Source organism: Peromyscus maniculatus, chromosome 17 (assembly GCF_049852395.1).
Source record: "Peromyscus maniculatus bairdii isolate BWxNUB_F1_BW_parent chromosome 17, HU_Pman_BW_mat_3.1, whole genome shotgun sequence".
NCBI classification, from domain to species: Eukaryota; Metazoa; Chordata; class Mammalia; order Rodentia; family Cricetidae; genus Peromyscus; species Peromyscus maniculatus.
In genome coordinates, this window is record NC_134868.1 from 5,887,480 (window position 1) to 5,959,568 (window position 72,089).

The following is a 72,089-nucleotide window of genomic DNA, read 5'->3' on the forward strand; positions in this document are numbered from 1 at the left end:
CAGGAAGCCAATCTTGAAATATTTGGGCATGCTCAGTGTAACCACGAGCATTCTTGTTAGTGAAGGAGGGAGAGAGTTAGGCAAGTGCTTCTGGTTTTGAAGGTGAAAGCTAGAAGCCGAGAACTGTAGGTGGCCTCTAGGAGCTGAAAGATTGGGTTGTCCCCAGAGCCTCCAGAAGGAACAAAGCCACGAGGATACCTTCATTTTAACTCAGGCACAGCTGTGTGGACTTCAGACGTCCAGAGCTGTCTAATAGCAAATGTGGGCTGGGAATCAGACTCAGGTCTTCCTACATGCGTGGTAAACCTTTGACTGAGTCATTTCCCCAGCTCCAGATGTTAGATTTTATGTCTAAAGAACAGTAGGCACATAATCTGTTTTCACATAAATGTTTCAAGATTTATTACTTGTAAGGAAAGAATTGGAGCACAGGAGGCATCTTTAAGTGGCAAAGGACAGGAGGTGCACCCTGGTTCCATCTTGCATTCCAGTTTGCATTCAGATCCAGGCAGGAGTTAAGTGAGCGGTATGACAGATAAGCACAGATGAAAACCAGCACAGCCCAGAGCCTCCATCCACCCCCTCCATCCTGGTCCTCTCTGGCCCCAGCCCTGCCTGCCTTTGATGCAGGGAGCTAAGGGGCTCAATGAAACCTGTTGGAGGTTCCAATTAAGTCTTTGTGGACACAGCGCGCAACACACACACACACACACACACACACACACACACACACACACACACACACACACACACACACACACACACGAGTCTCCTCAGATAACAGACAGCAATAAATCCATCAGCACATCTACTCGGAGAGAGCAGTCTCGGCTTTCTTGCCAACAGCTGCCAATTTTTCTCTGAGTGCCTCACATCAAGATGAACTGTAAGGTAAGATTTTTTTTTTCCTTTTTGGACAAGTTTAACTCTTCCTTAAAATTTCTGTTTCTTATTAGAGGATTTTTGACTGTGAAGTTTACTACTGGTGGATTAACAGATTCCTTGTTTTGTTTTTGTTGTTATTTTGTTGTGTGTTTCATCTCTCCCTACATATTTTACTCTCTTTGGCAACGTCATTTCTGTTGCTTTCTTTTAGTCTTTCCTTATTTTCATTCTTAGGTGTCTTAAGTAAGTTTGTAGCTCAAAATTTCTTATTATACAAGGAATTGAAGGCTCCCAGGTCACTGTATGTGGTTCCTGGTTCAAAGTTATCTGGGAATTTGTTTCACTTGGGAGCTTGCTCCTGGAACTGCAGTGTGGAGTATATTCTTCTAGCCCGGGACTTAGAGGACAGTAACCTAGTACCTGGAGCACTTCTACCATTTGAGGCTAATGTTTAATCCCAGAGATAAACATTCAAAATTATTTACTACTTGTTCTATGAAACTGGTTCACTATAGAATATTTTAAAATGATAAATGAGGAAAAGAGTAAAATCACTGATTATAAGTAACCAGCACCTGAATGTACATCTTTCTAGTCTTTTAAAAAAATAAGCACACCTTTTTTAACATACAAATATCAAGCTATGAATGTAACGTCATATCCGTATCATACATTTTATGACAGTAGTCCATTTTTAAGTGTGGCGTTGTTGGTATTGTTGGCACTCTAACAGAAACCTCATAAAAAGCTAATAAAATCCTCTTAGAAATTTCAATTCCCTGAGGTTAGACAAGGAACTGGGACTTAATGGTAACATATGACACAGGTTCCTAAATAGGAAGCTACTGATAGAGAAGTCCACTTAGGAAACTCGTCATGAAAGTTAGTGCCTTATTTACACAGCAACATGCCTTTCTAAACAGGGCCCTGTAGCTTAAATACAAAAATCCAAGTACTTCTAACGTATATCTGCAGGAAAAGGTAGAGTGCAAGAATACCAGCTAAGAAGCTTGGGCTTTTATCTCCATTTGACGCCAATCGTGTGACCAGGACAAATCTCTCCAGCTCCTGAGTCTTTCCTTTTTTTAAACTGTTTTGTTTCTGGTTAATGCTTCTCAGTGGACAGACAGCCTGGGTGACACATACTTCCCCCTCCCCTTTTTTTTTTGACACATACTTTTGTATGCTACATATGCTATAATTTTTTGAGGGGTGATAAACATAAGACTTTTTTTTTGCATAGTCACAAAGTTGCTTTTATTTGTATTTACATTATTTTTAAGGCCAGGTCTTGCTGTGTAGCTGTGACCTGGATCTCTATGTAGTCCAGGCTGGCCTCAGTCTTATGGTCCTCCTGGCTTCACCTCCAAGGGGCTGGGATTACAGGTGTGCAGTATTTCAGATTAAACCTGTTTAAAAATGAGAAGAAAACAGGCTGTAGCAGCTCAGGTGATGCCTACACCATTCAGATGAGAGGCTGATGTCTGTCAGTTGAGAAACAAGGAGGCTGGTCATCTGGGGAGGCTGTTTAATGCAGTGGGTGTAATTTCAGACATAAACCTCTGATAAGCAAAGTTTTCTGCAAGGTGTTGTGGGAGATGTGGATTTATTGAGATTATATAAGAAATGAGCAGACAGGCATGAAAAACTCAAACTCTCTTGTTCACACTTTTGATTTGAACAGTGAGCTTTACTGGACCAGGCAGACTTCGTCTTCTTCTATAAAGGCGACAGAAGACCCACAGCTGTCAAGGGACCTTCCTAAGCACCTGGAGGAGAAGGCCCCCACTCTCCCACTCCCTCCCCAGCCCACTCCTGCAGCCTTGCCATGTTCCAGGTTGTTCTGGGTGCTCCTCAGCAGTTGCTGAAGGAAGCGAGGAAGTCCCGGCAGCTGGTGCTGGTGGTGGTGTTTGTGGCTCTGCTCCTGGACAACATGCTGCTCACTGTGGTGGGTACGTCTGGGGCTTTCTGTGCTGAGGGTGTATCTGCTTTGGGTCACAGCAGGCAGCATGTACCCTGCTTAATTTCATCATTGAGCTGACTTGTTCAGTTTTTTCATATGGAAAAGTTGTGGAGGTTGTTGAGAGTTGGAGGGAGCTGTAGGCAGCAGGGCCTGAAGGCTGTCAAGCTTAAGACTAATGACCCCAGAGGTCCAAACAAAAACAGGTTCAGAGGTGCCTGGCAGGAAAAGAAGGCCCAAGCCAGAATGTCACTTCTTCACTATTATGTCTTCCCATGGTTGCTGGTGACTCTGGAGACACCTGGGGCAGTGAGCACTGTTTTCCTGTGATGCTTTTCCAGACTGTCCTTTGCAAATGTAGGACGTACAAGTCCTTACCAAGCCCAGCCTTTCTGCAGTTCATTACCTCACACTTCTGCATTTTCTGGCTGACCCTTCATTAACTTTTACATGACATTACAGAAGTATATGACTACGTACTCGAATGTTGTCTCTCCTGGGTGAAATGCATGCTTTAAAGAAGTGTCTTCTTGTGAGAAGTAGATAGTCCAATATAGCCAATACTCATTTCTTGTGGCTCTATAATTTATAATCCTACAATAAAATTATAATTCTATTATTATATTCTCACAAACACTGGAATAGCAAATAAATCTTTGTATCAAAGGGAAATACGTATACACACTCTTCACTCCACCACAGAAATTATTAAATCTTGACATCAATGGGTTCTGGTAGGTTCTGTCTCTTACAAGAGGCTTAAAGATGTTAAATGTCATTTCCAAGAAGCCCACTAGCAAGTGCTGGGGCTGGAATTCACTACCTGTGAACTGCCTCAGAGCCTGAGCTTCTCACAGTACACTGCCCGGGTCCTTAGCCTTTTCAACCCTCTGGTCATCTGGGAGCTGATTCCAAGAGGCAGCATGAGCCTTGTTCTGCTTCAACTAGAATATGTGTATTGGATGAATATTTTTTCTCATTGTGTACCCATCTGTGAAAAATCATTATAGATCATCATCAAGCATTGATTCTTCGGTTATACCTGATTCTTTACAAGTAGGTGAATTAACTGGTAAGGATGTCACAAATTCACGAAGACTAGCTATATGATGACTAGAATTTGGTCCTTTAGCTAATAGGATGATTTGAACAGGCATGATCTTGAGTAGGCTATAAATGATGTCACTTAGGAGTCTTCTTTCTGCATCAAACTGGACCTCATAGTAATGCCTTTGAACTTAGTAGTGGTGACAGGATCTCTGTCCTTGAGTTTTCTCACGTATCCTCATTGATTTTTAGTGCCCATTGTGCCCACCTTCCTGTATGCGACAGAGTTCAAAGACGTCAACTCTTCTTTGCATAGAGGTCCTTCTGTAAGCTCCCAGCAAGCTCTCACCTCTCCTGCCTTCTCTACCATATTCTCCTTCTTTGACAACACCACCATGACTGCAGAAGAGCATGTACCCTTCCATGTAGCATGGACAAATGGCACCATCCCTCCTCCAGTCACTGAAGCTGTCTCAGTACCTAAAAACAACTGCTTGCAAGGGATAGAGTTCTTGGAAGAAGAAAACGTCCGGGTTGGGGTTCTATTTGCTTCGAAGGCTTTGATGCAACTTCTGGTCAACCCATTTGTAGGACCTCTTACCAACAGGTAACTCAGTAGCCACAGTGTCTGTCTTAGTCACTGCTCTATTGCTTTGAAGAGACTCCATGACCAAGGTAACTATTGCAAGAGAAAGCATTTAAATTTGGGGCTTGCATACAGTATCAGAAGTTTAGTCCATTATCATCATGTCAGGAAGCATGACAGGATGCAAGTTGGTACTGGACTTGTAGCTGAAAGCTACATCCTGATCCATAAGGAGAGAGAGAGAGAGAGAGAGAGAGAGAGAGAGAGAGAGAGAGAGAGAGAGAGAGAGAGAGAGAGAATGAGAGACTCTGGAGTTGGCATAGGCTTTTGAAACCTCCAAGCCCACCCCCAGTGACACACTTGCTCCAACAAGGACACACCTCTTAGTCCTTCTAATCCTTTCAAAGTGCTACTCCCTGGTGACTAAGTGTTCAAATATATGAGTGCCATTCTTATTCAAATGCCACAGTGTCCCATCCACAAAGTACAGACTCAGGCTTAGCACAGAGGCCTAGGTCACATATAAGTCAGTAGTTCTCAGCCTTCCTGATGCTGTAACCCTTTAATACAGTTCCTCTTGTTGTGGTTGACCAATCCCCACCATAAAATTATTTTGTTGCTACTTCATAACTGTAATTTTGCTCCTGTTATGAATTGTAATGTGAATATCTAATATACAACCCCAAAGGGGTCATGACCCACAAGTTGAGAACTGATTATATAGGTGATTAGAAGAGAAAAAAAGGAATGCTCTGGCCTCCAGGGGAGCCAGCAGTTTGGAAGCTTGTTATCCCAAAGGATAACAGGTTATCGGTGAAATGTTAGAGGCATCACATTTCCTCAATGATGTGAATACTGAATACTGAGAACAGGGCAGTGAGCAGCTGGAAGTTGGTGAGCATGGTTTGAGTGGGATGGAGGAGAGAACAGGACAGTCTGAATACAATGTGAAGCACTGGCAATCTGGAAACGCCATCTAGGATGATCCTGAGGTTTTGAGAGATACCTTTTCAGGAAAGGATAATTTGGGCCTTGTCTGGGGGTAGATTTGCTTGTCAATTTATTTATGTGTATGCATTCACATATGAAGAGAATGCTCTCAGATTAACCCCGTATCCGTTCCCACTGAGATTAAAAAGCATACTGTCCCAGCATGTGAATGTGTGCTACAAGGCTGTCTTTCTTTGTTCCCTTCCGCCGTAGGATTGGCTACCACATCCCCATGTTTGCTGGCTTTCTGATCATGTTTCTCTCCACACTAAGTAAGTCATTTGCCTCCCTTCACTACTCATCTTTGATCCATCAAGTAGATGTTGTGTAAGGGAGCAGGACTGAGTTTCCCAGAGGAAAAGAAGACATCTGAACAAGTCAACTGGGACACTGGCTGAAAGGTTTTTGTAGCCATTTGAACAGGGGCTGGGATGGTGTTAGTAACCACCTCCTCTTATTGGAATCATTCTCCTCTTCTATAGGAGAACATATTCTTAATTTACTTCAGTGAAAATCATGAAGCTGTTTGATAGTACACACTATGTATATGTATGTGTATATGTACATTTACTTGTTCAGGTGTGTGTGTGTGTGTGTGTGTGTGTGTGTGTGTGTGTGTGTGTGCACATAACTAATCTCTTGAGCAAGCTTACTGCAAGCCTCCCATCTTTTAAAAAGAGATAGTATTATTTTAGTATGCTATGATAAAGATATTGTTTTAGTATGCTATGGTAAAGGGTGACTAACAACAACAAAAGAATGCTGTATCATAGTAACTAGAAAAGTCCCTAAATCCTACTGTTTCCCAACTAAGCGCACCTTAGCCTACACCTTAGGAAAGTAAATTTGCTAAAGAAACAGGAAAGTAAATGACAAAGCCTATCCAGTATCCGCTTGATGTTCCTAATAAAATGGAGGTGGAGCCAAAACAGTGAGATGAATAGGCCTCATGTTTGACCCTGAGACATGAAGGGATAAAGCACACAGGGTGGGGTGTCCACTTCTAGGGGTTAATGCAGGGAAGACACCTGTAGACCTACGATTGGTTCGTACCGCTTCTCTAATTCCTTGCTCCCAATTACACAGTTTCTCCCTCTTGATTTTTTCTTAGTTTTCTACCACACATCCTCTTCTCTCTTCCTCCTCAGATTTTCTCCCCCACCCCCAGAGTAAGAATTGACCCAATCTAAAGTCTGACAAGAACTAGTTGCATTTAGGGATAGAAGGAAGGCTGGAGTGCAAGAGCTTGAAATGGGATGTTCTTGCTGAGAACTGGAAATACGCTTGGGTAATTAAAAGAAAATGAAGTCACCAGGCTCTGCCGCGCTCTTCTAAACTCAGGGTCACAGAGAAGGTCCTCATCAAACTCCGTGGGACACTAAACAAACCCTAAACCAGTTAATGAAGGCAAGAGACTTAGAGGGGTGGAGGGGCTGGTTGGATCCAGAGGGAAATGGGAGAGGGTGGTGGGGTGGGAACCAGAATGTACAAGTATGAAGCAGTGAAAGAACAAAATTTACTTTAAGAGAGGAAAATTAGGAAGTTCAACTTAGTTCATTAGTTTCCGTAAGTTCAGCCCGTGTTAGAGAGCAAATTAAGGAACACAGTCATCCAATGTGACTTGGAAATTCATTAAAAATTTTTTCTGGAACACATATAAAGAATAAAATATGTTCTAGGTATTTAGAGAAGGATGTAGTAGTTGCCTTGGGAATCATGACCATACCCTGCAAAATAAGACTACAAAGTGTATCTGTGACCCGAGGTATTTAGCATAAAATCCTTGCTTGCTCCTCTGCCAAGAAGCAGTAGATTAAAACCTGTTTCTATTTACTGAACTGTGTGTGTTTAATAACAGTTACAGTTCCCAGGAGGTCGCTAATGCTGCTCTACTGAGCTAGCCTAGTCCTACACAAACAGAAAATATATTTGCCTATTAGGATAGCCTCTGTAAGCCTTACTTGGGCTTTGAATAAAACAATAAGTAAAAACTGGGCATGATGGCACAGGCCTGTAATCCTAGCACTTGGGAGTGAGAAGTAGAAGGCATAGATGGTCAGAGCCATCCTTAGCTATACTGAGTTCAAGGCCAGCCCAGGCTACATGAGGCTCTGTTTCAAAAAAAAAAAATTATTAAGAAGTTGCCAGTGCTTATCGCTTATCACTCCTCTCAAAACCCCTATCTGGGACTTCTTGATGTAACTGGGAGACAAATAATGGCCCATATTAATTTAGAAAAATGAAAAGGAGCCAGGTGGTGGTGGCATACACCTTTAATCCCATCTCTTGGGAGTCAGAGGCAGGTGGATCTCTGTGAGTTTGAGGCCAGCCTGGCCTACAAATCAAATTCTAGGACAGAGAGAAAACTTGCCTCGGAAATAAAAACCAAAACCAAATAAACAAACAAAAAAAAAATGGAAAAAAAATGATTGCTTGTTTTCAATTGTGACCGATTGTCTTGGTTTTCCTGAGATTGAGGTTTTCCACAATGTGATTTTCAGTTTTGAAACTAATTTTTTGTCCCGGGTAACGAAAGACAAATAGGCTACTCCATTCTTTAAGGACATAAAAATAGTGGTGTTTGAGCACACTAGATATTAGAAAGTCAGAGAATGGGCATTGGAGGCCAAAAAAAGAGGGACAGAGAATGTGTGTTTTGGGGAGACAATGAGTAGTTGGGTGTGGTCATGTTGGGCTGTAACTGAAGAACATAAAACACAACCAAACACACCTATAATAAGTGGTCAGGAGAATTAAAGTTTGTCTGGTTCAGACACCTTGGGAAGGATTCTTTTTTCTTTGGAGATATTGTTTGGGAGTCCAGGATGAGCAATGTCTGGGTCTAAAAACACAACCTCTACAACCTGTAATTTGGTTTGAGACAGCACTCTCCAGTTAGCCTCTCAGCTTCATTTGTGTTAGTCTCTAGTAGGTGGTCCATCAAGGACGTCAGCTGATGTGTTCTTTCTTTTTCACATCTGCTAGCAGTCCAGCACACTCTATCATTTAGTAAATCCCAATTTGATTGGGTGGAAGCATCTTCCACCAAGGGGAAAGGTCAGATAGAATGTAAGATGTCTTCTATCCAATGTCTATGGCCCTCGGGGTGCACACAACAGATGGCCCAGGATGGCCCAGCAATGGCAAGGGGCCATTGTAATCCAGAATTCAGGAGTAGGGATAGGTACCAGTTCCCAGTTTCAGTGGGAAGAACATCAGACTAGCAGTAAACAAGCACAGAGACCCCGCCTTCTTTCCACTGTGTACTGACTTGATTCATGCATCTGTGGCTGCTCAGCGTTTTCATCAATTCAAAATCGGTCCTAATTGAAGACTTGGAGTGATTAAGTAGTTAACTTCAAGAACAAAAAGCAAACATCACCATGCTTTCTTCTCCCCTTTATATTTAAATAATGGGTCTCATCTCATCATGCATGCTTAAGATCCATGTAATAGTGACTCATCTTTCTGTGGAATCTGAGTCAGCTTGCTAATTCTTTTTTTTTTCCTAAGAAAGATTTGACATTTATTTATTGTGTTATTTATTTACTATACGTGCATATGTATGCCACCGAATGCATTAAGTTCAAAGGACGACTTGCAAGAGTTGGTTCTCTCCCACCATGTGGGTTCTGGATCAAACTCATGTCGCAGTCTTCACAGCAAGCACCTTTACTCACTGGTGCTCTCTCTGGCCTAAAAAAAGAATTTTAAAAAACTGTTGTTTTATTAATGTCCTATTTTGGTTTTTGTTGTTGTGATAAAATACTCTTACCAAAAGCAACTTGGTGGAAAAAAGAGTTTCTTTGGCTTACAGAGTATAGTTCATGGTTGGGGAAAGCCAAGGCAGAAACCCAGAGGCAGAAACTGGTACAGAGATCATGAAAGAAAGGTGCTTACTAGCTACACCCTAATGACTTGGTTAGCTACATTTTTCATATAATCCAGGACCACCTGCCAAGGAATGGCACTGCCCATGTTGGGCTAGGCTCTCCTGTATCAATTAACAATTAAGAAAATGCCTCACAGACATGGCCGCAGGCCAATCTGACCTAGGTAATTCCTCAACTGAGGTTACCTCTTCCCAGATGACTCTGGGCTATGTCAAGTTGATTGCTGAATCTGGCTGTGACAAACTAGTTAATCTAACATTTAATAATGGGCTTTGTTATGATCGTTTCATGCATTATAGTATGCACCTTTGAGCATGTTCGTCCCCATCCCCAATTACCCTCTTTTATCCCTTCTCGATTTTCCTCTTCCCAATGAGCCCCCTTCTACTTCCATGTGTGTTTTGGTGACCCAACAAGTTTCATTAAGGTTACTTACAGAAGCATGGGTGGGGGGCCATTTACAGGAGCATGAGCAGCCTACTAGAGGCTATACCACTGAGGGAATGTTTCTCCTCACGCTGACCAGGATCATTCTGACTCTTTTCTTCCCCAGTGTTTGCTTTCTCTGGCACCTATGCCCTGCTATTTGTGGCTCGAACCCTTCAAGGCATCGGATCTTCATTTTCATCTGTTGCAGGTAAAGCTGCAACACACACACACACACACACACACACACACACACACACACACACACACACACACACCTTTTTTTTTTTAACCACTACTTAATTACTTTAGGTACTACATAAAATTTATATGAGGAAATAAAAGGAAATGCCATCCAGGGAGATAGCAATTAAGATTTAGGAATAAAGTGATTGTGGATTTGTGGGAGGGGCCCGTAGATCCCTGGCCTGGATTAACTTCAGAAGGTGTACAGGTGCAGCTAGCTCAAATCAGAAGAAGCCCAAGGTTCTTATCTACTCCCACATCAAGGCCTTTCCTTAGCGTTGCTTTTATTTAATGGGAACTGTTACTTCAGTAATGTCCTCACAGTTTTCCAAGTATTGCTAAGCAAAGATGTCACAGTCTCCCGTGGGGCTGCTGTGCTGTGCCACTCACCCAACTGAATGGCCTGATGGCACAGTTACTAGATGTTGCCAGCCCATTTTCTCTCCCAGGTGCCTCATATTTTAGTGTTCCTCCTTGAGTGCCATACTGAATACAGTAGTCCACTCATATGTCTTCCCTTCCTGGCCTGGTCTGTGACCTCCACATGCGAGGAGATCTATTAGGAAATGACAAAAATCCTATGAAACATGAAATAAGTAGACAATAGTATTATTGTATTACCCTCCCTCGAAGGCTTTTTGTTTTTTACGATATAACAACATCAGCACCAAACTAATAAGTTATGTGTAGGGGAGGAGAGAGAGGCGACTGTGGAAGGCAGTATTTGCTATATACTGTGGGCTGAGTTTTATAAAAGCCCGCAAACGAAATATCCAGCAAAGACAGCCACTTAAGATGTTATCGGGCTGGGACCACGGGCTGTAAGAAGCAGTCAGCAACCTCCCATGTGCTAACTTCAGCTGTCCTTTCCTATTCAGGGCTCGGGATGCTGGCCAGTGTCTATACCGACAACTACGAGAGAGGGAAAGCCATGGGAATTGCTTTGGGGGGCCTGGCTTTGGGGCTTCTGGGTAAGTAGCACCTAGACAGAGGCCTGAGTTCAGGAGATGGGGGTGTTGCAAACCCCACAATCTGATGGCTCCAGGAGGTAGGGACTTCCCTGTCGTGGAAGACAAGTAAGTATTGTCCTTGCCTCTCTGGCCCAAGTGTGTTGACTCTTTCAGAAAGATCACCATGGAAAGGTGTCATGTCTTTCTCCTTAAGTGGCTGTGAAATGCATGAGGGCCCGGGGAAGTCCTGAAGGCCACCCTGTCCAAGGGAGTGAATGTCCCACATTACTGGGCACTGCCTGCCTCACCTCTATGCACAGCCGGTGCTTTCCACAGGAGAGCTGAGCTTTTGCCAGAGTCTCTGCTGATTTCATAGAAGTAATGTCCTTTAATCCTTACCACCAACTTGTGAAGATGAACGGCTGTCCCCAGGCTAGAGATATTAGAAAGATTAAGGAGCTATCCAAAGTAATGCCAGGGCCAGGGATAAGGACTCCGATTTTCTGTACTCAGAAGTCCCAGCTCCAAATAATAAATATACTTATGTTTTCCTTGATGTTTAGACTTCATATTGACTAATTCAACAAGCTGCTTCCTTTTGCTGAGCGCTCTCTCCATGCCAAGCACAATGCTGGCGCAGATGGCAGAGAGGTTAAAGGATAATGTTCTGCCCTCAGGCAGTTTACAAGCTTGCTGAGGGGAAGATCCAAGTCTCATTCTTCCCCTACCAGCCACCATGGTAGAGAAGAGAGGGAAGAAAGCCCCATTTTTTGTTAGTAGCCATGTGGATACCCAGCCTTGGATGTGGGTCACATTAGACTCCTTTATCACAGTTACTTTTAGTAGAATGAGCATGCTACATCCCTGAGAGACCCTTCAAGGTCAGCCCATCCCTCTTTCATGGTTTGAACATGGCACTAACCTCCTACAGGTTCTCTTTCACACCTGCTCCTTCCTTCATGATACACACTACCAGAAGAGCCTACACCTGGTGGCGTTTCTTCTCTGTTCGAAAGTACCCTGTTTCTCAATAACCAACAAGGCTATTGTTGGTTACATCAATAGATAGCTCATCTGGCTCTCGGGAGCCCTTGATTGATGTTGCCTCAACCATCCTCACCTTCACATTTCCCCAGTACTCATGCGGCATTGACATCAGTCTTCACCCCCACGTGTACCCCCATTCAGACCCTTCAGTGTTGCCCCTACACATTGCCCCAGGTGCGGTGGACTTGGCAAAGTGGTCACAACACCTCGGCCTTTCTGACCTATTCCACTGGACTTACACAGCACTTCATGCACAAGATCATTTACTGTGGAGCGTTTGGCCACATTTCAGTTACTTGTGCTATTGCCTCCCCCATCCATGCCCTGCTAAATCTCCTTTACTAGAAAGGAAGTCTTTGAGGACAGAGACTGAATCTTCACCTCTGAACCCGCCCCCCAGCCTCGGTGGAGCTTAGACCCTCCAGGCCTCCAGTAAAGGCTGAGTGGGTGATCTGGAAGAGTCGCATTGCAGGTGTCTGTAATGTCTTTCCTTTCAGTGGGGGCACCTTTCGGAAGCGTGATGTATCAGTTTGTGGGCAAGTCCTCTCCATTCCTCATCTTGGCCTTCTTGGCACTTCTGGATGGAGGTAGGTCAATGCCGGTGCCTCCAGACAGATAATAGTTCGGCTCAGGTTGGAAATGCATTATGCCATGACGTCTATTTTGACATGTTTAGATGGGTCAGGGATTACCCCATTCTAGGAAAAGAGGAAGAACTGAGGGAGTCAGGGTGGTAGCTAAGCGGCCATTAGTAAAGCCCCAGATAATCAATGAATAAACAGAACTGTCCCTCTGTCTCCCTTTTTTTTTTTTTTTTTTTTTTTTTTTTTTTTTTTTTTTTTTATCAGCTCTCCAGCTTTGCATCCTATGGCCTTCCAAAGTGTCTTCTGTGGTAAGTGGACACGAAACTCCATTGCTCTGGGATAAGTAGCATGGCTGAGCACAGGAGAAAGGGGAAGTCAAGAAAAGTGAACCCCAGATTTGGACTCCAGGCAGGCCTACACGTAGGGTAGCAAAGGAGTCTGGCTTGGTGTCGGACAAAGATGGAAGCGGGGCTATAGAAAGAATCAAGTGTTTTCTAAGGGATGAGGAAGGTGACGGAGACCTCCGGACAACCAAGAGCATCCCCCGCTGACCACCATTCAGTTCTAGTCAAGAAATACCAGAGTTTGTGTTCGTCTGACCCCAAGCCAGAGATGGCTCTGAGAACTCCAGATCAAGCTATACTTGAGGGATGTGGGCACAGCGTTGAGCAAGGAGTTGCCCAGCGTGTGAGCAGTGATCAAGAAGGTGCTGGGGCGCAAGCATTTTTCGTGTGACAGAAGCCGTGGAGCCAGTGGAGAAGGGATGAATGTGCCCACTATTGCTGGGCCAGGTCCCCCTCGCATTGGCGAATTGTCCGAAGCCAACAGAGAAGGGATTGTAACAGTAGAGGTAGAGAAGGATTGGACACCATTGGAAGGGGAAGGATGCATCTGAGCTGGAGGAGATTCTAGATCTGAAGAGCGAGGGGTGAGATCCTCTACAAAGTTTGATAGAAAGAACATACTGCGTGCGGATGATGATACTGTGGCCTGAGTGTCAGTGGGGAGACTATAAAGAAGTTTTCTTTGAATGTAGTGTAATACTTTGCTGTATGAATTGGTAGGGACACAATCATTTTGTAACATTGGTATAGTATTTTGGGGATGTATAGACCATTACCATCTGGGAGCCAAAGCTATCTAGAAAGATACATTCAAAGGGTATTAATCTCTCTATTGCTATTTTCCCCTTTCCTTCCCTCACCTCTAGCTCTTAAAAGTGATCCCTTTAATTCTTTTCTATGTTTTTCTGCCAAATGATTTGTGTGTTTTCTTATGGTTACCCCACTTTTCTTCCATAAAAGGAAACATATTCTATATGCTTCTTTACATCTTCCCCTCCCCATTTAATAATGTTTCCTGAAAAAAACATCCCGTCACTGTTGTGCAGTTGTGTGATCCACATTAGGGAAGAAAACCTGTCATTCTGTTTCCTGTTTGTGCATTTAGGTGGTTTTCCGTACGTTGCCATCACAGACAGTACTTCAGTTATTAGCCTCGTGAACATGCATTTTATAATGCTGGAGGTGGTGCTTTCTTCTCTGTCTGACTGTCTTCCCTCCCTCCCCACCCCTGGCAGTACTGTAGTAGGGACTAAACACAGGGCCTCTCACAGCCCACCCAGGCAAGCACTCCCCCACCAAGCTGTACATAACCCAGCTCTGGCAGCAATCATTATGTATCTTTAACTGTGATGCTGGCTTACTTCTCTGTGTATGTGTTTACTGTTTGCATCTATTTCTTCACTTTGATTTGCATGTGGGGTGAGGTTATTATAATTTTGGTTTTGGCATCTCTATATTTATCCATTGTTGTGTGTGCATCATATGCGGTTGTTGTATCCAGACTATTAAATCTCGCATGTGATAGAGTAGACTGCACACCAGAGGTTAGGAAATACTCCGTGGTTCCAACTACTGAGTCAGGCAACACTGTGGGAAAGGTGGGATTTGAACTTGATCTGGAAGAACAGGTAAGATGGAGAACTCTGGAGATGAGAAGGGTGGTAATTCAGGTAAATGTAACAAAAGGAAGGTGGGGTATAGCTGGTTTAAGGGTAATGCCATGAGAGCGGGGTGATCAAGGCTGGTCATTAGGACCAGCATGTAAACACAGGCGTTCAAGCTCCCCGACTGCACAGCGCAGCTCAGAATGGATCAGAGGAAGAACCGGGACAGCTTGAGGCGCCTTCTCCTGTAGCACTTCCACACTCACCTTGAGGTTAAGTGCTCTGCCTGTTGTCAAGTGCTGCCTGTGGGGCAAACAGTTTACAGAGAGATGTAGTGGAAAAGCCCTGGACACTTATTGACAATCCTGGCCTTGCTTCCAGTCATTGGAGGTAGGAATTATATCCAATACATGGTATGCTGCTCTGATTGCCTCAGGACTTGTACACAACATGGACTCTGTCTCCAGCTGGGATACCTTTCCCTAGACCCGAGTTTCTTGGTCTCTGCAGTGAAGGAGACAATGATGTCTAAGATTGTATCTTAGATCCTGTGAAAGTCTGTAGAAATGAAAGGTTCTGTTATTTGTTTTCTCAGAGTGCCATGGGGACTCCACTTCTGACACTTCTCAAAGACCCTTACATCCTGGTAGCAGCAGGTAAGCTGACCCCGCCCCCCCTCTCTGTGGGAAGAGTCAGGCTTTAGGCACTGACTCACAGAACTATCTCTCAGGTTCCATCTGCCTGGCCAACATGGGAGTCGCCATACTAGAGCCCACACTGCCCATCTGGATGATGCAGACCATGTGCTCCCCTGAGTGGCAGCTAGGTAAGTGACCTGGGTCCCCAGCAAAGGCTGAGGCACCAGGCAGGGGCTGGGGGCCTTTTTGAAGGTAATCAACAGCCATCAAGTCCGGGTCATCAACCTCTCCAAGGGACAGTACACTCCCTTCATAGACTCAGCTCCATGTCCACACCCATGAGCTGAGTCCAGATGGGTGGGTGGAGAGTCACCTTGTGAAAGATGGTGGGCAATGGAAAGGTCAGGCCTAGTACTATAGTAAAACTCTTCAGTATTGCTAGCCCAAGGCCTGTTTCTGTTTCCAGAGCATCGGCTGGCAATATAAATTTGTGAAAACCACTTATTCTTTCTGTGTTACTTTTCTCGTTGCTGTGACAAATTACCCAACAAACAGCAACCTAACAAAGCAAGGATTTCTTTTCCGCTCACGACTTGGGAGGATGTCTTCTGTCTTGGTGGGGAAGGCCTGAAGAGTTAAATATTGCTGGGTGGCCTCAGTTCTGGAGGGACCATGAAATAGAGGGCAGGGGATGCCTGCACTCATCTTGTGTTCTTTTCAAATTCCTTTTTGTTTTGGCTAGGGCCCCAGCCTGAAGGACGGTGCTTTCCACATTCAGTGTAGGTCTTCCCTCTTCACTAAACCTCTCTTCAAACACCCTCCCAGACTTCCCAGGGTGTGTCTCTTAGCGATTCCGATCCAATAATTGATAAAAATTAACTACCACACTTTCTAAGCATCACTTTTAAAGAATCTTTTATTTTTATAAAATTATAAGGTAAAATTTTGTTTTGTTGTTCCAGCCAGTGAGGCAGATGGGCCGGAGAATATCAGCTCCATTTACAGACAACCATGCTGTCTGTTCTTTATTTTTGGCTAGTTCTGGAGCTAAATCCCAGGGTCCCCATGCAAACTGGGTGAGATGCTAGCACTGAGCTCCAGTCCCAGCCCTGCTGTCTTCTGGTAATAAACTTGGTGCCTCTGAACGTTTTTCCATGACTTTGTACCACATTACTTTGAAGTAATTGGGTTTCCCAATTGAGTACCACTTGACTAGTGTCTGAAATGAGCACGTCAGTGCTATGTGCTTCCAAGAGCAATTGTAGAAATGAATGGTGCTCTGCACCTGAGCACCGTGTAGGATCACAACCAACCACACTGTCACTACCTCCTTTTGTTGTCTTCTGTACTCTAGAAAGGGTCTTCAGCCTCCATCCAGTCCATAATTGAGGCCCCCAGCCTCTTCTGCTCCACGGAGGCCTTGAACTTGAGTGAGCTTAGAGAGAATGCCTGGGCCTCTTCCAGGAAACCTGAGGACGAGGGGAGCAGGAGAAGCTACGTGCAAACAGCTCAGTCACTACAGGCAGGAGAGGCTGGAGGTGCCAGAGGGGAAGCTGATAAGAACTGGATATAGCTCAATGTACCATAAAAAATACAGAATCTAATTTCAAGGGACCAATTCTAAGCAGGGCTCCAGCTGCACACCCAACTTCAAATTGAATTTCTTGCGCTGTAACTGCCTCTGACCAAGACAATTAATTGAGTTAGGCAGAGCTCGGTGCAGATAACATCGCTTCAGAGGGGGTTCTGGCCACTCTGGCTCCTGGTACTAGTGAGCGCACGACAGCCTGGAGCAGCACTAGCCCGGAAATCCAGTTAGCAGCCTCAGTTACAAGTGACAAGTCACTTGGTCACCGTGTTCCAGCATCTCTTATTACTTTTCCCAATGCTGTCTGCGCCTATAAACTCCACACATTCTAGATGATGCTGGAGGCTTCGAAGCAAGTTGGCAAAACAGGTTAACTCCACCCCACTCCTTTTTTCCCCCAATTTATTTTTGTGTTCAATACATCCTGACCACAGTTTCCCCTGCTCCTCCCCTCCACTCCCCTACCCATCTCCCCTCTCTCCCAGACCCCCTCCTCCTCCATTCCCTTCAGAAAAGAGCAGGCCTTCCAGAGATGTCCAGTGAATATGGCATAACAAGATACAGTAACATAGACCCTCATATCAAGGCTGGGTGAGGCAACCCAGTGGGAGGAAAAGGGTCCCAAGAGCAGATAAAAGAGTCAGAGACACCCTGACTCCCAGCTGTAATGACACACACTGGTATGATTTGCTGGAGGAGGCTCAGGCAGGAGGATCACAAGTTTGAGGCCAGCCTGGACTATACTCCCATCTTTTTTGATCTTGATTTTTTTTTTTTTTTTTGAGACTGGGTTTCACATAGCCTGTTCTGGCCTTGGACTGGATATGTAGACAACCTAGCCTTGAACTCTTGATCCTCTTGCTTCCATCTTCCAAGTGCTAGTACCTTAGGCTTTGAGGCATGTGCTCACACTCCCCATGGAGCAAGTGATATTTCTAATAAGTTTCCAGGGGACAATGGTATACACCACACCTGTTGTCAATCACCCTTAGAAAACCAATGTCCATGAAGAACACTTCTCCAGTTTGCAGGAAGGAGCAAAGGTAAAAAAACAAACTAACAAATCAAACAATAACAACAACAAAAACTGTTGAGAGTGATGTGTGGTCTGAATTAGACCTTGTACCACATGGCCAATGCATCCTGGGTACTGCTACTACATATAGAAGATAACACTGACTTTGGAGACAGGTGTACCATGGTTTGAATCTATGCACATCCATTTATCAATTATCATGTTGGAGAGCTCTGTTTTTTTCTTTTCTTATTTATTTAGACAAGATCTCACTATACAGCGTGGACTTGTCTCAATCCTCGGTGCTGGGATTATAGATGTGCACCACCATACCTTTCTTCATTTTTCATTTGTAAAATGAAGATATCTTTCAGTGTCTTGGTCTTTGTACTTATGTCAGGGAGGTTAGGGCAGTGCATGGATTATAGGATTTACTAAACTAGTAATTTATCTTGACAACCATGGCTATGTGAGATCCACCCTTGAAGACAGGCTGTGAACAGTATGTGGGTGTTGATTAGCCTAGAACGCAAAGTACTGCTAAAATACCAGCTAGAGTCAGGTGCTGTGGAACAAGTGAGTGTTTAAGGAAAGCCTCATTTAGGAAATTTCACACAATTTACAGGGGTGTCAAGGAGACAGGGAGCTAGGCCAGCAAGCTTCCTCTTTCTATGTATCAGCTACACCATTCAGTAGTTATTACCTCTAAACTTTCACAAGCAGTTAAGCACACATGAACAGGTACAGTTTGAAACAGATTGCGACCCTGGGCCGATAAAGTAGGCAAACACAGGAGGGCATGCTTCACTTCTGCTGCAGAGAAGATAATATTAAAAGCAAACAAGCTGCTGCCAGGCCCTGGCCAACTGTTTACAATGGGCTTTGGGATCAGAGTCATGATGCTTTCTATTGGGTTATATTGTTTCCTCGAGGTCCAAAAGCGGCACAGGGCGGGGCCAGTGAGACCCAAAGAGACTCACACTTCTGGTTCCAAGCAGACCCTCAGGCCAGAGCTGGCCACCAGTCACTCTGGTGGGCTTGGGTAGCGGGAACACCTGCCTTGGAGTGAAATGCCTGGGTTCACCCTGACCATCACAGGTCATGATAATAATTGAGGCAAGTGTTCACAGGGCACTTCTGTGCCCAGCCAGTATAAAAGATATGCAGTGTTTTCCTTATTTTTATGTTTTATTATTTTTTGTTTTCTACAAACATTTTTAACTTTTTAAATAATTTCATAAGTACTTTTATCATAACCAGCCCCCCAGCCTCTCCAACTCTTCCCATGTTACCCTATCTTCCCTTTAAAATGATGGCCTTGTCCTTAATTATTATTTTTTTTAGTGTATGTGTATGTGCTCATGTATGTGTACATGTGCATGTGTGTGTACATGCATATGTGTGGGTCCAATAGTGAGTCCAATAGTGTTGTTCATATGCTCATGAGTGCTGGGCTGACTACTTGGGCATGGACAATTTTCAAAGGGGCTCATCCTTGAAGAAAATTGAATCCCCTTCCTTCCAATGCTTGTTCATGAGCCCTTCCCCCAGGTACATTGGAATACTGCCTGGTGTGGTCTCGTGCAGACAACCATATTAGTGAGGTTTCATGGATGCAGCTTCCTGTCACATCTAGAGCACACTATTTAGCAGCAGTCTCCTTGTCCTCGGGCTCTTACACGCTGTTACAATGCTCCCTGAGTTTTAGGTATAAGGTTGTGTTACTCTGTCCATCTGGGGACAGAGTCCTTTATTCTCTGTATTTTGACCAGTTGTGGGATTTTGTAATAGTCTCCATCTGTTACAAAAAGAAGAAGCTTTTTTTTTTAAAAAATGAGAACTGAGAGCCTATGCAGTATTTTCTTGGTGAATCACGACCATCCTGTCCCTGTGTTAATTGATTCTATTTTTATAACAAAACATCTGAAGTGGGCTGATTTCATAAACTTACGAAGTTTTGGAGGTGAATGGTACCAACACCATACATAGTGCTGGTCTAACCAGGGACTCCGGGGGATGGTACCAACACCATAGTGCTGGTCTAACCAGGGACTCCGGGGGATAGTACCAACACCATAGTGCTGGTCTAACCAGGGACTCTGGGGGATAGTACCAACACCATAGTGCTGGTCTAACCAGGGACTCCGGGGGATGGTACCAACACCATAGTGCTGGTCTAACCAGGGACTCCGGGGGATAGTACCAACACCATAGTGCTGGTCTAACCAGGGACTTCAGGGGATGGCAGCAGCATTTACAATTCAGGATTCAATTCCATCCTTTAACTCACTCCAGAAGAGTTCTAGCTACCTTAATATGTCTCCAGAAAAACCCCTCTGACAATCCAAGGACCTGGCCCCACCTCCAGCAGGATCTCATGTGGTGGCTTTGAAATCACTGTGTAGCTGAGGTTGAGAATGAACTGATCCTTCTGCCTCTACCTCCAGAATACTGGGATTACAGGTGTGTGTGACCATGCTGAGATTATGGTATTTATGACCACAAATCTAAAGTATGTTTTTCTGCTAATGGTCTTCCTAGATGCCGCTATTATATACTCCCTTTCATCTTCCAGGGGCTCCTCTGGTTCTGTCACCATCTGTCCCCTTTCCTGCACCTGTGCCCTCAGATGCCGCCTTCTCTCTGAGGATGGCCGAAACATTGCACTGACTCCCCCTTGCCTCCTTAGCTGTACCCCTCAGTTCATCAGCTTCTCCTCTCCTACTGTGATACCTTTCAAAGATAAGAATTCCACCCTTGGGCTAAAGAGGTAGCTCAGGGGTTAAGAGCACTTCCTTGTTTCTCCAGAGAACCAGGGTTCTATCGCCAGCACACATATCATGTCTCACAATGTGTAACTCCAGTTCCAGGGGAACCTGATGCCTACTGATGGCACTTAATGGACAAGATGCCCATATAGACATGGCGCACATATGGACAAGCAGGCACACACTGATACACATGAGGAAAACATTTTAAACTGGGTGTGGTGACACACACCTTTGTTTGATCCTGGCACTCAGGAGGCAGAGGCAGCTAGATCTCTGTGGGTCCAGATCTAGCTTTGTCCACATAGTGAGTTTCAGGACAGTCAGGGTTATGAAGAATAAAAAAAAAGGAAGCCTATCCTGTGGTGTGCTGACTTGGATATCTGTTCTCTTTCTGAGCTTTTGCAGATAATCCCAACCATTTCCAATATTAAAACAAAATAAGTATGTGCTCTTAAAAATACTCTATAATTATGAAGCTGGGTGGTGGTGATGCATGCCTTTAATCCCAGCACTTGGGAGGCAGAGGCAGGCGGATCTCAGTGAGTTCAAGGTCAGCCTGGTCTACAGAGTGAGTTCCAGGACAGCCAGGACTGTTACACAGAGAAACCCTGTCTTGAAAAATAAGAAGAAAAAAAACCCTCTATAATTATGAATATTTGTGTGTGGCCTTGGGTATGTGCATGTGAGTGCAGGTACTCACAGAGGCCAGAGGTGTCAGGTCCCTCAGGAGCTAGTATGGGCAGTTGTGAGCCACTCAATGTGGTTGCTAGGGACAGAAGTCAGGTCCTTTGCAAGACCAGTAAGTGTTCCCCATCACTGAGCTATCTCTTCAATCCCCATTTTCATGACCTTAAAAACCAAGTAGAAACCAGCAAGTCCTGAGCTTGTGTGTTCATGACCTCTCCTTGGAGCCCTGCCCTGGTACATTTGCCTGTGTGGCCTTCCACATGGTTGTTTCAAGCCCTTCATGATCTCCCTGACTTTTCCTCCCCACTGGTCTCCATGACCCAGTTGATGGAAAAGAAAAGCTCTAGTTCTCATTATTCCTCTCTTCTCACTCTCCTTGTGCCCCACCCCCCACCCCATGGCATGAGAGGAAGCTCTATAACTCCACCCTAAAAATAATTCCAGTTTTGTTTACTCCTCTCTGTTATGGCTTCCAAGTGGAGACTGACTTTTCCTCGGGGCTTGAGATGATCTCTGGCTTCACTCCCATCCTGTGAACCCATTCTTCTAAGAATTTATAGAAAATACAAGTTGGGCTGTTTAATTCCTCTCTGAAAGTTCTCATGTGCTCTCTGCTCACAGGTCCCAGCCACCCAGGCAGCCTTCCTGCTCCTGTAGCACACTAAGTGGTTTCTTTATGCCTCTGAGCTCGTGTTAGGTGCTTCACATGTTTCTGTCTTCTCTTTTTTGGTACTAGGTCTCAGCTTAAGCACCACCCATCAGCCTTTCCTTGGCTTCCCAAATGCTTGGTCATCTTTCCTCCAGTTATGCTGACATATGGCTACATGAAATTTCTTTCACATTTTTTCAAACATCTTTTCATTTATTTTTTTAGTGTTTATTTTAGCATTATTACTCATCATAATAAAATAAACTATTTTATCATTCACTATCTGTCTCTCCTTGAATGTGAACTCCCTTTGAGTTATGATCATCCTTTGGGTTTATTTGCTTGTACTCGTGTATTTTAAGATAGTGTCTTGCTATGTAGACCTTGAATTTACAATCCTCTCCATTCAGCCTAGTAGAGCAGCCATCAGGGGTCTCAAGAAAAAAATGGCCACATTATCCAAAGTACTTCTGTAAGGCAAAAAGGTAGAAGGGTACTTATCTGCTAACTGCTTAATCAAGCAAGCACTCCATGGGGCTCCTGTGCCTCTCTTCAGTGGTTTGCATTCTTACTTGATTGGTTAATGGACACTGGCACAGCTGATAAGCACAATAAAACATTTGACCATATATTCTGATTTTGGAGAAAATGCCAATTTTTGTATTTTTTCTATTTTTTTTTTTTATTAAAATAGCGCTTCCCTTCTCTTGCTTAATGCTTTGGTAGAGAAGACAGCACGTTTTCCTTGTGTTTCCTATGGCCTCCCCTGTACTGGGATTACAAACTTGCACCACTGTGTTTGTTTCTATTTTTTTTTTTTTTTTTGGTTTTTCAAGACAGGGTTTCTCTGTGTAGCTTTGTGCCTTTCCTGGAACTCGCTTTGTAGACCAGGCTGACCTCGAACTCACAGAGATCTGCTTGGCTCTGCCTCCCAAGTGCTGGGATTAAAGGCGAGTGCCACCACTGCCCGGCTCTATGTTTATCCTTTAAAAGAAATTTTATTTTATATTTTATGTGCATGGGTGTTTTGCCCATATGTATGTTTTCTGCACCATATTCGAGCCTAGTGCCCAGGAAACTGGAGTTACAGACAACTGTGAGCCACCATGAGGGTGCTGGGTTGAACCTGGGTCCTCTGGAAGAGCAGCCAGTGCTCTTCACTACGGAGCCCTCTCTCCAGCCCCTCTGTGTTGCTCTTACTTAGTGCTTAATTACTGGCCTTAAGACTACCTGCCAATGGTAAAAGCTCATCAGACAGAACACAAGAAAGGAGGAAAGAGATGGCGGGGGGGGGGGGGGGGGGGGAGAACTCGAAAATAACAAGTACAATTTCCAGGTCACATAGCTCACAAGTGGCCAAGCCACACACTGAACCCCAAACTCTGTGCTCCAAAACCCATGTTCCGGATCATCTCACTCCACTGTCATAAAGGATGTGGCCAGGGCAGTAGTTAATGAAAGGCTTTTACAAACATTTTCCAACTTGTTCCCACCGTTACCTGGCGGCAGATAGTGACAGCTTCCCTCTACTCTGATGTGGGAGCCAAGGCTCAGAAAGGCAAAGACCATAGGCAAAGCAACAAGAGGACAGGTCACAAGCAAGCGAGGGATTTGACTTCCCAGGAATCTCATACTCTAGTGCTGATAACCAAGTCAATTTTATACATGCCAGTGGCTTACTGAGTCTCTTGTCAGGAAGTCTGGGAGTGCAGAGCATTGAGGCCAGGCGGTGGTGGTGGTGCACTCCTTTAATCCCAGCACTTGGGAGGCAGAAGCAGGCGGATCTTTGTGAGTTCGAGCCAGCCTGGTCTACAGAGCGAGATCCAGGAAAGGCACAAAGCTACACAGAGAAACCCTGTCTCAAAAACAGAACAAAACAAAACAAAACAAAAACAAAAACAAAACAAAACAAAACAAAAAAAAAACATATTGAGGCTAAAAAAAGCCCTGGTCCCGAGGAAAGCAGGGCTGTGGGGTCCTGAGACTTCTGCTCTGGAGTTGTGGAGTTGCACAAAGATCTCCAAAGCAGACAACAAAGTGGCTTGGGGACCTGGAAGTATCAGGAGTACTTTGCTGAACTGTAGGAAATTAGATGCTTTAGGTTAAGTTGAGCACATCCTAAAGTGAGCTTCTGTGTCCTCCACAGGTCTGGCCTTCTTGCCTGCCAGTGTGGCCTACCTCATTGGCACGAATCTTTTTGGTGTGTTGGCCAACAAGTTGGGTCGGTATGTAGCCTGGGAAACTGGAAGAATGACTGAACTATCACTTAACAGTGTCCTTTGAGCTTGTCCCTGTACTTGGGACAGCTTCTCTGAGACAGTCTAGGACACAATGATAAAAATTGCCATGAGAGAAGTTGATGGGTAGGTGATGAGGACAGTATAGAGGATGGGTTATCCTGAACTGACTGCAGTGGTTACATAGAGTTAGCCCTTCCTTTCCAGCTAAAGAGGTAATGCCAGCCCAAGAACCAACAGCTGCAAAAAAGAAAAAGGAAGCAGTATGTATTTTAGGGCAGCAGTTGCCAAAGTCTATTCCATGGAACCCTAGGGTATTCTAGACAGGAACAACAGAAGCCCATGATGGGGGCAAGAAGTATGAATCTAGATTCTCTTCCCCTATTACAATGATGAAATAGCTTTGGTTTTAATTTTATCATTGAAACTCAGCACAAAGATTCTAAAAACACATTTGAAAACACTGTTATAGGTATGAAGAGGTAGGCATATTTACATGTGGTGTTTGAGATGGATTTGTAAGACCATGTGTATTATGAGTAGGTAGAGTCTGAACTGGGCTGTAGAGAGGAATCAGTGGGTAAAGGCATTGGCTGCAAAAGCTTAGTGACCTGAGTTCAATCCCTGTAACCCACATAAAGGTAGAGAGACTCACTCCACAACGTTGTCCTCTGATTTGCACATGCATGCTGTGGTGTGCCTCCTCTCACATCACCCCCCCCCACACACACATATACACACTCTCTCTCACACACAAATAATAATAAATAAAAAACTATAAAAAGGAAGTAACCTGAACAGGCAAACACCTGTAATCAAGGGCACGAGCATCTCCCAGGAGCCGAGTACCTTGGAACCAGCAGACCAGTTCTAAGGGAAACAAGCTACGTCTCACTGTCCTACTCCAGACACTGCTATGAGGAGAGCTATGAGGTCAGGGAAGAGATGAGGTCAAGCAAATGACAGGGACAGAAAGGGTTCAACCTGGCCTGTAGTCTCTGTGCACTTCCTTCCCCTAATCTAAGGGATTAAATTAGGGTGTGCAGGACTGGCCAAGGTGGCAGGTAGTAGCCATCTCTCTGCAGACAGTGTGTGATGATGCCCTTTTCTTCCAGGTGGCTGTGCTCCCTCGTTGGAATGGTGGCAGTAGGAATCAGCTTGCTCTGTGTAAGTACAAGGCCCACTTGAAAAAGGAAGCACACTGGACATTTTAAGACAATTTCGCTTCAAATGAGCAGCAGGCTGACTTGGTAGGAGTTTCTAGAAAACTGTTTGTACATGAACAGACATTGGTGCTGGAGGAGATGCCATCAACTGAAACGGCATGCCATCAAAAGAAGGAGAAAAAGCAGAGGCGTAGGGCTGTGGGTGGGAGGAGCCAGAGGTGTGAGGCTGTGCACAGAGACATGTGAAGTGAAACATGTTGGTATCTATTTCTGGGGCTGGCCAGCCAGTGGTGTTTTATGACTCCATTTGTTCAATCTACTGTGACAGTTCCCACCAGCCACCAGGGCAGGTACCACCAATGGCTCAGTCTCTAGAACCAGAAAAGTTGGTAGAAGAAGAAGAAAGCAGGGATTTCCATCTTTAGGAGGCCTTTGCACTCCTAGGCCTTTACTATCTCCTGGTCTCAGTGGAGACCGTCAGTCCATCAGTCCATTTGGCTCCAGGCTCAAGGGGTATGGAGAGCTTTGAGCACTGCACCCAGGACGATCTGGAACCCCTGGAAATAGGCATGAGCTCAGGCTTCCACGCCAGCTTTGCCACTTGCCATTTGTGTGGCCCTGAGCTACTGAGTCACCTCCCTGCTCAGTACTCTCACTTGAGGATTCTGCTTGCATCTCACAGGATATTCGAGGTAATCCACACAGACTGTGGCATGGAGAGGGCACATGAAAAGCCCTCAGCAAGTCAGCCCTGCCATTGATAAATATGAGCACCTCTTGAGGGGTTGCCCATAAGTATAATGTGTAGCTAATGTTTTCCTGCCTGGCCCACAGTCAGGACAAATCTCTATCACCCGCCAGTCCCACAGCTGCTCAGACCCAACCAAGTAAACACAGAGACTTATATTGCTTACAAACTCTATGGTCGTGGCAGGCTTCTTGCTAACTGTTCTTATATCTTAAATTAATCCATTTCCATAAATCTATACTTTGCCACGTAGCTCATGGTTTACCGGTGTCTTCACATGCTTCTTGTCATGGCGGTGGCTGGCAGTGACTCCTTCTGCCTTCTTATTTTTTCTTTTCTCCTCTCTGTTAGTCCTGCCTATACTTCCTGCCTGGCCACTGGCCAATCAGTGTTTTATTTATTGAACAATCAGAGTAATTTGACATACAGACCATCCCACAGCAATAATGAGTTGTCAGTGCTAAATGGCATGACAAACCTTGGCGGGCTGTGTGATGGAATAGTGGGTGGGGTAACAGGCACCAAGGAAAGGGTAGGGACACTGCCTGAAAGGGAAGGACAGGCTTTCAGTAGGGTGAATACACGCCATAGCTTGCTCTTGTGGCACCCAAGCAATGTCACCAATCTCTCCAGTTAATGAGCTGTGAACTGTTGGGCTCATTTTTTTTGTCTTTTTGGCTACTAGGGCTACCAAGTTGGGGATTCAAATAAGATGTTAGGACTTAATTGAATGGTGTAGGCCTTTAATGCCAACTATCCCAGGAGGCTACGATAGGAGGATCAGAAGTTCAGGGCTTTCCTGGCTATAGAGTAAGTTCAAATCTATCTTGGGAAACTTAGTGAGACCTCTTAATCTCAAAAGAAGTAGAAGGGGAGGGGGAGTTGCCTAATGTGTACAAGGCCCTAGGTTCAATACCCAGTACTGTAAAATAAATAACAAGCAAATTCAATGATGTCAATGATGAAAAGAAAGATGACCACATGACCAATGAGGACAGCAGTGTGTATTTGGTAGAGACAGGCAGATGATGAAGAAAGGGTTCCTCGCTATGATATAATGGAATTGAGTCTGAGTTTCAAAATTGATACTGCTGCTTATTGGCTTCATAACTTTGGTTGGTACCAGTCCAGTTTTCAAGTGATCAAAGTGGAATGGAAGATTATTCTTCAAAAGAAGGTGTGAGAAATCAGAGGTAACGAATGTGGCACATGTCTCAAGTATATGTCATATGGAAACTCTGCCCCCTGTGTTCCCAAACCAGTGGCACTCTGAAGAACTCTTCTTCCATCCCCTTCCAGGTGCCTCTGGCTCACAATATTTTTGGCCTCATTGGCCCCAATGCAGGCCTTGGCTTTGCCATAGGTAAGTGGTGCCCTCAAAGTCAAAAAGAAGCCTTTGAAAATTTCCTCTGGGTTGGGTTCCTTTCCTCCTCATTTCCTCATCAGAAGAGGATGACGGGAAAGCAGGAAGGGGAGAGAATCTGGCAGATGTGCAGAGGTGGGATCCTGGTTCCTACCTGGACCTGTGTTGGTGCTGAGTGTGGGGACAGCAGGCCAGGGAGGCAGAGTGGAGGGAGATGCTGTAGCTATGGGTAAGCTGACTGATAGCATCCTGCTTTTTTTCTGGCCACAGGCATGGTGGATTCCTCTTTGATGCCCATCATGGGATACCTGGTGGACTTACGCCACACCTCTGTGTATGGGAGTGTCTACGCCATTGCTGATGTGGCATTTTGCATGGGCTTTGCTATTGGTATGTTGGTTGGGGGCAGATGTGAGCTCCCAGGTGTAAGTGACCCAGTCTCCCCTCTCCATTGTAGCTCCACATCTGGATGTGGAACCAGATGCCTTATTCTCTTAGGGATCTGAAGATAGTGGAATCTGCTACAGCCTCTGTGTTTACCCACTTTCCCTAGCATAGTGTTTTACAGGTGACTGATTCGACAAACACTTGGAATTTGATTTATTTTTTCCACAGGCCCGTCTACTGGGGGTGCTGTTGTACAGGTCATTGGCTTCCCGTGGCTCATGGTCATCATTGGTGTCATCAATATCGTCTATGCGCCTCTCTGCTGCTTCCTGCAGAACCCCCCGGCTAAGGAGGAGAAGCTTGTAAGGCACTCTGAGTGCTGAATAAAATACATGTCTGTTTCTTCCTGGGCTCCCCTGACCCTTCACTTTGAGCTCATTTCCTCTCTGCTGGCCATCTCTCTGCTTTGTAGCATTTCTGTTCTTCCTAACACACTTCTCCTTCCCTTTTATCATTTTCTTTCCCTTCTCTCTCTAAGCAACCATGCCCCCTATTATCCGGACCTTAAGTAAAGAAGGAAAATGGGGAGCAAGGCATGGTCACCCACATCTGATATCCCAGCATTTGGGAGACAGAGGTGGTAGGATAGAAGTTCAAGGTCATCCTCAGCTACATATGGAATTAAAGGCTAGCCTGGCCTTCATAAGACCCACTCATAAAAAAATCAAATCAAAACAAAGCTAAATTAAAAAAAAAAGAAAAGAAAAGAAAAATGAGAATCTTACCAAGAGTTAGGGATATTGGCTGTAAAAGGCATCTTGTGGTTACTATAGCAAGACTCAATTTACTAAGTTATCTCTTCTATAAATAGCAGCATTTCATTGAGTATGTCCATTCATCTACTCACATGCTCATTCATTTGAATCTGCCTTTATCCTTATCTGGTGATGCCTTTTTAAAAAATTTACTTCATTTATTTTGTCTGTGTACGGCGCATGCAAGTTAGTGTGTAAGAGGAGGATGTTGTCTTTTATTATTCTTTGCCTTACTGCCTTGAAACAGGGTCTCTCAGTGTACTAGAGGCTTGCCCGTTTGTCTTGGCTGGCTGGCCAGTGAGCTCCCAAGACCTGCCTATCTCTATTTATCACTACTAGGATTACAGGCATATGATCATGCACAGTCTTTTATATGGGCACTGGGGATTCAAGCTCAGTTCTTATGCTTGCAGCTTAGGCCATGTCATTTAAAGTTAAAAAACAGTCTCCAGAGGCTGGAGAGATGGCTCAGAGGTTAAGAACACTGACTGCTCTTCCAGAGGTCCTGAGTTCAATTCCCAGCTACCACATGATGGTTCACAACCATCTGTAACAAGATCTGGTGCCCTCTACTGGCCTACAGGCCACTATATGCAAGCAGAACACTATATAATAAATAAATGAATCTTTAAAAAAAAAAAAAAAAAAAAAAAACAGTCTCCAGGTAGAAGATCCTACTATGCTACTTTGCTATTCTTGTAGCATGAACATTCTAGCATCTTAGGGGCCTCATGGATTCAGGTAGGATGTAGAAGTTACTCAAAGGAACAGGAGTAGGCAGAAGGTCTGGAGGGAGGAGTACCCATTTCAGCCAACTTCTTGCTATGCCTTGTACCTACTGATGCTAGGATGCCAACACAAGCACATCAGATGTTTTCCCTGACTGGACTTGATATGCCCAGGTACTTTGGAAGGCCTGGGCCTATTCATGAGGCAGAAAGAGAACGCTATACTTACATCCTGAGTTTTTCTAACACTAAACTTGGATATGCTAGTGTGGACACAAAACAGGATGGTCAAAGCTATGCAGTAATATCTATACTTGTCTCTTGCTGCAGGCTATTCTGAACCAAGAATGCCCCATGGAGACCCAGATGTATGCAACCCAGAAGCCCACAAAGGAGTTTCCCTTAGGGGAGAACAGTGATGATCCTGGAAGTGAGGAGTAGCTGAAGAGGGTGATACCTGTGCCCCATCCCAGGTGACTCCATAAGGCTTGGATTTCAGTGACCACCTGCTCCCCAGGGACCAGATCACTGTGGACCGTTTGACGGGTTTTGCTTTCCTTTCTTCTGGGTGTCTCCCTTCCCAGTGATATCTTGTCCTTACTCACCTGTGCAACCCACCATTCTCCCTCTGTGCTGTGACGCCATAGGTGGCCCTTTTTTTGTGGGAGGACAGTGCTACCTCCTGCCAGACCAGAGTGAGGCTGATTGAAGTTGAGTTGTGACAAGTTCTGCAAGGGATGACTCACTTCCTGCAGGCAGTCCTGAACAATGTGCCTGCGAAACCAGAGGGACCAATGGCAAGCCTGGCTTTGCTCTCTGGTTTTCTTTGACATATTTTCAACAGATCATGAGATTTGATCTCTGTCCTGTAATTTGTTCCCCCTGAATTTTCCGGTTGAGCTTCAATAGATAGTCTTTTGCTTATTTTAAAATATGTATATATCTTTATGTGTAGGTGTATGTGTAAAATGACTTCACCCTCATTAAATAAAGCCTTCCTACTTTCTTCATTACCCAACTGAAGGAAAACAAGCAGCTTTCTCAGGCTTGAATTATGTCTGTTTTTGTGATTTCTCATGTGTTTTTATCTTTCCTGAACCTCTTAAACTCTTAAAATAAAAGTAGCTGAAGGACAGAAAACAAAACAAAACAAACAAACCAAAAAGCAAGCAAAACCCCAAACCAAGAACATTGCTTTAGACCCAAGAGTTCTCTGCATGAAGCGAAGAGAAACTTGAAATGTCTCCCAATGTGTGTTTCCTAACACTAGGAGTAGAATAAGTCGTTCATTGTTCACACGTGTCAATGAGTAAGTCATTATCCAATTCAGACATGATAAGCCAGATGCCTCTTTGTGGCAGGAGAGAGTGTGTGGGAAAATACAGTGGGTGTTACAAATTTTGCTACATTTTTGAAATAATTATTGGGTGATGGAGACGCAAGGGTACGGGAGACATGACACTCACCCTAAGCAGTTTTCATTTGTTTAAGTAAACAGAATAAAATTTACAAACAACCCAAGTGAGTGTATACTATTCATGGATGCTCAGGTCTGGGTGGGGGATAATAGCAGAGACAGAGGTGGAGAAAGGATGCTGTGGAGGTACCTTGATGTCAGACAGGGGTGGTCAGCCTCTACCCAGAGTGACACCTGGGTGACTATGTTCTTCCCTGGGAGCTGGATAGGTTCAGGACAAACCCTAATTCACTAGAACTCATTTTGGCTGACTCTCAATGAATCTGTGTCACTTAGACAATGAATAATCTGATTAGTGGATGTGTTTTTGGGAGTTTGGCTTTAAAACTAGACTTCCTTGATTTGCAGAGCCAGATAGACTTGTATCATTTAGTGCAAATGACATGCTTCTCACATTTTGAAGAAGCCTAAAGGTGAAATTAGCACATTATTTACCTGAATATCTAAGCCATAGTTCCCAATGAAGGCAGAGAGAGAGAGAGAGAGAGAGAGAGAGAGAGAGAGAGAGAGAGAGAGAGAGAGAGAGAGAGAGAGAGAGAGAGAGGCGTAAGCAGGCCACCAGAGCTTTAAAGAGGGAAGGGAGGGGGCAGATCCATGTGGGTGGGGTCGGCCTTGTTACAGGGACAGCTAGTGCGCATTTCAAAACAAAGGAAGAATTTAGCTGAAGTTATCTGGAGGATAAACTTAGTCTTTATTAGTGGTCCTGTAAGAAACATAAAAAGAACGCATGGCCAGCCTGAGCTACCAAGTGAGCTCCAGGAAAGGTGCAAAGCTATGCGGAGAAACCCTGTCTCGAAAAACAAAACAAAACAAAACAAACAAACAAACAAAAAAGAATGCATGGTAAGCCTCAAACATTGGCAGGTCATAATAATTTTCAAAAATTGAAAATGTCAATCCAGTGAAAAAGCGGCAGCTGTTCCAAGAAGCAGATGATCTGCCCCACAAAATAACTGAGATGTACTTTTCTCCTCATAAAAGGAGGCAGTGCAAAGAACACTCAATGATGGTCGAACAAAGAAGGCAGAAGAAAATGCCAGCGAGATGTTGGACACTCTCAGAGTGTAGACAAATGTAAAGCCTTTATTTCCTAATACAAATGTGTGGCACTGCCGCATCTCATGGAGAGGCAGACCAAACAGGAGGAGTTGGAGAAATACAGAAAAGGTATTTAGGATGATGGCAGGGAAAGTGGTGTAGGAGAGACAGGAAAACTCATATGGGGAGGAACCCAAGTCCAAGAAGCTAGGATTAACATGGCTTGCACCTTCTAGAAAGGTCTGCTTATGGTATCCTCAGAGCCTCAGGGTGCGTCCACAGTCGAGTGGTCCTACAATGTCAGTGAGCTGAGACTGGGGTGACTTGAAGAATATTTTCTCCCAGTGTGTTGCCTTCCTTATGGGATCCATTCTTCTATGGTAAGGCATGAGTTGAAGAAGTGACTGTTAGAAAAGATTGCACTCTGTCACTCTCGTGTGTAAGTCCTCTGAGGTTGACATGAAGGAAGGGCAATGTAACCTGTCCACATAGCACTTCAGATCCCACAGATGGCACGCAGCAGGAAGTCTGAGGGGTCTTTAGTTAGTTCTTGTTAGTTGTAACTGGGTAGGCAGAGCTACATGGGCCATCACCAGAATCCACAGGGATTATACAGTTTGGGCCTCCTGAGTTCACCCTACAACCTTGTGTACCAGACACACACTCTCTGGATCGTAGAAGAATGCAGCCAGACAGTTCTCCAGTTATGCTGGGAGGGGCCCAAGAGAAGAGTGGTCATAAGTAACCGGGTAGGAGTAAATGAAGTGTTAGGTTTGAATATGAAATATCCCTTTTGAGGCTCATGTATCGAATGCTTGGTTCCCAGTTGATGGTGTTATTTTAGGAGGTTCTGTAAACTGTAAGGCAAGGCACGGTTGAAGGAAGTGTGCCACAGGGGTGGGGGTCTTTCAAGGGGCTGTCTTGTACTGGCTCCTTCCTGTTCTCCTGCTTCACGGCCACCTTTAGATGAATAAGGACCTCTGCCATGTGCCATCCTAACATCCTGCCCCGATATGGAGGGCCATTAGCCATGGGCTGGAGCCCTCTGAAACCAGGAGCCTCCAGCTGTCCTACAGGAGTTAGTCACAGTGGTAAGAAAGCTGACTAATTCACACACCTGCCTGTCCTGCCTGTGTATGTGAGCATGGCTTTCTGTGTTTCCTCTGCATGTATAAGATGTGGGGATAGCTTCCAGAGAGTCAGGGACAGGGCCTCTGCGAAGAGCCCTTAGCAAAGCCAAGAGGCAGCAAGCCCGGGCGCGCCTCCATCTCAGAAATACAATTGTAAATCCCCGCGCCCGTTTTCTTCTTTGCCCTCTTTCCTCTGCTTCTACCTCTCCTTTTCCTCCCCACTCTCCTCTTCCCTGCCCCCCTTTTGTCCTTCCAGCTCCTCTTTCTCTTCCTCCCCCTTTTATTCTTGTTCTAGAGAATGAAGAACACAGTGTTAGCAGAGGCAGGAGAATGATCAAGGTCTGTTCAGATTTGTCCACCAGGTTGAGTCATTACACAGTCTCCAGCATAAAGATGCTTTAGTCAGTGGTGGATTGAATATGATAGGGGTCCCATGAGATTATAATAAAGCTCAAATATTCTCGTTTCCCAGTGATGTGTCTTAATGCCACACTTGTCTATGGAGATAGTGGTGTATATATAAACCTTCCATGCCAGTCATATAAAAGTTGAGCACAGTTATGTGTGTGATACTTAATAATGACAATAAATAACCATGTTAGTGGGTTTATGTATTTACCATGTTGCACTTTTTAATGCTTTGTTTATTTTACTTTTTTATGTATGACTGTGTTGCCTACATGCACATCCCTGTACCATGTGTATGTCTGATGTCCTTGGAGGTCAGAAGAGAACAGATGCCCTGAAACTGGAGTTACAGAAGGTTGTGAGCCATCTTGTGGTTGCTAGAAGTATAACTCAGGTTCTCTCTCTCTCTCTCTCTCTCTCTTTTTTTTTTTTTTTTTTTTGTTTTGTTTTTTTTGAGACAGGGTTTCTGGGTTTCTTCTCTTAAGCCCCTCCCAGCATAACTGGAGAACTGTCTGGCTGCATTCTTCTACGATCCAGAGAGTGTGTGTCTGGTACACAAGGTTGTAGGGTGAATTCAGGAGGTCCAAACTGTATAATCCCTATGGATTCTGATGATGGCCCATGTAGCTCTGCCTACACAGTTACAACTAACAAGAACTAACTAAAGACCCCTCAGACTTCCTGCTGCGTGCCATCTATGGGCTCTGAAGTGCTATGTGGACAGGTTACATTGCCTTTCCTTCATGTCAAAGATCTTTGAGCCTTTCTTGGATCTCGCTCTTTAGACCAGGCTGGCCTCGAACTCACAAAGATCCGCCTGCCTCTGCCTCCCAAGTGCTGGGATTAAAGGCGTGCGCCACCACTGCTGAGCCATTTCTCCAGCCCCCATTATATACCCCATTATATACCTTTTATGATGATCACATACACATACACACACACACACACACACACACACACACACACACACACACACACACGACAGGGTCTTATGTAACCAGGCCAGCCTTGAACTTCCTTATTCTTCAGAGTTGAATGCTGGGATTACAGGCATGTGCCACCACACTGTTTATATTGGTGCTGGAGATGGGACCCCTAGTTTTGTGCATCTAATATGAACTCTATCTGCAGCCCCTACTTAATGTATTTAAAATAGCTTCCGGTAGGTCCTTTAGGATTCATTCAGAAGAATGAATTCAGAAGAATTCAGGCATTGTTATTGTAGGGGCAATGTCAGCTCCATGCAAGCTTTTACCTTTGGAGAACTTCCAGTATGAAAAGGGTAGAAGACCTTGTACAGGCCTGACTGACTACTGTATATGTTTTTGTCTTCATTTTTAATTAAAAAAATTAAATTTAAAAGTAGCAACAAGTTTATATAATGAATCTGTAAAGACAAAATGTTTTAGTGGCTTTATTTTTGTTTATTGGAGGTATGTTACAGATGGTTGTCCTAAGTAACATAGGTTTACCTTGAACTCACAACAATTCTCCTGCCCCAGCCTTCTGCATCCTGTATGACTATGACTATATGAGCATATGGCTATGCTTACCTAGAAAAATATTTTTGTATAGTTGTATTTTTTAGCCAAGTATTATTTGACAAAAAATATTTTAGAAACCCAGAAAAATTAGAAGCTTTTTAAAGTAAAAATGTTAGAGCAACCTAAATTAGTTTATTATTAAAAATAATTTAAAAATAGATGTAGCGAAGTCCATGTGTATAGTGCTCGTAAGGCCTTCAGCAGGGTATGGTGACATCTTCCACATTCCCTCCCCACCCAGTTCCTGACTCCCAGACTTCTAGTCCTGCAAGCTCCATAAGGGGACGTGCCCCAGTGGGTGTGCCACTGAGGCCCTCATACTGTCCTGCCATTGTACCTTTTATTTATTTGGATACATTTAGATACTCAGATGCTTAACCACTTGTGGAGTTACCTGAATTGTTCTACCATTGTCCCTAGTGTTCAGTACAGAAATGAGCCCTGCGGATTTGTGGCTTGGGAACAAAGAAGGCTATGCCATGTAGCCCAGGAGTCTGCTGGGCCACGCCTTCAGGATTTGTCATCCAGGCAGTGCTCGTATACTGAGTTACACCTCCAGTCTTTGTGTTTGCTTTTTGTTTTCTTTCGGTCACCCAGGTTTGTCTTGAATTCATTCCATATCCCACACACCCCTTGAACTTAGGATCCTCCGGCCTCCATCCTGTGAAGCTAGGCTGCCAGGCCTATACCACCAGGCTAGGCTCTGTCTGAGTTCGTGGTCCCACAGCTGGGAAAATACCTAAAGATTCTTTCATCATAATGGATTGATAGACTGTAATTATTAAACAATGCATAGCTAAAACAAAATGCCTCATATATGAAAAATATGACAGGTTTTTATTAATAACTTTTGTTTCTTGACAATTCCATATATGTTATGTAGTACATTCTAGTTACTTTCTCCCACATTCTCTCATATTTCCTTTTCACCCATGCAAGTCCCACTTCCTTACAAATCTCATTTTCCCACTCATGACTGTTTTGTTTTGTTTTGTTTCTGACTGAGTTTAATGAGGGTCATCTGTGTGACCATGGGTTTGGATGATAGGCTCACTAGGTGGCACGCAGTTAGATACTATGCCTCCCCTTCTAGAATCTGTTAGTTGCCAGTAGTTCAACAGTAGGTGATAGAGTTCTACAAGGCCCTCCCCAGTGGACAGCTGACTGTTGGCCAGAACAGTCCTGTTTTGACCTAGCCCCGGTAAACACAGTTGCTGCTAGTTCATGATTACCGTGGCCATCTCATGCCTAGAAGGTGGCATTTCATAGCTCTTCTCTCTGTTTCCCAGATCTTTCTCTCTTTCTGCCTCCTCTTCCAAGATGATCACTAAGCCTTAAGGACGTGGTACAGATGTGTTGTTTAGGGCTGAGACCTGGACAACCTAATTCTTAGCATCTTGTGCAGCCATGGGTTCCATGTTCACCTCCACTCACTGCAAAGAGACATTTGTAGATGAATTTCTAAACAGTCTTATTAAATAAGAAACACAGAGCCAAATACAGAGATAATAGCCAAAGACTTATCTTATAGCCGTCACTTCCCCAGAGAGAGCTTCTTCCTGTCTAACCTGCACTTTTATTGCCTTCCTTTTCTGCCTTCTCATTGGCTCTAAGCCCAGTCACATCACTTCCTTGTCACTGCCTGTCTATACAAACCTCCAGGTCTCTATGGTTGGTACTAGGATTAAAGTCTCATGTCACCACACTTGGCTGTGTCCTTGACCATGTGATCGGATTAAAGGTGTATGCTACCAATGCCTGACTCCTGTTTGTGGCAATATGACCTTTGCTGTGTGACCTCTGATCTCCAGGCAAACTTTATTAACATACAAATAAAATCACATTTCAGCACAATTAAAATATCACCACAGAAATGTTCTTTAATTGAGGCGAAGAGTAGCCTTTGTTTAACATATAAATATAGCTATTTAGAAGGTGGTTTGATGCTGTGTCAATTCAGCGATGCAGGAGTAGTATGTTCTCACTTAGGTCGTAAGACCCCTACCATCATGGGTTTTTGACTCAGTTTACAATACGAGGCATGGAGACTGTCTTGTGGAACTGTCCTCAAATCCAGCCAGAGAGCAGTTAACTAACTGTAAGAGTTGTGCCACTATCCCACCAATGGGCACATATTAAAGTTGCAACAGCTTTGGGCTAGAGAGATGCATCAGCATTTAAGAGTGCTCTTCTAAAGGACGCAAGTTCAGTTCCTGGCAACCACCCTGGGCAGCTCACAACCGCCTGTAACCTCAGCACCTGCCTTTGATCTCCATGGGCACCTGCATGCATGCCTATAGCATACACACACACACACACACACACACACACACACACACACACACAAATACACATTCAAAAATCTTTCAAAAATTCAACCGTTTTTGAGCCACTCTTTATGGCTAATGAATCCCACCCTCTATTTTCTTTCATTTATTTTTTCTTTATTTTTTAAAAATTTATTCTTCTCTTATACATCAGCTCTCAACTGCAGTTTTCCTCCCTCCCTACGCTCCTTCCAGTCCCCCACTGCCCCATCTCCTCTCCTCCAGATCCACTTCTCCATTTCCCGTCAGAAAAGAACAGGCCGCCCAGCATAACAAATTGCCATAAGACTAGGCATCAACCCTCATATCAAGGATGGATGAGGCACCCCAGTAGGAGGAAAAGGGTCCCAAGAGCAGGTGAAATGCTCAGAGACACACCCCACTCCCACTGTTAGGAGTCCCACAAGAACACCAAGCTACACAACCAGAACATGTATGTAGAGGACCTAGCACACACCCAGGCAGGCTCCCTGATCAGTCTCTGGGAGCCCCTATGAGCCCTGCTTAGTTGATTCTGTGGGCCATTTTCTTGTGGTGTCTTTGACCCTCTGGCTCCTAGAATCCTTCCTCCCCATCATCTGAGGGGGTCCCCAAGTTCCACCTAATGTTTGGCTGTGGATGTCTGTATCTGCTCCCATCAGTTGCTGCCATCCTCTATTTTCATATTCCTATCTATTACTATTATTACTATTGTTATGATACTGCAGCAGAATTATTATAGTATGGAAGTTGCCCAGCTTTTTCTTGATTTGATAGCAATTTGATACAATCTACATTTTCCTTTTAATGGCAGATGGACATTGAATATCTTGGCTGGCTCCTTCCCCTGCCCTTCAGCTTTCAAATACAGTCTTATCTTGACTTTCTAAATTAAATGATACTTATTTGCATGATTATTTCTCACTGCTGAACTGGGGGTGGAATTTTCTTCAGCCACGGTTTGTTTTGCTGGAATCTCTGCGTTTCCTTCAGGGGCTGCCATCTCTCTCCACCAACCTTCCCTTTCCCTGTGTCAAGTTACACGTTCGGCTGCTTTGACTCTGCCCGCAGCTGCCCCAGCAGAGATCCTGCATAGCTTCTGCATGAGGCTGTCTCTTCCCGAGGTTCCAGGGCCCACAGATGGCGCAAGGACACTTAGAGAGGGTGTGGTGGGGCAGGGTGAGCAAGCTGAGATCATTGTCTTGACACCACAGCTAAGATTGCCCCACCCCACCCCAGTGTTTTCCTTTCCTTTCTTTTCTCTCTCTAGTCTTCTCTCCTTATCACTTTCTTTTAATTTGGAGTGTAGCACATTCAACATGTGTAGGTTTTAAGCGTATACTTGATCAATTTGGAGATAAATTTAATATATCTATATATTCTGATGAAAGAAAACACAGTTTTTTTCTCATGTTTCTTCCTAGTTACTCAGCCACTCCTACAAGAATCTTAATTCTATCCCTACTAATGAGTTGTGCTGACTTTCAAAGATCTCACGCATTTTTCAACTTAGATTCCTTTTCATCTTTTTTTCCTGAGGGTTTTAATAATTTTCCTTAACTACATATCTCAAGAGGAAATTCATGATGTGTGGTACTCTAAATGGCCTTTCACTTTATTCCGCTGGGTTTGGCATGATGGTACCATTTTGCAGAGGAAAAACTGAGTCTGGGATGTTAAATGATGAACTTGATTTCAGATGGTTGCTTCTCACACAGCAAAGAGCAGAGCCTGTATTGAACTCAGACCAACACGACTCCCAAGTCTGAGTCCCCTCCTTATTAAGCCAGGATCCTTATAAATGCGGTCTGCTCATGAATGACGTTTAGTAGAGGTTTTTCCTATGTATATGGGTACAGTTGCATGTACATGTGTATGTATGTACATGTTTGTGGGAGCTAGAAGTTCACATCGGGTGCCTTCTTTAATTGATTTCCACCTTATTTTTGGAGAAAGAGTAAACCTGGAGCACACTGTAGACTGTCTGACCAGCAAGGCCCGGAAGTCCACCTTTGCGTCTCTCTAGCTCAGTGATTACAGGCATGCAGCTTTTGGGTTCTCGTCATCTGAACTCAGATCTCCATCTAATACTTTATGAACCAAGTCACCCCTCAGTTCCATTTTTTAGATGAATCATTATTCAAGTTTAAACGGGCCATCGAAACCTTTCCTCCTATTTTGAGAAAGACGCCATGATGCTGCCACCTTCATCTGTTTCCATCTCGCGTCTCCGTTGTCTGGAGCCACCTGCCCGTTCTAGCTCACTCTCACAGTGAAACTGGCCTCAGACTTCCACGAGCACAAAGTTCAAAGGTTCAATTCCCATTCTTTCCAGAAGAGGACAGTAGACTCCACACTAAATTGAAAAAGGCATCCAAAAAGGAAGCCAGACAAATCCCTCTGATCAACTGGATGTAGCTCATTTATTGAAGGTTTATTATTTATTATGATTATTGTGGAGTTTACACATGCTTATTTTTTTTATGCTTACAAGTTTTAAGTAAAAAATTATTTTTTTGTTGGGGAGTATTTTGTCACACAGAACACGCTGGTCTGGATCTCACTATATAGCCCAGGATGGCCTCAAACTTTCAGAGTTCTTGTTTCTACCTTCTGCATGCTGGGATGACAGGCAGAAGCCAGCTCCTGTCTTTAGAGCAGAGATCTTTGTGGGCATTCTTTGCTCCTACCTTGTCCAGATGTTTCTTTCTTTCACTGGCCCTAGCCCTGCCCTCCTCCCAGCTCCCCAAACAAATGGGTGGGGTTTTGTTTTCTGCAGGTTGTCTTCTCCCTAGGACAGTTCCAAAAAGGAGCTGACTGGGTGTCACGTAGCTCAGTGTGGCAGCTGGTGCATGATGTCAGTGCAGCGCGTGTTGCTCCCACCCACTTAGTGCTGGTCAGATCGAAAGGAGTTAGAGGCGAACGGACGAGCAGAAAGTAACTGCCAACATTTGCTGTACCAGGCACTCTTCAAACAAATGTCCCCCGCATGTCACTTAGCATGGAAATTAGAGCATAATGGAATTGTAGGTTGTTTGGTGGCCTCTCTGACAACCGTCTTGGATCCAGGTGCTTTTGGTTAGTCTACCTTTGGGCTTTCATTTCAGGAGAAATCCTGTTCTCAGGGTGGGGACGCAAATTTGGCTAGGTCCCATCACTGGGTAACAAAGCGATTGTTTCTGGCACATTCCTTTTAGGAGATGACTAACTTACATATACACACAGGGGCCTGGGCAAACCAGATTTAGCCCTTGAAGTGCCTGAGCAGATGCCTTTATGTCTAAGTCTCGGTAACCAAACCCACCCTGGCTGCCCTCAGTTGCTGCAAGGAGCAGATAAGGGAGTGTATGCACTGGGCAAGACCAGAACAAAGGATTAATCTCTCTTAAAAGTTCTGATGCTTGTGGCTTTCATAATTCCTCAGCTACGGAGAAGAAAGGGGACTTGGGTAGAAGAGGCTTGGAATCCTCTGGAGGGTGTTGTCAGCAAGCTGTGGGAGAGATAGGGAAAAGAATGTGCAGAGGAACAAAGGTTGGCGCGGTGGGTAGATAAAGGCTCTTAAGCAATCTCCAGGAATTGCCCTCAGAAGACCAGATGAAAAGTCAAGGGGGAGGAGAAGTCGGAGGTGTAGATCAGTGGCAGAGTGAGTGCATCCATGTGTGGAAAGAAGAAAAACTGGAAAAGCTGTCTAGGCAGGTGTCCTAGGTGTGGAGATGATAGCATCTCTTATCTTGGTAGTTAATCTTCTGGGGTTATTTGATGGTGGTGGTGGTGGGGTTAAGACTTCTCCCCTTGGTCAGATAAGTGAGTTCAGAGTGAGCGTGTCCCTGTGCTCAGGAGAGTGCAGCCAGGCAAGGTGGGAGGAACCTGGACTCTGAGCAACTTCTCTGGGCCTGACAGTGTGTCAGAGAGCCATCCTGGGGAATAGTTGCCTGATCCCCAACAACTAAAAAGTTTAAATCCCCCAGCAGCATCACCACCACTGATGCAATAAGTCAGACCAGGCTGGATTAGCAAATCCAGGTTTAATCTGAGCAGAGCATTGCTGGGTGATCCCAGAGGAAGAGGAGAAGCCATGAAACCGAACCAAGAGGGGAAGTCTTGGGCCAGATCTTAAATACCCTCTGGGGGTGGAGCCTATGTTTGGCGGGATTTCTTAGGGGCAGGGTTTGGAGGGGACAGCCCCAGGAGAGATCCCCAACAACAACATCAAAATCCCCGGAAGCTGAGAATATAATACATTTTTTTTGTGGTAAAAGAGATTTTGCTGGTGAGATTATGAGTCATGGGATGGAACTATTATTCTGGATTTTTTTTTTTTTGAGATGGACTCTATCTAGACTCTTTAATGGAAGAGAACCTATCCCAGCTGAGGTGGGAGTCTGAAGTATAGCCAGAGAAGGGTCAGAGGATTCTGAAGGTGGAAGAAACGGTGAGCTGTGGATTATGGAGGTCTCAAGAAGCTGGAAAAAGTGAGGACACAGGTTCCCCAAACTCTTATCCTGCAGGAGAACACCGGCCATCTCTTGGATGTTTGCCCAGTGACATTTATTTTGAATTTCTATTCTACAGAACAGCAAGAATTTATTTTTTAAAATGTATTGTTTCTAAGCCACAAAGTTTGTAGAATTTGTTATAGCAGCAACAGAAACACACACACACACACACACACACACACACACACACACACACACGCATGCATGCATATAAATAAGATGAAAGCTTAAGAAAAACCAGTGAATTATAAACTTGTACATTTTGGTTTGGCTTCATTTAATTAATTAATTTACTTATTTTTGGCATTTTTCCTTTTATTGAATATATACTATTTTCTTACATAACGTCTCGTGATTATAGTTTTCCCTCCCTCTACTCCTCCCAGCTCCTCCCCACCTCCTCTCTCAGCTGGATCTACTCCCATTCTGTTCATTAGAAAACAAACAGACTTTTAAGGGATAATGATAAAATAGAAAATTAAGACGAAAACTAACACATTGGAATAGGACAAAATAAACACACAGAAGGAAAAGAGCCCAAGAAAAAGCACAAGAAACAGATCCACTACTTTTTTGCACACTTGGGAATTCTATAAAAACACTAAACTGGTCAGGCATGGGGGTGAACGACTTTAATCCCAACACTCAGGAGGGAGAGGCAGGTGGATCTGCCAGCCTGGTCTACATAGCAAGTTCCTGGACAGCCAGGGCTATACAGAGAAACCCTGCCTCAAACAAAACAAAACAAACAAACAAACAAAACAAAACACAGAACAAACAAACAAAACCCCCACTAAACTGGAAGCTGTTTTATATATATATGTGTATATATATATATATATATATATATATATATATATATATATATATATATATATATATATATAAAGTACCTGTAGGGTAAAAAGAATAAAATAAATAAATATAAATAAAATTAAAAATAAGAAAAAAGTTTTAAAAAGGAAAAGCCTTATACATGACATTAGGAGACAAGGAACCTCCAAAGATGCCTTTGACTTCATTTTCTGTTGGCCATCTACTGCTGGCCATGTGATCTACCCTTAAGAGAGGTTTGTTTTCCCAGTGAGACTCCCTTGGAGGAAACTCAATTTTCATTTGCAAGTGGTTATCAATTAGAGATGGCTTCTGGGTCTGGGCTGGGGTGATGTGTCCATTTCTCCTTTTAGCTCTAGGACCCCATCTGGTGCAGAGCCGTGCGGGCTCTGCGCATGCTGCACCAGTCTCTGAGTTCATGTTGATTTAGAGGGTCTTGTTTTCTTCGTGTCCTATATCCCCTCTGTCTGTTAGTCTTTCTGTCACCTCTTTAAGGGTTCCCTGATCCCTGAGGGGAGGGTCTGATGGAGAAATCCCATGTAGGGTTGAGTGTTCCACCACTCTCCTCATAATGTCTGGCTGTGGGTCTTTGTCTTTTTTTTTTTTTCTTCCTATTTTCCACAGGAGATACCTTCTCTGATGATGGCTGCGTAGGGCATGGATCACTATAGCAGAATGTCATCAGGAGTCATTTTATTGCTATTTTTTTATAATAATAATATTTGGTTTTACCCTATGTCTCTGGGCTATCTAGTCTCAGCTTCTTAGTCACCCAAACAGTGTTGGGTATGGGTTCCATGTCATGGAATGGGCCTTAAGTCAAATCAGATATTGGTTGGTGACTCCCACAAGCTTTGTGCCCCGTTGCCCTAACATATGTTGCAGGCAGAAAACCATTGTAGATCAAAGGGTTTGTGGCTGGCTTGGTATTTACATTTCTCTGTTGGAAGTGTGAAAAGTAACTTCCTGCACCAAAGGTGCTAGAACACAGCGGTGAAGCCTCCATGGAGGCACCAGCTTGACTTCTCCATGTTCATTGAGTTGTACAGGTGTTACCTTCAGCAATGGGGCCTTGGCTTCAGTTTGAGGAGAGCAACCTACAGTCTTGGCAACCACCTGGGTTGTTTGCGGATTCCCATGGGGGACCCCTTTGGCCAACAAATCAACTAGGTGTAACCCAATTCTGGTACTGGAAGCTTCATTTGGTGTCAAAAGATGGCCAGTTGGGATTCTGTCTCCCCCATTACTTGGTGATCTCTTCTAGATCATCTTCATATATGTATATAATTCAGGAAGTTTCTACTGTATTAGGTTTCCATACTACCCCTCAAATATCCCTTAATTTATCTCTCCCCCAACCCCTCCCTCATCCCCTTCTCTCCTCGCCCTCCCCACTTAATCCTCTTATTCCAGTCCCCCCATCCATCCATTTATAACTATCTATTCTATTTCCAATTGCTTACTTTATGCCTAACCTCTGTGGTTCTTTGGATGTAGCTTGGTTATCATTGACTTCACAGCTACTATCCATATATAAATGAATACATACAATATTTGTCTTTTGGGGTATAGGATACCTCACTTAGGATGATTTTTTTCCAGTTCCATCCACTTACCTGCAAATTTCATTATGTCTTTTTTTTTTAATAGCTAAGTAATACTCCACTGTGTAAATGTACCACATTTTCTTTCTTCATTCTTCTATTGAGGGACATCTAGGTTGTTTCTAATTTCTGGCTATTATCAATAAAGCAGCAAGAAATGTGGTTGAGCAAGTATCTCTGTAGTAGGATGAAGCATCCTTTGGGTATGTGCTCAAGAGTGGTATAGCTGGATCTTGACATGGATCAATTCCTATCTTTCTGGGGAACTGATTTCCATAGTGGCTGTGCATGTTTGTACTCTCACCAGCAATGGATGAGTGTTCCACATCCTCAACAGCACAAACTGTCAATTGTTTTTATTGATCTTAGCCATTCTGACAAGTGTAAGTTGAAATCTCAGAGTAGTTTTGATTTGAATTCCCCTGATGGTTAAGGATGTTGAACATTTCTTTAAGTGTTGTTTTCAGCTATTTGAGTTTCCTCCTTTGAGAATTCTCTTTTTAGATCTCTAACCCATTTTTTAGTTGGGTTATTTTTTTCTTGATAACTAGTTCTTTGAGTTCTTTATATATTTGGATATTAGTCCTCTATCACATATGTAGTTGGTAAACATCTTTTTCCACTCTATAGGCTGCCGCTTTGTCGGGGTGGTGGTGCCCTTTGCTGTGCAGAAGCTTTTCATCTTCATGAGGTCCCTTGTATTGATTGTTGACCTTAGCCCCTGTGCTAACAATGCTCTATTCAGAAAGTCTTTTCCTGTGCTGAAGCATTCAAGGCTATTTCCCTCTTTCTCTTCTATCAGGCCCAGTGTATCTGGTTTTATGTTAAGGTCTTTGATCCATTTGGACTTGAGCTTTGTGCAAGGTGATAAGTATGGATCGATTTGCATGCTTCTGCATGCAGCTGTAGTTTGATCAGCATTTGTTAATGATGCTGTGTTTTTTCCAGGGTATGTTTCTAGTTTCTTTCTAGAAAACCAGGTGTCCATAGGTAGATTTATGTCTGGGTCTTCGATTTGATCCCATGGACCAGCTTGTCTGTTTACAACTTGTAACCAGGGCTGGCACTGTCTCCTCAGTTCTTTTATGATTCGGGATTGTTTTAGCTATACTTTGTTTGTTGTTTGGCTGGGTTTTTTGTGTTTTTTTTTTTTTGTTTTTTTGTTTTTTTGTTTTTTTGTATTTTGTTTTTTTGTTGTAGTTCAGGCTGGAACTCAGTTTGGAAGGCTGGGATTACCTTCACTGGGAGTCTTTACTCATTCTGTGTAAATCCATTGGGTGGCACCCTAACCACACTGTTGAATCTGACTTCTTGGAAAAAGCTCTCTTGACTTTCAAAACCCCAATCCACCAACCCTGTGAAACTGTTATTTGACAAACGGCCTGAGGGAAATTTATAAAGTGGCTGTTGTTTTTATCACTTGTCTGCTGTCACCTTTCAGTTTTGACCTTACAGGTCACCACAGGCCCTGCTGTTGGCTGGCTGTTACTTCTGACCTCTGGATACCTAAGGGAGTCAGTGTTTTGCCAGATCCTGCCGTTTAAAGTCAATGAACGATTCCCTGATGTAAGCAGGCTAGTGTGTTCTCTGCCTTGGCCTTCTCCCATCTCTTACCTTCATTCCTTCCAGAAAGTCCTGGAAACATCAGTTTATACTTACTAATCCCTCATTTGTGGACTTCCATGGTCATCCTTATCTTTTATGAAGCTCTTATGGTATATCAGTTACCATGCTAGACACAGTTGCATTCTAGAACAAGAATGGAGCTGAGCAGATAGCCCTGTCATAACGTGAGGACCTGAGTTTGATCCTCAGAACCCTTGTAAAAATTCGGGGGCATGGTGCATGTATGTATGCATGCGTGCTTGCATGCGTGCGTGTGCGTGTGCGTGTGCGTGTGCGTGTGCGTGTGCGTGTGCGTGTGCGTGTGCGTGTGTGTGTGTGTGTGTGTGTGTGTGTGTGTAATCTCACCAATGGAGAGGTAGGGACAGACAGGAGGATCCCTGGGGCTTGCTGTCCAGCTAAGTGAACCTACTTGGCCACCAAGAGACCCTGTCTCAAAAACCAAAATTTGTCTTCTGCCCTCCACACACTTGTGCCCACATATCAGCCCCTGACTTTTCACATAAGACCAGTGGTTGATCGGGGAGGAACACGGTGCAGGTGGGGAGACACCTGGATAGAGGGACATTGGATCACGAAGTATAGGTAGGTGTATGACTCTCACGAAGGAGAGCTGAGGAGCAAGGGCAGTGGGAGAGAGCGGTGGTGTCAGGTTGCATGGACCTAAAGTGGCTTTAAATGTTGGAAGCAGCAAATTTCCTTTCCAAAGAGGCTTGACTCTAACCCAGGAAGTTTGGGCCTAAATTCAGTCAGTTTGGTTTATAGTTGACCCTCCATATGGAGGTCTGTGCATCCCATTCACCAACTCAACTGACATTGGAGAGTGCCATGGAGTTAGAGCTTGTGAGGTTTGGATCTGTACTGGGCATGCAGATGTATTTTTCTTGCCGTTTTCTCTAAGCAGTATAGTATAACAATTACTCTCACAATGTTGACATTGTATCAGTGTAAATAATTACACGTTAGTTACTTGTCTGCTGCTATGATAAAACGTGTGATAAAGACAAAGTCAAGGAAGAGTTCACTGCGTCTCAGTTTGAGGACATGGTTTGTCATGGTCATGATGGGGGAGTCATGGTGGCAGGAACTTGAGGCAGCTGGTCACATGACATCTGCTGTCAGAAAGCAGAGAGAAGTGAATGGTGGTGGTCAGCCAGCTTTCTGCTTCTCATGCAGCCTTGGGTTACAGCCCATGGAATGGTGCTGCGCACCCTTAGGGTAGGTCTCCTCATCCAATTCACTTACTATAGCAGCTCCCTCACAGGCAAGCCCAGAGGCCTGTCTCCTCAGCAACTCTGCATTCTCTTGAGTTCCCCCTCCATATTAATCATCACAGTAATTTAGAGATGGTTTAAAGAATGCAGGAGAATATGTGTGGGTTATATGGGAATATTATTTTATATAAGAAACTCAAGCCCCATAGGATGTTGGTGTCCCAGGAGGAGCCCCGGAACCACCTTCCCAGGATGACTTAAATGCTTCACTGTTGCCTTAATGTGGTTATATTTGTACTTTTATTTTATTTTTGGTTTTTTAGAGACAGGGCCTAAAATTCAGTAGCTTAGAATTCACTGTTAGTCCAGGCTGATCTTGAATTCACAGCAATTCTCCCATCTCAGCTTCCTGAGTCCCAGGATTACAGGCATGAGCTACCACATTTGACTTTGGACCTTTGTAAAGATCTCTCACTATGTGATCAGGAAGACAAGCTAGGTGTCTTAATGTAAATAACAAAAAGGGACATGCAAGGGTAAGAGAGGAGGTGACCCAAAGAAGGCAGCTTTGTAAAACTTTGTAAACTGAATACGGAGAGCTCGGAAGAGAAAGAGGTGTCAGACTGTACAGCCTCCTGCCTGCATCTGAGTGATGGACACTATGCTGATGTCTTTGGTCCCGGAGAGGAGAGACTTTAAGTTAGAGACCAGTGTGATGCTCAAGACACAAAGCAGGATGGATAGATCTGCACAAAGCTGCAAGGATAGATCAGGAAGAAATGGAAGCTATTGGGGACAGAAAGAAGATGGTCCAGGGAAACCGGGCCAGTAACAAAAGGCCAAGAAGAAAGAAGATGGGCAAGATCCATGACTGGTCACATTGAAGAGTGTCTTGAAAGTCTACTTCAGCCACGGCGAGGATGAAGGAGGGTTAAAAATGTGCAGTGGTCCCCATAACCCTTTCCAAAGAGAAGCATCATCAAGCAAAAGGGCTTGGGTAGAGATGTGGGAACTCGGATTTATTCTTTTCAGATGATGAGGATGGAACGCTTTCCTGACAGAGGGGAAACTCAAGCACCAGAGGATGTTGGTGTCCCAGGAGGAGCCCCAGAACTACCTTCCCAGGATGACTTAAATGTTTCACTGTCGCCTTAATGTGGTTATATTTGTACTTTTATTTTATTTTTGGTTTTTTAAAGACAGGGCCTAAAACTCACTATTCAGTAGCTTAGAATTCACTATGTAGCCAGTGGGTAGGAAGAGACAGAATAAAGACAAACAGATTTGCAAGTTAAACAGCCACAGGAGAAATGAGGGTATGAACTCCAGGCATTGTTCATGAGCTTCTTCAGTTGGTTGCAACTCTCAAATCCTAGACCATGGGCTCTGCCTTGCTTGAATGACCCTGGGACTCTTATGAAGCCCTGGACAAGGCATTGCCTGAAGTCTTTGAGTCCTGGGGAGGAGGTAAACAGACCTGGGGGTCAGTTCCAGCCCTGCCAATAGTCACATGGAGGGATCACCTCTGAGTCTCAGCTTTCCTCCAGGGAAAATGAAGGTGAGTGTGTCTGCACGAAGTCTCCCAGACTTCCATACTATCCTAGATGTGGAACTTCAATTTACTTTTTTGTTTTGTTTTGTTTCATTCTCACTCCCGATAACGGGGTTCCTGGTGATGAGTTTCTTTAGCTTGGGAAGAAGGTTTTTGTGTTGTGTAACATGTGGCTCTGCCTGGGTTCATCAATGTCAAGTTTCCTCACTGTGGCTAGCCTGGTTTCTCTTTAGTACAGTGCTAGACAACCTGAGCTCCCCAGATCCCAGCTGAGGAATGTTTTCATTTTTATTGGCTTGGCAAGAGGGAAGTCAGCAGAGACTAAGCCCAGGCAAGTCACACATTTCCCATTAGGAGGGAAACTGGGCCTGCCAGTGTTCTTAGAAAGCCCTCCCTATAATCCACTGACCTCCTAACAGGAACCTAACAGCAGATGACTCCATCTCAAGCCCTTGCAGACAGATGGACATCCTGCCCACAGCTCTCACTGCCTGGCAACATTTTGCTGAGGTTAGCACTTATGCTTATAATAAACACCATGTTGTTAGTTTTAGGAGCCTTGATTTTAACCTTTCTGCAAGGATGATGTCTCTAAAGCTTTTCCTAGTGAAGAGAGAAGCATAAGTTCTTCCTGGGAATTATGGATGGGGCGAGAGGAGTGCCATAGCTTGCTTTCCATTGCTGTGGTAAACACCGTGACCAAAAGCATCTTGGGGAGGAAAGAGTTTGTTTTGTCTTACAGTTCATCATGATGGGAAGTCAGGGCAGAGACTTGAGAGGGGACCTGAGGCAGAAGCCATGGGGTAAACTGCTTAAGGGCTTGCTTAACCTGCTTTCTCTTTCTTTCTTCCTTCCTTCCTTCCTTCCTTCCTTCCTTCCTTCCTTCCTTCCTTCCTTCCTTCCTTCCTTCCTTTCTTTCTTTCTTTCTTTCTTTCTTTCTTTCTTTCTTTCTTTCTTTCTTTCTTTTAATACAACACTGAAAATTGGTCATTTATTCCTTTTTTATTTTTTCTTTTTTTTTTTATTTTACAATACCATTCAGTTCTACATTATCAGCCACGGGTTCCCCTATTCTCCCCCCTCCCACCCCCTCCCCTTACCCCCAGCCCACCTCCCAATCCCACCTCCTCCAGGACAAGTCCTCCCCCGAGGACTGCGATCAACCTGGTAGACTCAGTCCAGGCAGGTCCAGTCCCTTCCTCCCAGACTGAGCCAAGCGTCCCTGCATAAGCTCCAGGTTTCAAACGGCCAACTCATGCAATGAGCACAGAACCTGGTCCCACTGCCTAGTTGCCTCCCAAACTGATCAAGCCAATCAACTGTCTCACCTATTCAGAGGGCCTGATCCAGCTGGGGGCCCCTCAGCCTTTGGTTCCTAGTTCATGTGTTTCCATTCATTTGGCTATTTTTTTTCAATAATTGAATAAAACTGAAATTTATTATAAGCCACAGTCATCCTAGGGACCTCCATGCTATATATATAGCCTCTATGGTTCTATGGGCTGTGGTCTGATTGTTCTTTATTTTATATCTAGACTCCACCTATGAGTGAGTACATACCATGACTGTCTTTCTGGGTTTGGGTTGTTAGCCTGCTCTCTTAGAGCACCCAGGAGCACCTGTCCAGGGATGGCAGCACTCAGTGAACTGGACACTCCCCCATTCATCTTAATTGATGAAGAAATAGTGCACAGACTTGCCTTCTGGCGATCTGATGGAGTTCCCTCTTCCCTTTGAGGTGACTCTAGCTTGTGTCAAGTTGACAGGCAACGAACCAGCACAGGGAGGCTTGGACTTCCAGGATACTTGTCAGGTCCAACAGAAAATGGTGCCTGTTAGCATGCCTAAGTGCGTGCTGACTCACTCAGCACCTGGGGCTCCACTACACTCTTCTCACCCCTCCCTGTTCCCTAAACCTCTCCGCTTCATGGGCTTCCCTTCCCCCAGCTTCTCATTCCTGCATAGCCCTGCCATTTCAGCCATGTGCTCTCTTGCACCTCTTGGTCCCCTCTCCCTTGACCTCCTTCCTCTTTCTTGCCGCTTTCTCTTGGTCCTCCTCTCTTTCCTTTCATGGTCCTGTTCCGTCTCCTGGCCATGTTTAGTCTATTCCTTTCTCTCCTTGCTCTGGACTCTTCCAGATGCCTCTGGCTGTGCTCTCCCTCATATCTACAATAAAACCTTCCCCTCAACCATACCTTGGAGCACTGTACACATCTGGCTCCAAAGCCCCCACTTTATACAGTGGCAGTGTGTAAGGCCAGCCGAGAGAAGGGAAAATAACAGCAATGAAGGCAGGGCTCTTCGTTGCTGACCTTGTCTCTTAGTTCTGAAGAGCTTTTGGCCAGGGCTTTGGACATGAATGCACTTTTCAAAAGCTGGATGGACTTAAAAAAGGTTTGTCTTTTTCTCTCAGTAGGCAGAGAAGGACATAGAGGGGCTGTGGAAATGGGCTTGGATTTGCCCAAATGCTGGGAACAGTGTGGCCTTAAAGCCCAACAGACCTGGAAGAATAGGTTCAAACTAGTCTTGTAATTCCAGACATCTCTACCACACCTTCATGGTACTCATAGACAAGACACAAGAAAAGTGAATTTTGGAGTATTGAGCAAACCATTCCTAGAAACACTGCTTACGGGGCCTGAATGTGGTTTGGAGTGGCCATGTAGGGGATTCTCCTTGCCAAACTTTCCATCAGCATTACTGAGTTGGGGTATGGTACTCTGGTATTGAGAACAAAAGCTTCCTAGTAACACTGTCTGTGAGTCTGTTAAAGTGATCTTGGCTAGAAGTTCAATAGAGCAAGGATGAGTTAACCCAAGTGCAAAGCTATGTGATTCCTTTCTAGGGTGGTGGTTTGTTTTTCTTGAGGCATTTCTGGACTCAGATCAAGTGGGTTGGGCTGCATGTTTGGTGACAGGATCATCATGGCCACCAGAAAGCTGTGTCACAAAGCCAAGACTGTGTGTAGCAGGGAGTGGCAAGCTGGCTACTGGCTTATAACCATCCAGCAAGCTTGTTGGTCTCTGGCACCATTAGGTCCTTTGGGGTTCTTGATTACAGGGAATCTGTTCCAAATCTTACTCCTCTATGGCCTGGACCCATAGAGAGATTTTCAAAAGCAGGCTAGAAAACTTACATTATGATGGACAGCAGAGTCCATTTTCTTTTTTCTTTCTTTCTCTGATTCCTGGGAGTATTTAGTCATCAGTGGGGTAGATAGATTACCAAGGCTTCTTTGCTCTTGACCATTTTACCTGCCAGTTCAGTCTCCTTTTAGAATGCCTTGTCTTTGCTGCTCTGAGTTGCCTGCTCTTCAGGATATATTTGCAGTGAAGCCTCCATCATCAAGGAAGGCTTTACTGATTTCCTTCTATAGGTAACTAGCATCTTCTTAAAGATAGAAAATGTAGTGGGACTCTTCGCCCCAGTGAGGGCACAGCCGTCTCACTGGGTTAAGTAATTGGGTCTGACAATCTCACACATACATCGCCATCAGCTGCTGTGATGGCTGAAGCACTCATATACCTACAAGGAGAAATAGTGAGCTCTCACTCAGAGAGTCCAGCTATGGTTTGAATGCCTTTCCCCCTCACTCCCTCAGAACACCTCACGTTAAAATCTGACCCCCATTGTGAACTGCTGAGATCAGGTAGCACCTTTAAGAGGCGACTGTGTCATGAGGGCTCTGTTTCATGGATAGATTAGTCCATGGATTAGCTGACAAGTTAGTTAATGGATTAGTGAACTCATCAGTTCATAGATTAGTGGATTAGAGAGAGGACTTAATGGGTTATTTGGAGTGATTCAGTTAAAAAAAGAGAGCTCTCTGTCATGCTTTCTCTGTTTGGCCATATTAAGGCTTCACCATGCCATGACACAGTAGGAAGACCCTTCCCAGCTGTCATGTGGGTATCAGCACCATATGTTTGGACCTCCAGAAGCCTAATATACAGAGATTTGTTTTCTTTATAAATCACCCCAATGAATGGCATCAGTTTTAGCAAGAGAGAATGGATCAAGACTCCAGTCTTTCCCTCATCTGCTATTACTAGAATGTATTATTATGTTTCAGAGAAACTATCGACATCTCATTTCAGATAAAGGACAGGAGTCAGAATCCAGCCCTCAGCACCTTTTTTTTTTAAATCTTTTTTTTTCCTTTACAAGAGTCACATGCATGCTAAAAAATAATAAAAAAAGGGGGGGGGGACTCCTTGCACTACCAGAGAACAAGCTGGCTTCCACAAGTCCAGCTCCCTCCTTGAGTTGAGACCCTCTAGTCAGTGAGACCACACTGACCAGAAGATCAGAAAGAAACCAGAAACCAAAGAACAAAACACCTATCCAACAAAGATAAACCCAGAAATCTGCACCTAGACCTATAATTACCCCAAACCCAGATGCCTAGAGGCCAGCATAAGAACAAAATCAACAACAGCCAAAGCAGTACGGCACCACCAAAGCCCAGCTTTCCTACTACAGTAACCCTTGAATATTCAAACATAGCTGATGGCATAAGAAAAAGACCTTAAAACCAACTTTATTAAGAAGATTGAGGTCTTTAAAGAGAAAATGAATAAATCCCTTCAAGAAGTCTGGGAAAACACAAACAAATAGGTGAAGGAAATAAATAAAACCATTCAAGATCTGAAAAGGGAAATAGAAGCAATAAAGAAAACACAAACTCAGGGAATTCTGGAAATGCAAAACCTAGATAAGAAAACAGGGACCACAAGATGCAAGCATCACCAACAGAATACAAGAGAAGGAAGTAAGAATCGCAGGCACTGAAGGTATGATAGAAGAAATAGATAACACCAGTCAAAGAAAATGTTAAATTTATAAAGTTCCTGACACAAATCACCCGGGAAATCTGAGACACCATGAAAAGATCAAGCCTAAGAATAACAGGAATAGAAGGAGAAGATTCCCAGTTCAAAGGCCCAGAAAATATTTTCATCAAAATCATAGAAGAAAATTTTCCTAACCTAAAGAAGGAGATGCCTATAAAGATATAAGAAGCTTGATGAACACGATAAATTGGACCAGAAAAGATTGTCCCTGTGCCATATAATCAAAACACTGAATGTACAGAACAAAGAAAGAATATTAAAAACTGCTAGGGAAAAAGCCAAGTAACATATGAAAGCAGACCTATTAGAATTACACCCAGCTTCTCAACAGAGACTCTAAAGTCAAAAGGGCATTGACAGATGTCTTGCAGATTCTAAGAGATGACAGACACCAGCCTAGATTACTATATCCAGCAAAACTTTGAATCACTATAGATGGAGAAAACAAGATCTTCCATGATAAAGTCAAATTTAAACAATAGTTATTCACAAATCCAGCCCTACAGAAGGTACTAAAAGGAAAACTCAAACCCAAAGAGGTTAACTATACTCATGAAAGCACAGAATATAAATAATCTTACTCAATCAAAACCAAAAGAAGGGAAACACCGGGTGGTGGTGGTGGCGGCGGCGGCGGCGGCGGCGGCGGCGGCGGCGGCGCACGCCTTTAATCCCAGCACTCGGGAGGCAGAGACAGGAGGATCTCTGTGAGTTCGAGGCCAGCCTGGTCTCCAAAGCGAGTTCCAGGAAAGGCGCAAAGCTACACAGAGAAACCCTGTCTCGAAAAACCAAAAAAAAAAAAAAAAAAAAGGGAAACACATACACACACACACACACACACACACACACACACACACACACACGCATACACCACTATCAACAACAACAACAGCCAAAAACAAACAAACAAACAAAAACCAGGAATTAACAATCATTGATCATTGATATATCTTAATTATCAATGGACTCAATTTCCCAATAAAAACACACAGACTAACAGAATGAATGCAAAAACAGGATGCATTCTTCTATTGCATACAAGAAATACACTTCAATATCAACAATAGATATTACCTCAGAATAAACAGTTGGAAAAAGATCTTTCAAGCAAATGGATCTAAGAAACAAGTTGGAATAGCCATTCTAACATCTAACAAAATAGACTTCAAACCAAAAGGGAAGCACAGTTCATACTCATCAAAGGAAAAATCCACCAAGAGGACATTTGAATTCTTTTTGGTTTGTTTGTTTGTTTGTTTGTTTTGTTTTGAGACAGGGTTTCTCTGTGTAACAGATCTGGCTGTCCTGGAATTCTTAGACCAGGCTGGCCTTGAACTCACAATGATACATCTGTATCTGTATCTCAAGTGTTGGGATTAAAGGTGTGTGCCATCACCACCCAGAAACATTTCAATTCTTAATGTCTATGCCCTGAACTCAAGTGCACCCACATTTGTAAAAGAAACATGACTAATGCGTAAATCGCACACTAACTCTCACACATTGATAGTGGGAAACTTCAATACCCAACTTTCTGTAGGCAAAATTTTCTGTCCCACCAGCTAGCTCCCAGATAACCACACAGAAACTTATTATTAATTACAAATGCTTAAATAGCTTAGGCTTATTACTAACTAGCTCTCACAACTTAAATTAACCCATATTTCTTATCTGCAGTTCTACCACATGGCTCAGTACCTTTCTTCAGTATGGCATGCTTATTTTGCTTCTCCCCACTTCTTGTGGTGACTCTGTCCTGCTTCATCCCAAAGCTCACTCTCTGTCTGCAAGTCCTGCCTAACTTCTTCCTGCCTAGCTATTGGCCATTTAGTTCATTATTAAACCAATGAGAGCAACACATCTTCACAGTGTACAAAAAGATTATTTCACAACCATTCTCACTGACAGACAGGTTATCAAGACAAAAAATAAACAGAGAAATACAGGGCATTTATAATTGATTATAAAAGACATTGTAAATGAAATTGACCCAACAGATCCATTTCACCCTAACACAAAAGAGTATACTTTCTTCTCAGCCCCTAGCGGAACTTTTTTCCAAAACTGAACACATACTCAGTCACAAAACAAGTCTCAACAGATACAAGAATTGAAATCACCCTTTGCATCCTATCAGACCACCACAGAGTAAAGCTGAATTTCAACAACAGAAACAACAGAAAGCCTAAAAACCCATGGAAACTGAACAACTCTCTACTGAATGACTACTGACTGGGTCAAGGAAGAAATAAAGAAAGAAATTAAAGACTTCCTAGAACTCAATGAAAAAGGATACACAATATACCTAAACTTATAGGACACAATGAAAGCAATGCTAAGAAGAAAATTCATAGCATGAAGTGCCTACATAAAGAGATTGAAGAGATCTCATACTAGCAACTTAACAGTGCAACTTAAAACTCTAGAATAAAAAGAAGCAAACCCACCTAAGAGAAGTAGATGGCAGGAAATAATCAAACTGAGGGCTGAAATCAATAAAATAGAAACAATAAAAAAATACAAAGAATCAATGAAACAAAGAGTTGTTCTTTGAGAAATTAACAAGTTAATAAACCCTTATCAAAACTAACTAAAAGACAGAAAGAGAATATCCAAACTAACAAAATCAGAAATGAAAAGGGGGACATAACAACAGATACTGAGGAAATCCAAAGAATCATTAGGTCATACTTAAAAACCCTATACTCCACAAAATTGGACAATCTAAAAGAAATGGGCAATTTTTTTGATAGATGCCACTTACCAAAGTTAAATCAAGATCAAATAAACAATTTAAACATATCTGTGACCCCTAAGGAAATAGAAGCAGTAATTAAAAGTTTTACAATAAAAAAAGAAGCCTAGGGCCAGAGGGTTTCAGTGTAGAGCTCTATCAGACTTTCAAGAAGAGAAATGTCAAAAAAATTGAAAGTAATGCCAACCCTCCTCAAACTATTCTACAAAATAAAATTGATGGAACATTGTCAAATTCATTTTATGAGGCCACAATCACCCTGATACTCAAAGCACTCAAAGACTCAACAAAGAAAGAGAATCACAGACCAATTTTCCTTATGAACATAGGTGCAAAAGTACTCAATAAAATACCCGGAAAACAGGGGCTGGAGAGATGGCTCAGAGGTTAAGAGCACTGACTGTTCTTCCAGAGGTCCTGAGTTCAATTCCCAGCAACCACATGGTGGCTCACAACCATCTGTAATGAGAACTGACTTCCTCTTCTGGCCTGCAGGCATACATGCAAACTGAACACTGTATACATAATAAATAAATAAATCTTTATAAAAAAAAAAAAAAAAAAATACCCGGAAAACAAATCCAAGAACACATCAAAAAGATCGCTCACTATAATCAAGTAGGCTTCAACCCAGAGATGCAGGATGGCTCAACATATGAAAATCAGTCAATGTATTCCATCATATAAACAAACTGAAGGAAAAAAAAACCACATGATCATTTCATTGGTTGCTGAAAACACCTTTGACAGAATCCAGTACTCCTTCATGACAAAAGTCTTGGATTGATCAGGGATCAATATATACCTAAACATAATAAAACCAATATATAGCAAGCCAGCATCAAATTAAATGGAGAGAAACTCAAAGCAATTCCACTAAAATCAGGAACAAGACAGGCTGTCCACTCTCCCCATATCTATTCAATGTAGTACTTGAAGTTCTAGTTAGAGCAACAAGACAACTGAAGGAGCCAAGGGGATAGAAATTGGAAAGGAAGAAGTCAAATTATTGCTATTTACAGGTGACATAATTATATACATAAGACCCTCCCCCAATAAAATCTAGAAGGGAACTCCTATGGCTGATACACACCTCCAGTGAAGTGCATAGATAAAAGATTAACTTAAAAAAAATCAGTACCCTCCTGTATACAAATGGCAAATGAACTGAGAAAGAAACCAGGGAAACAATACCATTCAAAATAGACACAAACAGTATAAAATATCTTAATTCTAACCAACCAAGCAAAAGACTTGTATGATAAAACCTTCAAGTCTTCGAAGAAAGACATTGAAGAAGATATTAGAGGACTGAAAGATCTCCCATGTTCATGGACCGGTAAGATCAACATAGTAAAAATGGCTATCCTATTCAAAACAATCTACAGATTCAATGCAATCCCCACCAAAATTCCAACACAATTCTTTACAAACCTTGAAAGAGCAATACTCAACTTAATATGGAAACACGAAACCCAGGTTAGCTTAAAAAAGAAGAAGAAGAAAGAAAGAAAGAAAGAAAAAAAATCCTGTACAATAAAAGAACTTCCAGAGGTATCACCAACCCATATTTCAAGCTGTACTACAGAGTTATAGTAATTAAAAACTGCATGGTATTTTCATAAAAACAAACACTGATGAAGTCAAATAAAAGTCCCAGACACAAATTCACAGGCCTAAGGACAGCTGTTCTTCAATAAAGGAGCCAGAAATACACAATGGAAGAAACAAAGCATCTTCAACAAATGGTGCTGGTCTAACTGGATATCTGCATCTAGAAGAATGCAAATAGTCCACATCTCTCACCCTGAACAAAATTAAAGTCCAAGTGGATCAAAGACCTCAATATAAAACCAGACACACTGAACCCGATTAGAAGAGAAAGTGGGAAGTAACCTCGAATGCATTGGCAAAGGAGACAACATCCTGAGCAGAACACTGATAGCTTAGGCCCTGAGATCAACAATCAATAAATGAGACATCATTAAACTGACAAGCTTCTGTAAGACAAAGGATACCATCAATAGGACAAAATGGCAGCCTACAGAATGGGAAGAGATTTTCACCTATTCCACATCAGATAGAGGGCTAATGTCTTAGTTTGGGTTTCTATCACTGTGAAGAGACACCACGACCATAGCAACTCTTATAAAGGAAAACATTTAATTGGAGCTGGCTTACATTTTCAGAGGTTCAGTCTATTATCACTATGGCAGGACATGGTGGCATGCAGATGGATATGGTGATGGCTACATCTTGGGCAGAAGGCAACAGGAAGTGGTCTGTCTCACTGGGTATAGCTTGGGCATATAAGACCTCAAAGCTTGTCTCCAAAGTGACACGCTTTCTCCGACAAGGCCACATCTCATAATAGTGCCACTCCCTATGAGCCAAGCATTCAAACATGAGTCTATGGGGGGGGGGGACATTCCTATTCAAACCACCATAGCTAATATCCAAATTTATAAAGAACTCAAGAAACTAGATATCAAGAAAACAAATAATCCATTTAAAAAGTGGGATACAGATCTAAACAAAAAATTTTAATAGAGGAAACCAAAATGTCTGAGGAACCCTTAAAGAAATGTTCAACATCCTTAGCTATCAGGGAAATACAAATTAAAACTACTTTGAGATTCTATCTTACACCTGTCAGAATGGTTAAGATCAATAACACAAGTGACGCATGAGGATGTGGAACAAGGGGAACACTCCTCCATTGCTAGTGGGAGTGAAAATTCATACAATCACAAAGGAAATTAATATGGTGGTTCCTCAGAAAATTGGGAATTGATTGATCTCAAGACCCAGTTATACCCCTCCTGGGCATATACCTAGAGGATACTCCATCTTACTACAAGGGCACTTACTCAACTATGTTCATAGCAGCTTTATTCATAATAACCAGAACCTAGAAACAACCTAAATGTCCCTGAACAGAAAAATGGATAAAGAAGATGTGGTACATTTACACAATGGAGTATTATTCAGCTGTTAAAAAAATGATATCATAAAATTTGCAGGTAAATGGATGGAACAAGAAAAAAATCATCCTGAATGAGGTAACCCAGACCCAAAAAGACAAATAGTATGTATTCACTTATAAGTGGATATTAGCTGTTAAGTCAATGATATTCATGCTACAATCCACAGACCCAGAAAGGCTAAGTAACAAGGAAGGCTCTAAATGGATCTCATTGGGAGGGGAAATAGAATAGATTTCTGGGTGTACTGGGGTGGGTGTGGATGGGAACAGGAGGGATCAGGTGAGAGGATGAGAAGAGGGATGGAGGGAGATAGTACTGGGAGAGATGAATGGAATTGGAGGGCATTTGGATTAGGTGATGTGGAAACCTAGTCTAGTAGAAGCTCTCAGGATTCTACAAGGGTGATTCCTAGAAATTGAGGATTTAGAGCCTGAACTGACCAGGCAAGTAACCAGGCAAGGCTTTCAGAGGAGGGACTGGGACATGGACCCAGCCAAAAAACCCTCCAATCTACAATCTATCCTGCCTGCAATCAATATAGTTGGGCAACAAAGGCACAGAACTTCTGGAAATGGCCAACCAATGACTGGTATAACTTGAGGTCCATGCCCTGAGAGGGAGCTCATGCTTGCTCATCCATGTGTGGATGACCAGGAATCAGTGGCTTGATAACCCAGAGACCTATGATAGAAAAAAATCAATAAAATGATTTCTAATAATATCCTTACATAGACGTAGATCTGTGCCTACCCCAATTGTCATCAGCAAAGCTACCTGAAGGCAGCTGATGGAAACAGATGCAGAGACCCACAGCCAAACATTAGGCAGAGAGAGAGCCCAAATTGAAGATCTCCACTGGGTCCCTCCCTTTGGAGCTCAGGGAGCTTCGTGGAAGAGGGGGAGAAAGAAATGTAGGAGAGAGAGGGGCTGAGGACACCAGGAGAACACAGCCCACAGACTTCAAGTAAGCAGGCCTCATAAAGGTTCACAGGGATTGAACCAGCAATCATGTTATGGTTGTTAGCTTAGTATTTTTGGGGAACCCCTAACAGTGGGAATAGGGGTGTCTCTGACTCTTTTGTTTGCTCTTAAGATCCTTTCCTCCTACTGGGTTGCCTTATCCAGCCTTGATATAAGGGTATGTGCCTAGTTTCATTGTATCTTGTACTGTGTTCTGTTGTTCAGCTTTCTATGGCCCCATGTTGAGTGCCGAAATATTGTTGTTTGTTTTTGCTTTTTTCGGGGTGGAGGTGGACTGCCACCCAGCTCCCAAATAAATCACATGGAGGCTTATTCTTACTTATAAATGCCTGGTCTTAGCTTGGCTTGTTTCTTGCAATCTTTCCTTAACTTAAGTTATCCTGTTTACCTTTTGCCTTTAGGATTTTTCCATTCTCTTACTTCTGAAATCTTACTCTTACTCAGTGGCTTGCTGTATAGTGTGGTGGATGGCCCCTGGAGTCTTCCTCCTTCTCTTGCTAATTCTTGTACCTTCTTTTCCCAAATTTCTCCTTCTATATATTCTCTCTGCCTGCCAGCCCTGCCTATTCTTTCTCCTTCATTGCTATTGGCCATTCAACTCTTTATTAGACCATCAGGTGTTTTAGACAGACAAACTAACACAACTTCACAGAGTTAAACAAATGCGACATAAACAAAAGTAATACATCTTAAAATAATTCTCCCCAAGAGTGTTCAGTGAATATTTCTGGGAGGCCTGCTCATTTCTGAAGGGAGACAGAGGGATGGTTTTGGGGGAGAGGGGATGAGGGGTGGGGGAAATGAGAGGAGTAGGAGGGGAAATTGTGGGTCAGGTTGTATTGAAAACAAAAACAAAAAAAGGATAAGTGTCTGGGATTTTGTACAAAGTGATTGGGGTAAGAACTTTATTTGTGAAGTGTTTAACCTCACTAATTCTGGTTTAGCTTCCTGAGAAGTCCCAGCAGCTCAGTTGAAGGAAGGGCTGGCATTTGTCTTCATGATAATAGAGAAAGGTCTCTTGTTGTGAAGAAACATGTGCAGGATGTAGAGATGGTAGGCTGTGTGCTCAAATGAGTCAGAGAGATGAGAAACTAATTTGAAACACTGTCAACAGTAAGGAAGGCTGAATAACATTCAAATACTGAGAGAATCAACTAAAAATCTCAACTCAGACAATGAAGTCTCAAGCCCAATAATAATATTTTTAATAATTATTATTTTATTTTATGTGTACGAGTGTTTTGCTTGCATGTATATCTACATGTATGCCTGGTGCCCTGGGGAAGCCAGAAGAGGCCATTGGATGCCTTGGAACTGGAATTACAATCAGTTGTGAACTACTATGTACATACTGGGAATGGAACCTGGGTTTTCTACAAGAACAACAAGTGGTCTTAACCACTGACCCATCTCTTTAGCCTCTCAGTTACTATTTTTAGGAAGCATTATTCTAGTTAGAATACAATCTTCAAGATCCAAAAGCTATCATGAATTTATTTATTCATTGTTTCCCTAAAGTGTCAGCCATTGAACTTGAGCATGCTAGGCAGGCAAGTAGTCTACCATTGAGTTATGTGCCCAACTCTTTTTGTTTGCTTGCTTGCTCTTGTGCAGATGTAACCAACCGTTTTATTAAATAAGAAACACAGAACCAATGTAAAAGAGAGAGCCGAGAGGTCAGAGCTCAGAGCTAAAACCTTACCCTTCCTCCTGCCGTGCTCCTACCTCCCCGAAAGAGACCTACTTCCTGTGTGTTTGTCTTTAAATAGTGTTTCTGTTCTGCCTTCTCATTGGTTGTAACCCAAACACGTGACTGCCTCGTCACTGTCTGAAGGTACAGCCCTCCAGGTCTTAAAGGCGTATGTCTCCAATGCTGGTTGTGTCCCTGAACACACAGAGATCTACCTAGCTCTGTCTACCAAGCGCTGGGATTAAAGGCGTGCGCCACCACCGCCACACTCTTGCTATGGCTCTAATAGCTCTGACCCCCGGGTAACTTTATTTATTAACATACAATTAAAATCACATTTCAGTACAAATAAAATACCACCATACTCTTGTCTTTGTTTCGACAGAGGTTCTCTCCATGTAGCTCAGGCTGGACTTATGCTCATGATCCTACAACTTCTCCCTCCAAACTGCTGGGTTATATAGGCCTATACCACAAAGCTTGGTCCAATCATCATCATCATCGTCATCATCACCATTACCATCACCATCATCATCACCATCATTATCATTTTTTTTTCCCTCACAAGGTCATGCTATGGAGCCCTGGCTGGCCTCAAGCCTACAGCAATCCTCCTGCTTCTGCCTCCCAAGTGCTGACTTTACGTACACACACTACAGTGGCTGACTTGAGTTAGATTTAAAACCATTCTTCCACAAATGTAGACAGGTTCTTCCTCTACTGGTCAGAAACACTGGGTTGAATCTGAATGTTGAGTCACTGAGTCATGTGTAAGATGCTACAGGATGTGAGATCCTGCTCTCCAGGACAGTGAGTCATCCAGGGAGAAGATGGGAGATAAAACAGGACAAAGGGAAGTTACTTTTAGTCATCTCCGATGACCACAATAAAGAACTAGAAGTTGAGTGGCTTAAATAACAGAAATATATTTTCTCACATGTCTAGAAGCTGGAATTGTGGGATCAGGATGCCAGCATGGCCAGGTGAGGCCTCTCTTTTTCCCTAGCAGATGGCTGCTATCTCTCCATATACCCACAGGGCCTTTCTTCAGTACATTCTTTTGAAGAGTGTCTTCTTAAGGATCTAACGGAGTCAGTGGAAGGCCCAGCCTTCATGATCTTATTTACTCCTCATGTCCTCCTAGAGGCCAGATCTCCAAACACCAATGAACCACATTGGGCTTCAGCACTTAAGTGGGAATACAACACTCAGTCTATAACAGTGTTGAAAATTGCCATTTTGTCAGAGATTTAATGCAAATGACAGAAAATTACTAATATTCAAGGGAAGGTTCCGTCACTGTGGGTGTGGGAAGGAGCTGCATTCCCAAGACGGAGGTGGGTTTCACTGGGGAAGGAAGTTCAGGAACGGATCTCAGGAAAGAAGCAGATACCTCTGGGAAAGCGCAAGCTATCCTGAAGCTGTTTGGACAACAGACAGAGAAGAAGGGACGAATGTCAGAACAGCAATGGTGGTGGGAAGGAGGCAAAGGTTGCACGGAACACAGGTAGGAAATGGGGGAGGAGAGGCATGCTGAGATAGAATTATAATGGAGCTCTCAGACCAGGATAGGCAAGTGCTTGCTTGCTTACTTATTTATTTGATTTTCAAGACAGAGTTATGCTATATAATCCAGGCTACCCTTAAACTCCATATGTAGCTGAGTCCTTGGTCTCTTGATCTTGTGTCTATCTTCCAAGTGCAGGGATTACAAGCACACATTTTGTAACCCAGCTGACCCAGCTGCATTCTTTCCTCCTCATCTTCCTCCTCTTGAGACAGGGTTTTATTCTGTAGCTCTTACTGGCCTGGTACTCATTGTATAGATTAGGCTGGCCTCAAACCCACAGAGATCCACCTGTTTCTGCCTTCTGAGTGCTGGACTGAAGGCACGCAGCACCAGCCTGAGCCCAAGCTGTTTTCTTACCTGTTGGCAGAGGAAGGAGCCCAAGAAGATGATCATCTGACAATATGTCTTGGGCCAGGGCTGTGCAGGAAAGATTAAGGGAAGCCTCAGGCCCAGGCAGGCTGAGTGGGAGGCTGTGGCAGTTTTTCAACCCTGAAGGAACCAGAGCCTGAACATAGGTCTAGGTGTTGGATGTAGTGTCTGGTCATTATGACTTTTTACTATATTGCAGATGGCAATTTCTGGCTTTTATTTTTCCTATTAGAGTTAAGATATTGTGTAATTTGGTGAACTGTACAGAATTCCAAGGTACCCTTTCAAAGTTCTTGTTTTGTTCGTACTAAGGGAACCAAAAGAAAGCAGGAGGAGAGGTGAGGAGAAGCCTCAAGTCTAGACATACTGTGACTAAACATCTCAAGTTATTAGACATGCACCTTCTGTTAAGCTCCCATTGGTACAGGGATTCCCAGGGGATCCCATGCAGAAGCATTCCCTGATGAAAACCTCTTTTCTTCTGAACTATGAAAGATACCCAGCCTTCTATTCTTCCTTATCCAGAAACAGGGGAAATGGACTTTCGTATGAGGAACTTGGCTGATTTCCCATAAGATTCACTTTTCCAAATCCAAACAACAACAAAATAAGTCTCATTTTCCATCAAAACTAGATATCACTGGATAATTCTCTGAAAAGCATTTCACAATTCACATCCCTGGGCCAGATGCTCCTAAAATATATGACTATTTGCCCCCTGAGAATTTTGGTAAGGAATTTCATTATATTTGGCAAGAACAACTAGACACATCCTTTAGGTGAAAGAGGACCCGATAAAGCTTTGTTAGCCAAGTTTCTTACACAGTTTCTTAAAAAAAGAAAATAAAAATGAATGAATGAATAAATAAATATGCAATCAAATAGCAAGCAGTTTGCCTTGGTTTTCCCATAAAACCTGTTTTAGTACCCTACATGTGGTAAAGATGTCCTTGCTTCTAACACTCAAGCTGATGGTTCTTCATATGTGGTTCTTATTCAAATGAATCCTACCCAGACAGGAAGATGGCCAAGCAGCCATCTAGTTTAGACCTTGAGTCTCAGAAAAACAGAGATGTAGTATCATGTCTTAATTTGTGGTGAGCTGTGTTTGCAGAGACCAAGAGTTCTATTTCTAGCTTCTTTTAAGGAGGATTATTAAGGGATATTCAATGTCTTTTAAGGAGTGTATTATGATACCTCTGAATTTCTCATAAGTCTTAAGAGAAATAGAGATTTAGTTCAAGATATGTGGATGGAAGCTGCTAATGAGATATAACTAATATTACACGCATGTGGTACCTCACAGCATATAGACATATGTTTGATCTACTGTGAACAAAATGGGAAGCATCCAGTCCACTTTGCAGGCAGATACACACACATTCCAGAAGGTTCTGTGTCATGCTCAGGTCACACAATACATGAGTGGCAGATCCAGATCGCAAATCCAGGTCTTCTGACTCTATCCACAGTCCTTCCCAAACATTAGAGAAAGGAAACGCTATGGGCTGGAGAAAGCAGTTAGTAAAGTGCTTGCTGCATAAACGTGAGGACCTGGGTTTGATTCCCAGAACCCATGTAAAAATACCAGATGACCTCTGACTTTCACATGTGCAAGCACACATGTGTATGCATACATACATGCACCCGTACACACAGGAACACACACATACACAATTAAAGAAAATAAAAAGGAGGCTCTGTTAAAGGAAACCACTTCCTCCTCTGAGTAACTGACCCATGAAAACAGCCATTTATGAAAAGGGCTTTTATATAGCGGAAAATCATTTGTGGTTGAAGTCCAAAGTTGCTTGACTCCAACTTCTGAAGCAGGCAGGAGAAGGGGACGGGATGGGGGTGGGGTGTGGAGCTGTAAACCACATAGGAGCCAAACTTTCATTCATTTACTGTTCTCCTTTAAACAACAACTGTCCCTCCACTAACACTTCCGTCGCAGACACACCATGCAGAGCCCCTCTTATACAATTAATGAAGACTCGGTCTTTGTTCCATGCCCAAGACTTCAGAGGAAGCAGACGCCGGCCAGGAGGTACTGCCATGCTTTGGATTTCTCTTACCAAGTTCACAGGATTTATCTCTCTCACCAGCTCTGTACCCAGAGTTCTTTGTAACCTCCAGTCCAGAGACCCATGTTCCAGCAATCCATTCCTTAGAATGTACCCCTACCAAAAGTCATAGGCCTGTTACAGTGACATGTTGAGGGGTGATCTGGTTTCTTTGCAACCTCCAACTAGAATTATCTTACAAAGTCTTCATGCCATTCTCTTACTTTTAGACTGGCCAGTTTTCTTCTTAGAACATTTATCTACTTTTCTTGAGTTATGTTAGCATAAGTGTGTGTGTGTGTGTGTGTGTGTGTGTGTGTGTGTGTGTTCATATGTGTGCTGGTGCACATGGGTGTATATGTGTATGTGTGTGCATGAAGACAACTTCAGGTGTTACCTTCAGGAACACTATCCACATCTTTTGAATCAGAGTCATTGGCCTTGTGTTCATTAATTAGCTAGCTGACCAGCTGACCACAAGGCCCAGGGATCATTCTTTTCTGCCTCCAATGCTGAGGTTACTAGTGCGTACCACCATGGTCCTCAATATCACGTGATTTCTAAGGCTTGAACTCAGCTTCTCATACTTACAAGGCAAGCACTTTAATAGCTGAGCTAATCTCCCAGCAAATTACAACAGAAGCTTTGTACTATTTTTACAGTTTTTATCAAAAGATAAAATCAATATCAAAATAAGAGGTTTGATAGAGTAAAAAATATAATTAGAAAAGAAAATCCAAATACTTCTGAGATTTAAGGAATATTTGTCTGGATTTGAGGGGAAAACTGAAGTGAGGTAGAAAGCTGTGAGGAGATCTGTGGCAATTAGATAACGAAGTTTTCCCGGTAGAAGCTCCCAGCTGTTAAATTTGGGTAGATGTAGCATTTTTATCCACATGCATTTTGTGTTCTTTTTGGGATTTAAATGTAATTGCACATCAAAGCAGAACAATTCGGCCTCTGCTAATAACTGCCAGCCATCGTCACGATTACCTTAATCGTGGCCATCAAGGGCGTTACAGGCTGGTGACAGGGAGGACTGCTGTGTGTGCACACAGATATGTTCTTATCTGCACATGTTTACCCCAGTGACCAACTTCTCTCCGAGTCTGACTCTTAGCACAGTTTGTTAAAAAATTAAAAACAGGGTTTATTCATGTGCTTTTATGCATCTTTCTGCATTACCTAAGGACCCCAGATTTAGAGAAGGAATTTAGTGGCTTTGCTAAATCGTGGGTGGAGGAAGTAGCAGCTGAATCATAAGGGAAAAGAGAAGAGGAAACATGTTTTCCATGGTGTGAAGGTGACTCAAAGAACAGTTAATCATTCCCTCTGAAGTGTGCTTTACTAGAGGACAAATGCTCCCATCAAGTGGGGTGCTGTTATGCAGCGCCTGCACTTTCCTCCTGTTCTGCTCTCTGGGGTACGCCCCAAAGGCTGACCACAAACTTTATAAAGTAACAATGTCAGATACCATTTTCTCTAGAGTCAGCGCATGCTGGGAGAGCCTAGTGCGACGAAGGACCTATCTCACCCAGTTCATGCCTGGACTGTGTGCAGTTGTTTGTCTGCATTACCTGAGAATGGGAAGCCAAGCATGCGTTCTCAGATGGCAAGAGGAAATCTCCCACAGAACAGGATGGGCAACGCCACTATTGCCCACCCGCCTCCAGCTCCTTCCTCTGCCAAGCCTTAGCTCCCTGCTCAGAAGGACCACCTTGACCAGACTCAGGCAGAATGTGTGATCCATCTCTACTGTCCTCCAACCCCGGCCCTCGCCTACCCTCAGCTCTTGCTTCTTCTCCCTATGTGGCTGAGTTGGAGCTCCTCCAGCGCTTAGGATGACTTAGGATGACTTCTGCTCCACAGTGACAGAGGGTTCCGAGAAGCCCTACAGCCCCTCCCTAAAGAACACTCATCACTTCCATTTGCTGGACTCTGGTGTTCCTTAGCACAGGGAAGTGCCTTTGTTCAGGAAACAGGGAAATGGGGGGAGGGATTGGAAAGGCACCCACCTTAGTCTTAGATTTTAGTTTCCATCACTTGCCCTTGGGAGTCATTTAATCCTTCCAGTGACAAGCTTTTCTTTCTTAGAGAAGAGGCCTTGAAGCTTGCTCTGGTGTTCTGGGAGTAGTTCTCATAGTTGAAAGACTTCACACATATGAAAATGCCATGAGCATGTTCTGTGGCATCATTGTCATGATCGCTCATGGTCCTCTAATCCTAAAAGAGGAGTATCCTGAGATCCAAAAGATGATGGAAAAAAATCAACTGGATAGGACAGGGAGTTGGACCCTAGCTAGTTTACTTTCTATTGCTGTGATAGACACCGTGACCAAAAGCAATTTGGTGAAGAAAGAGTTTATTTAGCTTACACATCCCAATCACAGCCCATAATGGAGGGAATTCAGGTCAGGAAATCAAGCAGAAACAGAGGCAGGGACCATAAATGAATTCTGCTTCCTGGCTTGCTCACCACAGTTTGCTCAGCTTAATTTTTTTTTTTTCTGAGACAGGGTTTCTCTGTGTAGCTTTGCACCTTTCCTGGATCTCACTCAGTAGACCAGGCTGGCCTTGAACTCACAGAGATCTGCCTGGCTCTGCCTCCTGAGTGCTGGGATTAAAGGCTTGTGCCACCACCGCCCAGCTCAGCTTACTTTCTGTCTTTCTTTTTTTTAAATTTATTTTACAACACCATTCAGTTCAACATAATAGCCACAGATTCCTCTGTTCTCCCCTTCTCGCCCCCCCTCCCCCCAGCCCACCCCCCATTCCCACCTCCTCCAGATCAAGGTCTCCCCCGAGGACCGGGGTCGACCTGGTAGACTCAGTCCAGGCAGGTCCAGTCCCCTCCTCCCAGACCGAGCCAAGTGTCCCTGCATAAGTCCCAGGATTCAAACAGCCAACTCATGCAACGAGCCCAGGACCCGGCACCAACGCACAGCTGCCTCCCAAACAGATCAAGCCAAATGACTGTCTCACCCATTCAGGGGGCCTGATCCAGTTGGGGGCCCCTCAGCCTTTGGTTCATAGATCCTGTGCTTCCATTCATTTGGTTATTTGTCCCTGTGCTTTATCCAACCTTGGTTTCAACAATTCTCGCTCATATAAACCCTCCTCTTTCTCCCTAATTAGACTCCCAGTGCTCCACCAGGGGCCCAGCCGTGTCTGCAGACATCAGCTTACTTTCTTATATCCCCCAGAACCATGTGCCCAGCAGTGGTACTACCACCCCAGTGGGCTGGGCTCTCTCACGTCAATCATTAATCAAGAAAACATCCCACACTGTCAACTTGATGGAGGCAGTTTCTCAGTTAAAGTTCTCTTTTCTGAAATGACTCCAGCATGTGTCAAGTTGACAAAAAACAAAACAAAACAAAACAAAACAAACAAACAAACAAGCAAACAAAATCTAACCAACACACTCAGGGATGTAACTGAAACATAGGGTTTTTTTTTTTTTTTAAAGATTTGAGGTAGTTTAATGTTGTGGAACAATCTTTGTATATTTCATAGGTGTTTCTTCTTGTTATCATTTGGATAAATATCTCCTAATGCCCAAGTGGTCAAAGCAACAAATAGTTGATTCAGGGACCAATCACATACGGACATCTGAACACAGAAAGTTTACTTGGGATAAAGAGTTATCACTCACAAGAAGATATTGTAGTCATGAGGAATCAGCACTGAGGGAAAAGATTCCTAAAGAACATATGATGAGAAAGCAGTTTAAATCCTTAAGCTGCAGATGCTAGCTTCTTTCAGAGCCCAGGCCCGGCTCACTACACGGCCATAAAATTCACATGCAACATGTGGGCAGAGCTGGCTGGAGCTCTGAGGTGCCAGGCAGGGCTCAACAGAGGGAGGTGGTGTGCCTCAGAGCTTACTGCAAAGCTTCCTGAGAAGGTGTCTAGGAATGCGGCTGGACCTCGGGCCCAAAAGGAGCTAGCTGCTGACGTGGACACTCACTCCTTTGGTCAGATGTCTGGCGGATCATGCACTGGAAGAGTCAGGAGAAAGGAGTACCACAGAAAGAAGAAGGGGGAATTCCTGTGGCAATACCTTCTAATACCCTCTATCACCAAAGCCTAACAATTCCAGCTTGCAGATGAGAGTACAAGATCCAGCTCCAGTACAAGATAATGAGGGTACATGGTAGTGGAGGCAATGAAATGAGGCCCATCATGTGATATTTTACAGGGAACAAAGACCCTGGACTTGTCACTCTGAGCTCAACTCCTGTGGCTACATATTACAGAAGATTTTATATAAAGATGGTATACATATTCCAATTACCCTGATCTGGTCATCACACACTATCCACGCTACATTGCAGCCTATGTGCAATCACTATATGTAAATTAAAAATATATGAGTCTATGCAAATGTCCATGCTTATAAAATGGTATTGTGGGGACCGAAGGAGAGGAGGATGGAGTGGCTGGAAAGATAGCTCAGTAGTTAAGGCTACTTGCTGTTCTTGCAGAGGAATGGGGTTTTGTTCCCAGAAGCCAGAGGGTAGTTTGGAAAAATCTGTAGGGAATTTGATACTCTCTTCTGACTTCCATGGGCACCAAGCACAAATGTGGTGTACACACATGCTTGCAGGCAAAACACTCATACACATAAAATTTTTAAAAAAAGAAAGACAAATTTTAGAGAAAGATAGAGGATGGAGCTGTGCGAGAGCAGTAGCAGAAGCAGCCATGTAGACACAGGGCCACGTCTCACATGATGAATGCTGGTGACAACCTCCTCCATACAGCCTGCCCACTCGGGAGCTGTGTGGCAGTCAGCAAACCATTTCTGCACTTTATTTCCTGGTGTGTTATAGACGCAGTAGGACCGACCATGTGAAGGATCTGGGAGAAAACTCATTCACCATGTTGGCCCATACAAAGTACAAAATAAACTTTATAAGTGAATGGTAGTGACTGCTATGCACTTCTGAGGTTGCAGGTGTGTGCCATCTTTCTCTTCCTGTGTAGTCATCTTGCTTATTTTTTTTTCTGAGACAGGGCTTCTCTGTGTAGCTTTGCACCTTTCCTGGAACTCGCTTTGTAGACCAGGCTGGCCTTGAACTCACAGAGATCTGCCTGCCTCTGCCTTCTGAGTCCCGGGATTAAAGGCCTGCACCACCAATGCCCGGCCACCTTGCTTATTGACTTCCTACTATGACGTGCCTAGGGTTGTACAGGAGCCCAGACCAGAGCCCACTTTGAGAATGCATCAGAGATGTGGTTCTTCAGAAGGAAACACGGCTTTTTTCCCACAAGACCAGAAAAGCTGCCTGTACTCCTTCACATCAAGGCCATTCTATAATCAGTGCGTTTTCCCTCAACTCCCACCACCCTACATTCCACCGCTTGTGATGATGAGCCTTCACACTGCAAAGAAGTCTTCACTTTGGAAAAAAGTTTTATGGCTAGAATTTCTCAAGATATTTTTCTGGAAGAAAATGATTGAGGTTTCTCTATGGGTTTGTTTTAATGTAACTAAACAAGACGTGCAAACCACCAATAACAATGCATTTGCAAGAAGTGGGGTTGGGAGTCAACCCAGACCACCAGGGTTGCAATGGCCCCCTCTTGCTCTTGTTCTGCAGATATGAGAGGAGATGCCAGTTGAATCTGCATCAGGGTGTGCACAGAGGCTCAGAGACAGTTCTGGCCTCTCAAAACACCTCCTTGATGTGTGTGGGCTCTTTGTTACTCAGACTTTCTAGTCAGGGATGGCACACTCATGCACGGTCAACACCGAGGGCCCGGTAATGTATGTGTGTGGGGTCTGTCCTTGCATTGCAAGACATGAGAGTGCCACCCAGATGCCACTAGAAGTTCTCCCTCCATTGAGTTGTCAAGTCCTCAGGGACAAGATTACAAGGTAACACCTGGCTGGGACCAAAACCCAGTCCTGAAGAAGCTTCAGAAACAAGCCTTTGACGGAAATTCACATTTTTTTTTTTTTTTTTTTTTTTTAGTGCGAGACTCAAAACTCACTAATAACCTCGTTCTTTCTGTAAGACTCAGTCTAATCAAATAGAGGAAGAAGTGATAAAAACAGGTAAGAATTGCAAAGGGACAACTGAACATCTAATAATGCTTTTGAGATCCGCCTCATTGCAGCATGGCAAGGCTCCATCATTACCTGTAAGAGTGTGAAAGATGCCAAGGGTGTTTTAATGAGTACAGGGAGAAAATACACTCGTACTATTCTCTGAAGAAAGGACACTCCCATA

The 72,089-nt window shown here is 43.6% G+C and overlaps 1 protein-coding gene across 2 annotated transcripts; it reads left to right on the forward strand.

Moving 5' to 3' along the window:
• Positions 1 to 763: 763 nt before the first annotated feature.
• On the forward strand, positions 764 to 30,379 carry Slc18a1 (solute carrier family 18 member A1). 2 transcript variants are annotated; one of them, XM_006989570.3, is made up of 16 exons: positions 764 to 891; positions 2,570 to 2,837; positions 4,145 to 4,499; positions 5,682 to 5,740; positions 9,915 to 9,998; positions 10,912 to 11,004; positions 12,528 to 12,617; positions 12,879 to 12,922; positions 15,158 to 15,218; positions 15,293 to 15,388; positions 24,057 to 24,135; positions 25,263 to 25,314; positions 27,361 to 27,424; positions 27,695 to 27,814; positions 28,040 to 28,173; positions 29,685 to 30,379. In XM_006989570.3, exons 2-16 carry the CDS (start codon positions 2,714 to 2,716, stop codon positions 29,793 to 29,795), a joined length of 1,566 nt encoding a protein of 521 aa, XP_006989632.1. In that variant the 5' UTR covers positions 764 to 891; positions 2,570 to 2,713; the 3' UTR covers positions 29,796 to 30,379. The 2 variants fall into 2 exon arrangements, with proteins under 2 accessions (XP_006989632.1, XP_076409363.1); XM_076553248.1 differs by lacking the exons at positions 764 to 891; positions 28,040 to 28,173 and having other exon boundaries at positions 2,586 to 2,837; positions 29,685 to 29,917.
• Positions 30,380 to 72,089: the final 41,710 nt, after the last annotated feature.

Coding starts and splice junctions, on each gene's coding strand:
- Slc18a1 (XM_006989570.3), top strand. CDS start 2,714: ATGTTCCAGGTTGTTCTGGGTGCTCCTCAGCAGTTGCTGAAGGAAGCG. Junction 2,838..4,144: donor CATGCTGCTCACTGTGGTGG/GTACGTCTGGGG, acceptor ATTGATTTTTAG/TGCCCATTGTGCCCACCTTC. Junction 15,219..15,292: donor TTACATCCTGGTAGCAGCAG/GTAAGCTGACCC, acceptor ACTATCTCTCAG/GTTCCATCTGCCTGGCCAAC.